Source organism: Caretta caretta, chromosome 9 (genome assembly GCF_965140235.1).
Source record: "Caretta caretta isolate rCarCar2 chromosome 9, rCarCar1.hap1, whole genome shotgun sequence".
Taxonomy (NCBI): Eukaryota; Metazoa; Chordata; order Testudines; family Cheloniidae; genus Caretta; species Caretta caretta.
In genome coordinates, this window is record NC_134214.1 from 62919706 (window position 1) to 62991010 (window position 71305).

General features: G+C 49.6%; 1 protein-coding gene across 1 annotated transcript; it reads right to left on the reverse strand.

Annotated features, from left to right (window-relative positions):
• Positions 1–1092: 1092 nt before the first annotated feature.
• LOC125642958 (tumor necrosis factor ligand superfamily member 10-like) lies at positions 1093–18111 on the reverse strand. The gene is made up of 5 exons (XM_048864974.2): positions 17718–18111; positions 8901–9047; positions 7981–8017; positions 5232–5339; positions 1093–4247 (listed from the first exon to the last, which is right to left on the reverse strand). Exons 1-5 carry the CDS (start codon positions 17946–17948, stop codon positions 3805–3807), a joined length of 966 nt encoding a protein of 321 aa, XP_048720931.1. The 5' UTR covers positions 17949–18111; the 3' UTR covers positions 1093–3804.
• Positions 18112–71305: the final 53194 nt, after the last annotated feature.

Here is a 71305-nt window from a genome sequence, read left to right on the forward strand (position 1 = left end):
GAGTTCCATGGCTACAAGTCCTGCTCTAGCGTGGCTTCAGCCTGTGGCATTCCCACCCTCCCTCATGGGTGTGTTGGCTGGCCTGAGAGCACGACGTAGCACCAAATCCAGATTTCCAAATAACTTCCCCTTGACTGAACTAATGAAAAGCAGCCCAGAGGCACAGCATGAAGCACTGGAGTACTGTGTCCAGTTTTGGGCCCCACACTACAAGAAGGATGTGGAAAAATTGGAAAGCGTCCAGCGGAGGGCAACAAAAATGATTAGGGGACTGGAACACATGACTTATGAGGAGAGGCTGAGGAAACTGGGATTGTTTAGTCTGCAGAAGAGAAGAATGAGGGGGGATTTGATAGCTGCTTTCAACTACCTGAGAGGGGGTTCCAAAGAGGATGGCTCTAGACTGTTCTTAGGGGTGGCGGATGACAGAACAAGGAGTAATGGTCTCAAGTTGCAGTGGGGGAGGTTTAGGTTGGATGTTAAGAAAAACTTTTTCACTGGGAGGGTGGTGAAGCACTGGAATGGGTTACCTAGGGAGGTGGTGGAATCTCCTTCCCTAGAAGTTTTTAAGGTCAGGCTTGACAAAGCCCTGGCTGGGATGGTTAGTTGAGGATTGGTCCTGCTTTGAGCAGGGGATTGGACTAAATGATCTCCTCAGGTCCCTTCCAACACTGATATCCTATGATTCTAAGCAGTCCGTTACTAAGCATGAGGTTCAGTGATCACTCGGGCCCAGGTCCTCACAGGTATTTAGGCACCCAACTCCCATTGATTTTGTGGCAATTGGACATCAAAGTAACTTTGAGTATCTGAGCCTCCATGGGGCCATGTAAGGTGTTTGCAAGAGCTCTGCTTTATCCTGAGTCCGGTGGGATGCCTGCTACCAACAGGCTGGGCATAACACGAGTGCCACAGTGCCCCACTCAGACTCTGCGCCCGACCAGTCTGGGAAGCTCAGCCCTTAAAGGCACAATGCCCACTCTAAATGCCTGATGAGCCTGAACTGGCTTTGGTGGGTTGGACGTCACGCAGCAGCGACTCATAGATGATCGGTGGAGCGACCTTGCTCCATATAAACAGCTGCAAACTCCGTGATTGAATACAAGTTTTATTGAACAAGCACAGAAGTCTCACATCAAAAATCCACCCAGCTGGGCAGCGCATACTCACACCCTTCACTGGAGATGATCCTGCATTTCAGCCTGTCTGTACCTACCAACAGTCTTGGTGCTATTATGATACACAGAATATACAAGTTTCAGAGTAGCAGCCGTGTTAGTCTGTATTCGCAAAAAGAAAAGAAGTACTTGTGGCACCTTAGAGACTAACCAATTTATTTGAGCATAAGCTTTCGTGAGCTACAGCTCAATTCATCGGACGCATTCAGTATACAAGTAATTACACAGATGGAAGTTGGGTCTCTAGCCTGCCTGCCCAGAATCTACAAGTATCTTACACCTAGCATGGGATGAGCCAGTGAGCCTTGATTCAGTGCTAGAGGTTCAAAATCTGCATTCAGTTACACCTGTGCAACCCCACAGCCTTCAAGGTGTAATTGGGGGCAGAAATGGGCTATGTAATTGAGATCTAAGCCTTGGCTATGGTGGGATTTTAGCCACCAGAGCATGTGTACCAGTGTAGACCCCTAGTGTAAGGCATGATGTGCAGCTGAAGCAGCGTTTGTACTGGGACAACAAACCCCAAGACAAACCCCACTGGTGTAAATTGTGTCTACACCAGAGGTTTTGCATAACTGCAGCTCTACTGCTGGCTGAAATCCCAGCGCAGACAAGGCCTTTGTTAACAACACTGGTCTTAGTGATGCATAAACCAGGAAGGAATCCAGCTCGCACACTCTCAGATTCGGTGACTCAGCATGGTTGATAGGAATGAAGCATATTTTGTTTCTGAAGCTCTGACTGAGCCAGATGGCAGGTGGATCTGCAAGTCAGAAGATGCTGTTTCCACTGAGTCACTTTCAGCCAGGGAAAGTCAGCTGTTAAGTGTTTCTGGGGAGAAACAGTCATTGAAAACTGTCTCCTGCAAACGCTTTTGTTCGGCACAGGCTCTGTATCCTCTCCATCCCCTTCCACGAAACCTACAGCTTGGCCCTAACAACTTTTTCTTTCCCTTTAAAAACCAACCCCACCTCGAATGGCATCTAAAACCAGCATTTCTTCTTTCCTGTCCATTAGCAACCAGCTATGCCAGCTCCGAGCTGGATCACCAGAGCAGCAAACACTGAGGAGGGGATGTTAACCCAGAATCCTGGTAGCATCAAGCCCTTTCTGACAGGTGTGGTGTAAACCGTACGTCAGTGAAGAGGAGAGGTGCAGAATTAGATGGGTGCGAGAGGCCCTCGCAGGGTTGCTTTGGGCTTGTCTATATGGCTCGTGCACCCATTTAACTAAGCTGATTTAGAAGCTAATTTAGTTCCATCGGTGCCCCACACACACACACACACACACACACACACACACCGCCATAGACACTCAAGTCTGTTTCAGAGGGTCTCAAACCAGTTTCATTTAAGTAGACTACAAACCGACTTCAGCTAACAGAGTTAAGACCCTCTTACACAGATTTACTGGTGGCGCCCGCAGAGTTGTATTGGATTAAAATCCCACCTTCTGTGAAAGCAGAATGTGTCTGTGCGTGGCTCAGGCCCAGCTCTAAATACCTGCAGGCTGTCTCAGACCTACCTGTGGAGTGGGGCAGGAAGAGCAAAGAAAGGCGAACCTGATCCACTGACCTACATTCCCCTCCTGCGGTGAGCACCCTCTGCTGCCAGCACACTCCCTGGTCTCTTTTCCTCCCTCTGGCTCTGTGTTGAGACAACATGCAGCTTGCTGTACTGCACAGAGGCGGATGCCCTGGACCCAGGTGACCTAGTGGGAGAAGGACCTGGATTCAGACCCACACTGGACTGTCACATCCTGGCTACGGGGACACCAAGGTGGTGTGGCACAGCCCTGTGTGCAGATTTGATGCACTGTGGCACATTCCCCTCACACCGCTATGATGTGGCTATGCGTGTGTCACATCATCTCAAGGCGTCGTCGTCGTCATGTGTTTTGTGATGGCCTGCTCCAAAGCTGGTGCTGCCTGGATCAGACACAATCTGCTCAGTCCTAACAGGGCAGACCCATGTTCCCTGGCCCAGCTCCTTCCCCCGGGTAGGAGGCTGAATGCAGCATGCTGACTGCTGAGTCCTTTCCACGTGTGGGGTGGCTGTGCGGGGGGAGAGAAATGACTCCTCTGACTGCTCCCCCCAGGCTTTACCCCCTCCAGGATCTGACGGGTGAGTTTCACAGCATGTAAGGGCCTCTCCCTACCCCCACCCCTGAGGAAGGCACCAGCACGCTGAGGATGGGGTGGGGAGCCCCGTTCTGCTCTCTCTGGAGACCTCCGCACAGTTTGCTGCCTCCTCCTATGGCTCTGACTCCATGATGGGGTGGGGGGGTGCATTGGAGGTGCCCCCCGGGCTCTTCCACCCCACAGGGGATGATGACTGTTGTGCAGCTACGGGGGCAGCCCTCCAAAGGCAAAACCCAATGGGAACGGAATCAGGGCATCGCCCCGTAAGTCAAGGGGAGCAGTTGTCCTGGCCACCATCCACAGGCCTGGCAGCCGTCACAGCACCCGTAACCTGCTGAGACTGGTGGGTTTGCAAGGCAGGAACAGCGATGGGATCAAAGCCTCGACCGGGTTTGTTGTAGCTGGGTCGTGCAGGGCAGTGACATCAAGACAGTCTGCAATGGGATCATCCAATGGGAGGAGGGTTTAAACACAGGCCTCTTCCCCTCACAGTTCAAGCCGGAAGGCCCCAAAGTAACTGGCCGCTGTATCATCGTAATCAATGGCCAGGGACGAGACGGAGACGAAAAGCTCGTCACCGGCCTTGAGCTCGAAGAGGCCGCCCTGGTAGAGGGCGTGCAGGCCATAGTCTGCCTCGGGTGCCCAGCACTTAGTGCCGACGCCCTTCAGCAGCAGGATGGGCTGCCCATAGGAGGTCTCGCGGTTGATGCACTGCACCAGCTGGTGCCCCGAGACGTGGGCTGTGACGCCCTCGCTGGGGTAGCGGAAGTAGATCTGTGAGTAGATGTAGTACTTGCCCGCATGGCTCACCCGCAGCTTGCCGTCCCGGTAGGTGATGTTCTGGAGGTGCGAGTGCATGGTCTTGTCCTCCCACCTGGTGATGGGGTGTCGGCAGGACTGGGAGAGCTCCCCAAAGTGTGCTGAGCTTCCTAGGGGAGAACGCAGGCAGAGGTCACTGCGGGGCCAATGGGAGCAAATAGCATCCTATGCTTGGGCATCAACCTAGCTGATGGGCATCAGGTATAGATAATAAACAGAGATTGAACGTAACATAAGAACATAAAAATGGCTCTACTGGGTCGGACCAAAGGTCCATCTAGCCCAGTATCCTGTCTTCCGCCAGTGGCCAATGCCAGGTGCCCCAGAGGGAATGAACAGAACAGGTAATCATCAAGTGATCCATCCCTGTCGCCCATTTCCAGCTTCTGGCAAACAGAGGCTAGGGACACCATCCCTGCCCATCCTGGCTAATAGCCATTGATGGACCTGTCCTCCATGAATGTATCTTGTTCTTTTTTGAACCTTGTTATGGTCTTGGCCTTCACAGTATCCTCTGGCAAAGAGTTCCACAGGTTGACTGTGCGTTGTGTGAAGAAATACTTCCTTTTATTTGTTTTAAACCTGCTGCCTGTTAATTTCATTTGGTGACCCCTAGTTCTTGTGTTATGAGAAGCAGTAAACAACACTTCCTTCTCTACTTTCTCTACACCAGTCATGATTTTATAGACCTCAATCATATCTCCCCTTAGCCATCTCTTTTCCAAGCTGAAAAGTCCCAGTCTTATTAATCTCTCCTCATACGGAAGCCATTCCAGACCCCTAATCATTTTTGTTGCCCTTTTGTGAACCTTTTCCAATTCCAATGGCCTGAGACAGAAACAAAGTCAGGATCCAACCCAGATCAGGGGGTGGGGGGATGAGGGAGGGAACTGCCCAAAACCTGAAGCTCCACAGCGGATGTGGCGTTGCCAAGAAAATTTTCTACATCCCTTCCCTCACTGCCAAAATCCACAAGCCTGTCTTCTAATATCAGCCACCAGGCTAAGGCTTCCCCATTCCTGTGCCCTCCCTCTTGCCCCCAGGCTCCCATGGCTCTGGGCACCACTGGCATCCCATTGGGAACCCAGACTCACCGTCCTGGGAAGGGGTCTGCTGCCGGAGGGTGAGGTGGGCAGAGGGCTTGCCAGGTGCTCTTGTAGCCAGCTGCCCACTGGAGCTGTTGAAATAGCTCCTCGTGGCTTCTGTGGTGAAAGGAAAGGAACAAGGATCTGCAAAGGCTGTAAAGTGTGTGTGTGTGTGTGTGTGTGTGTCTCTCTCACAGACACTCATACACACCATGGCAATGCTCAGCACCTCAGTGCTGTGAAGCCAGCATGGTGAGACTTGCTCTTACTAGTAGGCATTTACAGGGAGGTGAAAGGCATTTGTGAGCCCTGAGTTCAGGATTCCATGTTCCTCCTGCCACAGATCCCTTAGCCCTAAAGGAGAGGAAGGAATGCAGCCCTGGCCATGTGTGTGTTGGGGAGGCATGCTGTCGGGGCCATTTAAACCCAAGAATGAAGGCTGGTGTTTGGAATGGAGCCTCAGGGAGTTGGCCACCCACCCTCCTTTGCAATTTCCTGGCATTTAAACACCAAACTCTGTCTGCACCTTTGACAAGCCCACCCTGGTTTTTGCAAAAAGAATGTTTCTATAAGAACATAAGAACAGCCATACTGGGTCAGACCAATGGTCCATCTAGCCCAGTGTCCTGTCTTCCCACAGTGGCCAATGCCAGGTGCTTCAGAGGGAATGAACAGAACAGGCAATCACCAAGTGATCCACCCCCTGTCGCCCATTCCCAGCTTCTGGCAAACAGAGGCTAGGGACACAGAGCATGGGATCACATTCCCGGTCATCTTGGCTAATAGTCATTGATGGACCTATCCTCCATGAACTTATCTATTCTTTTTTTGTTCACTTTTTTGACTGCAGCTGCACATTGGGCGGATGTTTTCAGAGAACGACCCACAATGACTCCAAAATCTCTTTCTTGAGTGGTAACAGCTAATTTAGACCCCATCATTGTATCTGTATAGTTTTGGCCTTCCCAACGTCCCCTGGGAACAAGTTCCACACTGTGCATTGTGTGAAGTACTTCTTCTTTTTGTTTGTTTTTAAACCCACTGCCTATTCATTTCATTGGGTGACCCCTGGTTCTTGTGTTATGGGAAGGAGTAAATAACACTCCCTTATTCACTATCTCCACACTGCTCATGATTTTATAGACCTCGATCACGTCTCCTTTCCAAGCTGAAAAGTCCCAGGCTTTTTAATCTCTCCTCATACGGCAGCTGTTCCATCCCCCTCATCATTTTTGTTGCCCCTCTCTGTACCTTTTCTAATTCTAATATATCCTTTTTGAGATGGGGCAATCAGAACTGCACGCAGTATTCAAGGTGTGGGCGTACCATGGATTTATATTATACATTATGATATTTTCTGTCTTATCGATTCCTTTCGTAATGGTTCCTGGCATTCTGTTCACTTTTTTGACTGCTGCTGCACATTGAGTAGATGTTTTCAGAGAACGACCCGCAATGACTCCAGGATCTCTTTCTTGAGTGGTAACAGCTAATTTAGACCCCATCATTTTGTATGTATAATTGGAATTTATGTTTTCCATGTGCATTACTTTATCAACACTGAATTTCATCTGCCATTTTGTACCCAGTCACCCAGTTTTGTGAGATCTCTTGGTAATTCTTCACAGCCTGTATACAACTATCTTGAGTAATTTTGCATCATCTGCAAATTTTGTCACCTCACTGTTTACCTCTTTTTCCAGATCATGTATGAATATGTTGAACAGCACTGGTCCAGTACAGACCCCTGGGGGACATCCCTATTTACCTCTCTCCATTCTGAAAAGTGACCATTTATTCCTACCCTTGCTACTCTGAAACCTGTCTTTTAACTGGTTACTGATCCAGGAGAGGACCTTCCCTCTTATCCCATTACCTCCTACTTTCCTTAAGAGCTTTTGGAGAGGGACCTTCAAACACTTTCTGAAAGTCCAAGTATACCATGCGCACTGGATCACCCTTGTTCACATGTTTGTTGACCCGACCCCCACAAAGAATTCTAGTAGATTGCTGAGGCATGATTTCCTTTTACAAAAGCCATGTTGACTCTTCCCCAACAAATTGTGTTCATCTACGTGTCTGATAATTCTATTCTTTACTACAGTTTCAACCAGTTTGCCTGGTTCTGAAGTTGGGCTTGCCGGCCTGTAATTGCCAGGATTGCCTCTGGTGCCTTTTTTTAAAAATTGGTGTCATGTTAGCTATTCTCCAGTCACCTGGTACAGAAGCTGATTTAAGTGGTAGGTTACATACCACAGTTAGTAGTTCTGCAATTTCATATTTGAGTTCCTTCAGAACTCTTGGGTGAATAGGGTCTCGTCCTGGTGACTTAACACAACAGCCCCAATTCTCCTCTCCCTAACACTGCTTTCATCCTGCTGTGATAGCAGTGGAGATGCTGCTGCTGGTTTGCTTTGTGGTGAGCCAGCACAGCTCTGTGCCAATGCACCCCCACCAGGAAGTGAAACTGACCAACCCCCCGACCAGTCTAGTTTCACTATCCTCTGGCTGTGTGTATAAATCCAAACGTTACACGCACAGGCAGGTGGATGTGTAAAAGGCCGTCTGCTCTGTCACAGGCTGCTTTGGAAAATCGAGCCCTTTCCATCAAATTTAACAGGGACCCAAGCTGGCCCGATGAGTGAGATCTTCCCACATTTAAAAGTAAATGTAGCCATTTAAGTGAATGTAGCCATTTCTACCCCCTGTACAGAAGGGCATTTGCTCTGCTCCCTCCTGCCAGGGGCCGGAAACTCACCCTTCAGTGCGCTCCTGCGGATAACGTTCTCTGTCACCTGGAAGGCAAGAGGTCAGGTCAGTGAGTAAACAGGAGACTTTCCCCTGCTCCCTTAAGTCCTGTTGCCTCTTCCAGGCCACCCACATCTGTCATTTCTTCTAGTTATGTCATCAAGCTCAATCAGACTGTACGTCCCTCCTGGCAGGGTAAAGCACCAGGCACACCCTGCTGCCGCCCCTCTGCTTTGCTCTTCCACTGTCCACCTGGAGAGCTCAAAGACTGATAAGCGGAGCCTAAGAATCCCCCTCCCCTTGAGGTGCGTATTACAGATGGGGAAACTGAGGCACATTTGCAGCATCTGCACTATGAAATTGACCCATTGCTGGCACTGGAATTGGCATTGGACATGGTTTGATGGCAAGTGCAGACAAGGACAGACCATGTCCAGCACCATCTCAGAAACCATGGCAGAGCCCTGTTCAGAGCAAGGTTTCTATCTGTGCCCATCCCCTTTAACCTCATTCAGTTCTGGTTTGGCCACACCCTTAGCTGACTCTCATTGGCAGTACCAGATAACCCTGCCAGGGCAGGCAAGGGTGGGAATGAAAGAGGGAGCTGAATTAATTCCCTGGCCTCTCTACCGAGAGGGCCAACAAAGGCGTTCCCATTGATAGAGTGGCTTCTGTGATGTCGTCCATGAGATCCTAGATGGAGACCCACCAACTCATTTCACATGGGCCACCAACAGCCACCAGATGGTACCAACTCTGAGTCCCTCCTGACCAGGGAACTGATTGGAGTTAGCAACCAACAGGGACTGGCCCAAGACCTTCTGCTGGAATGTCACCCTTTGTGGTGTTCTAGGGTCTTCCTTGGCAAGTGCCTACCTCCCATTTCCCTTCCCTCCCCCCCACCCAGTGTGTGGTTTGTTGTGGACTCACCATAGTCACATAGGATTTGATGCTGCTGGCCAGCTTGAGACAGGACTGGTTGCCAATCAGCTCCTCCAAGTCTGAGACTTCCTGCAATCTGTTGATCAGCTGCAAACACTTCAGCTCCTCTGAGCTCCCCTGCATCTGGGCTTTTAACTGGAAAATAATAAGATGAGTTGAATTGATTAAATGAAGTGGCCTCTTGAGCGTACAAAGGACTGCATGCATGGCTGAGCTGTAGGGTGCAGAGGGAGGCCTCGGCTGATGTGATCCAGGCCTATGTAAACATGGACTGTTGCTCTTCTTTTTGATACTCATCCAGAGTTAAGCCCTGTGCTGGGGTTGGATGCAGGAACTGAGAGTAAGCCTGCGCTTCTCTGATCACAGTGCCGGAGGGGCTGAGACCTTGTGATGTGAATATGATTCCCAGGTATTAACCAGCCAGTGGACGAGTCATGAGACCTGGATTCAATCCCTGAGCTCTGCCACTGACTTGCTGTGCAACCTCAGACAAGTCATATCCCCTGTGTGGGCCTCAGGACCCCTTGCTAGCTTCAGCAAAGCACTGGGAGACCTACGCATGATGAATGCTATTGAAGTACAGTTCCTGGAATAGACTCCTGCACTGCTTGGTGCATTAGCGATTGATAGCTGAGCAGTGTTGCTATCTCATGCAGTTTTATTGTTAGTCTTGTGATATTTGATGTCTTGATTGAACCTCCAGCTCCTGAAGTCATGTGAAAACGTGAATCTGTCAATCTGGGGAATCTGTGTACAATTTATGAATTCTAGCTTGATTTTATGAATTGTCTCTAGCCTTTTGACTGTCATCTTCTGTGCGCTGCCTCATGCTCCTTGTGCTAAGGGGAGGTGAGTGGCACCACAAATCTGTCTTTGAAAGATGTTGTTGTAGCCATGTTGGTCTCTGGATCTTAGAGACATAAGGTGGGTGAGGTAATGTCTTTTATGGGACCAACTTTTGTTGGTGAGAGAGACAGGCTTTCGCGCTTACACAGAACTCTTCAGGTCTTCTTCAGCTCTGTGCAAGCTTGAAAGCTTGATTCTCTCACCAACAGAAGTTGGTCCGATAAATCATATTACCTCCCGCACCTTGTCTTTGAAAGACACAGTCATTCAAAGCTACCAACTAGTAAATAGATATAGCCCAGATAGAACAATGAGGCACCTGGGGGAAGCCGATTTTCTCCAACTTCTCTGCAGTGGGCTGGGGTTTGGAGTAGTGGAATTTATCCAGCAGCAGCACCAGGTGTTGGAAGTAGGACATCTAAACTCAGGGGACACAGAAACACCCAAGAAGCTGAGGCAGGAGAAAGGACGTGCTTTTGTAGCAGGAGGATCTGTTTAACTCACTGCAGGACCAGCCAAAGTTAAGAGAAACTGATTTGGAGGAGAGAGAGACTCCATGATCCAGAGGAGAGGCTGTGAGCTGCAGAAGGATCCTGGACATCCCAAAGAGCTCTGCCCTGAGCCCAGAAAATGCTCAAGCATGGTGTAGAAATGGAGGCAGGGAAATGTGCATGGGTGTTTTTTATTTTGCCTGGATCTGTGTATTTTTTTGTGCTAGTTAAAGTAAAGAGTGACTGTGTTTAGAAACCCTTTCGAAACCTGTCTGTCTGCTGTCACTGCTTGTGTCCCTGAAGAGGTAGCTGTAAAGCCAGGGTCCCATAAAGGTGATGCTCAGGGAGAGAGCGTGCTTACACCCCTGGGTGTCAGTGTTGGTCCGGAGGGCCTACAGCAGATGGGTTGCATGGTTTCATTTCTGTAGAGGTAACACACCTAGACCCTGTGCCTAGGAAATGTGCCAAAGAAGCCCAGGAGAGACAGTGCTGGAGGACGGCCCAAGGGAAGGGACATGTGTCTAGTGTGGTGGGACCCAAACACAGCAACCTGGTATGTGTCCAGCTGGGGCAGCCCTACTAGGGCTGTGTGTGACCGTGAGAATCTGAGCTTTCATTTGGGGAGGGGAGACACCTGCTAAGTTTCTAGCTCTCCTCATTGTGGGGAAAACATTGAAAACGTGACTCCCATGTAACCTAAAGGCTCTGGAGATAAAGATCCCCATAGCTATTGTTTTTTAAATCTGATTTTTATCCCCTCTTGTTATTGCGAGGGGATTTGATTCAGGGTTTTTGACCCCCTAGGGCTGCTGGCTTAGATACATGAGAGGGTGGGGAGAAAGAGTGGGTGTTTCTGTTAAGCTAATGGCAGAGCTGAGATTGTCAGAGGCAGTTTCATGGCGTGTTGTAGCAGTGTTGGTCCCAGGATGTCAGAGAGACAAGGTGGATGAAGTCATATCTTTCATTGGACCAACTTCTATTGGTGAGAGGGACAAGCTTTTGAGCTTACACGGAGCTCTTCTTCAGGGGGTTTCAGTCAGGTCTCTTGCTCAGATTGCAAGCCAAGTCCCAGCGATCAAACCTAGGACACCTGGCTTCTGGCTTGTCCATCAGCAAAACCCAGCCTTCAGCCCGTGATGCCTCATCCTGGGTTGGTAACCATGTACCTCTGTTACAAATGTGCGTATCAACAGTCACACAATGCTGCTAGACAAAGCTGCCTGCAGGCCATGTTACCGTGGCTGTGTGAAGACGCTGGTTTAACAGCCCGGGAGACCAGAGCCTTCCATCCACAGAACAGGTAGAGGACAGGTAATGACAAGGCGAGCTTCCTGCCTCATCTCTGCCCTGGAGGGATCCCTTGTGAACAGGCCTGATCAGCTGCTGGAATTAACTGTTCTCCCACAGCATTTCCCACTGTCTTGGAATCATTTTATTTCCATGCTCAGTAGGAACAGTGGCAAATGCTTTCATGCTCGGAAGACAAGCTGGGACTTGGCTCCCTGCTGGAGAAACTCCTGGGGCTAAGCTTCCCATCACTTATGGCCTGAACCTGCTAGGCGCTGAGCACCTTCAACATCCACTGTCATCACTGGGAGTCAAGCATGCTCAGCACCTGGCAGGATCTGGCTCTTTGAGCTCTCTTTCTCATCTGCACAGGGCTCTTTCTTCTACTCCAGATCCTCCTGCTTGGCAGCCCGAGCCCAGTGTAGTAGGAGCTGGGTGCTCCTTCTGGGCCCACTCTCTTCACAAACCCCAGCCCCTGCCTCAATCCGCCCCTGGTAAATATCTGCATCAACCCACGGGAGATGAACTGAACCATTTCCAGCTGAACACTGCTGCTAGCTCTGCCCTCCTAAGACCAGACGTGGTGGGTGGCGATTTGCTGACATGGACGATGGCTGTGACGAATGAGACCTCACTCCATTGTCGCAGTGAGGTGCTTGTGCTTGGAGTGTCCGTGGAACTAGTGCTGAGGACTGATCACCCTGCAGGTGAAGGTCCCCACAGTGAACGCGGCCCATGTTCCATCAGCAAGAGGTAACGCAGCAAGCAAGCAGTGCTGTGGGCAAGACAGCTTTAGTTAGCAAGCTGAGAGGCCTGTGCTACATGCTGAGATTCTAGAGCTCGATGTAGCAGCCTGGCCCTGCGCTGCATGCCTGAGTCCCATCGTCCCTCCAGAAAGTCTCCAGGGTCAGCTCAGTCCTTGCTCAAGGCTGAGGCTGCCAGTTTAGTGCCACTTTGTGGTGCAGGACCTGGCCTGAGGCCCTGAGTTATTTCTCATGGGCCTCAGAGGGTCGATGTTTGTGGTTACTCCACGGCTGTGCTGAATTTGAATCAGTGACCTAGAGGCAAGAGGCCCTACAGCCTAATTCTAAACCCCAGCAGCATCCCAGCCTGCACCTTCTTGTTAGCCAAAGTGTGCAATGGATGTTCCCGCCGGTGCAGAATCGCAGGCCCTGCAGCACTGTGTCCTTGGGGAACAGGTGCCCCCAGCGCTGCAGAGAGGGCTGCCCGTGCTTGGGGAGGGCACAGATTTAGTGTGTCTTGCGAAGGAAATAAAGGAGAAAAGCTGGATTGTAACACGGTTTGGAGCCTAGAGCTGTGCCGAGGCTGAAATGCCTGTACATCCTGGCTCGTTGCATGGGATGGGCCGCTCTCCCATTGCCTTATTCCCACCAGAGAATTAGGTCAGGCATTGTGAAATTGGCTCAATCTGTAATAAACACCCAGGCCTAGCCTCCCCTCCATCTGGTTAGATCTGCGGTGTCATGTTATTGTCTCCGCACTCAGCATGACTCACCAGCCCAGACAAACAATCATGCTGGGGAGAGGTACTTGGCTCACAGCCCTGGAGAATGGAGTCCTCTAGCTGCAGGGCAGGGGTGGCCACCCAGCAGGCCAAGTGTCCCTTTCACTGCCAGTCTGCCTCAACCCCGACCTGCAGGGATCCCCCACTACTGGAGAGAGGGGAGCTGGGTCACAGGAACAATCAGCCCTTGGCCTCCCTGCTCAGACTGCCAACCAGGGAGCCTGCTGAGGGGTGGTTTGAAACTGGGCTGGGGCCTGCCCTGCTCCCCAGTTCATTACACATGGGAAACCAAACAGCTGGAGAATTAAAATACTGTACCCAGGAAGCACAGTCCTTCGGGCAGCCCCTAGGGATAGTTACCCACCTAGGCAGCAGTTCAGTGCCCAGTCCTTGCTGGCTTTCCCCCAGGCTGAATCGTTTGTCTCACTCTAATCCTGTAGGAAGTGGGAGGGTTTCACTGTTTCTGTGCCCTTTGTCTAGCTGCTGGGTCTCGCTTCTCACTGTGAACTCACAGGGGCAGGGGACTGCAGTGACATCTCCTTCAGAGCGGAGAGACTCTAGTAGCTGGCTCAGACTAAGGTCTGGCCTCCAGTGAAAAGTTAATATGGGCACACCCCTGACCAATTTAGTTATGCCACCACGACCCCCAGAGTAGATGCAGCTGTGATGAAAGAAGAATGTTTCCATCAACACTGGTAACTTCATCTGGGGAGGCGGTGTTTCTACGCTGCCAGGAAAACTCCCATTGGTGTAGGCTGCATCTATGCTATGGGGCTATGCCAGCATCGCTCTGTGGAAGTCTCTGAAGTGTAGATGCACCCTAAGGACTCCTGAATAAGTAGTAACTTAGGATGTAATTATCTAGCTCTTGTACACTGCTAAAATATTGAGTAATTCCCCAAAACCTACTGAAGAAGGTTGAATAGACTCAGCACTTTTCTGTAAACACATCTTTATCCCATGGCATGTGTCCCACTACCTGTCTAGTACATTTCATACAACCCTAGGAAATGGAAACTTCATGTATCCCGGGGCAGGAAAAGGACACCAGCTTCTGGGAAAATGAAACAAAGCAAGTTCAAAACCCTTCCCACGCCATTTCAAAACCGCTCTGTGCAGCTGCCACAGGGCATATTGGCCAGAACTGTCTCATTCTTTCCTTGGGCAACCCCCAGCTGTCGGTTCTTGTATCCACCTGTTGTCTCTCATCTTAGATTATAAACTCTTTGGGGCAGGGACATTCTTTGGGTGCTGTGTTTGTGTATAGCACCTAGCAGGATGGGGCCTGTAATAATAGTAAATAATAATTCTCCCCTTCTCTGCCAACATACTCACTGATCATCACCACTCTTCTCTAAAAAAAAACAACAAACCCAACCCTGGTTTAAGATGGATGGATTCTGATTTCACTAATGCTGCTTTTACATCACTGAACTCCAGCCCTTAGTTTGTAATGAGAGCGGCACCGGGGCTCCAGCCATTTACTTTCATAACTCATGTAGCAAGTCCAGAGATGCTGGGGCCATGAACTGCCAGGCCCAGAAGTGTTGGGGCTCTGAACTGCCAAGGCTTAATGTGCCAGGGCCTTGAACAGCCAGGCCCAGAGGTGCCGGGGCTCTGAACTGCCAGGCCCAGAGGTGCCGGGGCTCTGAACTGCCAAGGCCAGACGTGCCGGGGCTCTGAACTGCCAAGGCCCAGAGGTGCTGGGGCTCTGAACTGCCAAGCTTAGAGGTGCTGGGGCTCAGCCCTGTCAAGCCCCGGCACAAATAAAGCTCTCTTGAACTCCATTGCCTTCCAATGCCTAGAAGAAATCTGCCAGCTAATGATAGCATGAGAGAAAGCTGGAGATAGCTAACACTGATTTTCTATGTTTATGATAATAATCCACCCGTGCGAATGTATATCTCCCTATAACATTGTACATATGTGTCTGTGTCCCTCTCTCCTCACCCTTTCTATGTAACTTGGACACCGTGTCCCTGAGGCTGTAAGCTGTCCCGCACAGACAGGTTTCTGGGCCAGCACGAAGTGCCAGTAAAGTAGACAGTGCTCAGCATGGGCAGAGGGGTCTTCCTGTATTGGGCAGCTTGCGGGATTAGGGTCTTGGATTGTAAACTGCTTGGACCAGCTCCTAGCACTGTGGAGTTCAACTTTTGATTGGGTGTACTGGATGCTACTCAAATAAACCTGTGGAACAGTACTGACGCTCCTGATGGCAGAGGAGCTCAACGTTTGCGCAGCCCAAAGTGTACATGCCAGATTTGGGGGTAATGTTTTACCCAAGGTAATTGGGACAATTCCCAGTGGAGCTGAAGGCCCCATTGACTTTCAGTGAGACTTAGGGCTCCTGAGTGCCGAGAGTTCAGGTGCCTAGTGGAAGCCACAAAAATGCCTAAGCCGCGTAACCAAGGGGAGTTAGGCCCCTCCCCCGCTGAGGCACCTACATTTGTCAATCTGGTCCTAAATCACTTTTGAAAATGGGACTTAGACTCCTTAGTCACTTGGATGCTTTTGAAAATTGTACCCAACCGCCCTAAATGTTTGCTCACGACTCCAACCCGATTTTCCACCACCTGTTAATGGTTACTGGCAACTGGGTTTAGACATGGGGCGGGAACAAGTGCAATGGGTTCTCCAGCTCTCCTGCTACCAGGAGCTTTTTAATGGGGTGTGAAGAGCAGCAGCAGCTCAGCATTTTAAATCATGCAGCGGGATCTCTACAGGCGAGCATCTGATGGGCAGCTGAATCTGAGAAAAGCCGGGTTTTGACGGGTTTTTAAAGTGTTGCCTGCACTGAGACAGACGTACTGCTTGAAGCCGCGTTGTTTATGCCCTCCAACTCCCAGTGAAGGCACTGAGAGTCTTGGGTGCGCAGGCAGTTCAGGGTCTGGCTCTTAAGGCCTCACCCAGTTCTCGTTAAAAAGCACATGTTTTGCAATGCCAGATCAGATCACTGGCTCATATGGTGCCGTAGCCTGACTCCTGACATTGCAGATCACAACACGGACCCACATAGGGTCTGATCTGAAGCCTAACTGGGTCAACAGGAATCTTTCCATTGACTTTAATGGATTAGGCCCTGAGTCCAGCAGCCTGAGTCTTGACATACCAGCTCAGGGTACTGACTCCAGCAGTGGCCAATACCTGATGCACTGAAGAAGGCAACCCCCCTCCCTCCCCAATACCACCATATATAGGCAATTGCGCAATGATGTTTGTGGGAAGGGGGAAATTCTTCCCTGGCCCCTGCTGGGATAAACTGGAACCTGGCACCCAGAAGCATGAGATTGAATTACTCCTTATCTTGGTCACTTAGCCATAAACCTTTGTTTTCTTCCTGGTAAAACTCTGCTCTCTCGCTAGGCTTTTCTGGGGTCTTCATCACCAAGCACCAAACGCCCAACGAAAGAGCTCCATTCCCCATCTTTTCCTGATTTAGCCTATTGTTGTTTAACAGGAGGTAATTTTCCTCCCTCTCCCGCTCTGCCCAGGGGGAATAAGACTGGGTCATTCCTCAGTCATTGTTATCAGCAAAGCCATGCATTCTACAAAATAGGTAGATTCCTCCAGATCTGTGTTGGTCCAGACACACACACACACCCCCTTCACTCGGTGGGGTTTGCCTATTCCTCAATTTGGTAAGGCAGTAATGGATGCAAAAAACCCAAAATCTCATATTTAAAAGGGAAAAATATTTTGTGCCTGCGTGTACAAAATGTCCTGGTTCCAGCGGGGCTGGCGTGTGCCACAAGGCAAAGCAGCAAAGGGGGCACCTCGCTCCCCGTTTAGTACCCATCTGAACGGGGTTGGATCAGGCACACTGCAGCTCAGAGCCAGGCAGAGACCTGCGCCGCAGGGACCGGGCGCGAGAACAATAGTTTCGGGTTTGATCGTTATTCAAACACCTGGCGTTTTCCTCTAAAGGTGGAAACGCTTTCAGTTTCTTGTAAAGCTGCAGTCGCTTTATTGGCATCGCTCAAATCACGGCTGGGGTAATTAGGGAGCCCGCCCAGCCACCGGGGGAAAGGGTTGCCACATGCACAAACAAAACCAGGAGCTTTGACTACAAGATCCCGTTGCTAAAACTGCGCAGAACTTCGGCCGGAGAGGGAGACCATTCCAATCAAGGCAGCCCTGAGCTTTCAGGGGGCTTGTTTCTCTCAGAATGACACCCAAGCCTTTAAGTGAAGCTGCACTGCTCACCTGAAATGATAGTTTTGCACTGATCAAGGAAGCGATTAGTCACAGTTTCAAAGCTTCCTACAGAAGCTCAATGATCCAGTCCAACGGGGGAGGGGAAGGGGGAGAGAGAGAAAGGCAATGTGTAGCAAGGGGTTGGAGGCTAGTTCACATGATCTGCACCACTGCAACGAATTCATGAGCAGAAGGAGACCTCTGGAAATAAAATCCTCCTGGACTGTGCCCGTAGTTTTCTTAAGCAAAATCGTATTTTTGAATTTAAAATCACCCTGAAAAGAAACCAAAGGTGGCACCCGAAGGAGTTTGCAGTTCGCAGCTCTTGTTGCTAGTTCATCGGAATCTCCCCGAAAGTGGGTTTAAAAGCTGAAATGCACAAAGATCTCGCCTCCCCCCGCTCACCCCTCTGCAAACCAGAGTGAGAGAGTTTCGGTGCTACTACTTCTGCCCTGGCCTCACCTTGGAAATAGACATGGTGAAATATACGAAGAGCCCCGTGGTAGAGGCGATCTGCAGAGCCAGGATGGACATCACAGCCATGGCGATCCACACGGGGCTGCAATGCTTCTTCCTCCTCTTCCCAGAGCCCGGCTCGTCCTTGTGCCCTGCTCCGGACCCCATCATGCATGCTGAGGAGTCGCTGCTATCCGATCGGAAATACTGCTGGTTATTCTGCTGCTGGTGGTCCATTGCATTATATAAATATCCCAGAGGCCAGAGCCCTGGTTTTACTTCCCCTCTGAGCCCCTTCTGTGTTTCTCGGATCCTCCTCCCACCTTCCCTTCCTCACACACGCACACAAGGAAGCAAGTTTAGAGAAAAGTTCTTGCCTCGAGAGAAGACTTTGTGTGTGTGTGTGTGTGTGGGAGGGAGGGACAGACAGAGCTAAACAGCTCCAGTCTCTTTCCAGGCGGTATTTGATTCCCTGCCATATCCTGATGCTAATCGAGTGTAAAGTTCAGTTCACCCTATAAACAAAGGCATCGCCGAGACACAACACGTGGAGACCGCCCCCTCTCTCTGCCTGCCAGTCATTGTTTAAAATTCCGTTGTTCCTGTGAGACATAAAACCAAGGACTTTGCAACCTGTGATCTTCAGGGATGCACTTTCCCTAACAGGATGGCTTCTTAGCTGCAGTGTTGGCCTTCCCAGTTTCCTCTCTGTTTCACTGGGATGTGGGACTCTTCTGTCCTTTGCCCTTATGTGAACAGTTAAACAGCTGCTGTGTGTTGCACCCCAGAGGTGGCTGCATTTCAGTAGTAGAAAAAATTATCTCCATCCTGACGTGCATAGCGGGAATGGGCAATTTACTCAACTTGAGAAAGAGCTCTGTGAAGCTCAAAAGCGTGTCTCTTCCACCAACAGAAATTGTTCCAATACAAGATATTACCTCCTCCACCTTGTCTCTCTGATTTCCTCAAATTAAGTAGTCCTAATGGATCTACTTTTGGGAATAAAAATTGCTGGGGAGGTATCTGCAGCATCAAGCCCTTAATTTGTTTTGGGGCCCGATGCGCAGTATTGCTGTAAACAGAATTCCTACAGAAAGAAGTGCACGTTTTGTTTGGATTAGGGACTACAACATCAGGCCTTAGATTTCTAAAGTGTTTTAGGATTCCTGGTGATGAGGAGAGCCATATACATATAAATAAAAAGTAATTATAATGAGAGTAAATGCTTCCTTAAGTACAAAAATAAGCTTTAAAGAGAACCAAGGTATCAAAGTAATACAAAATGCATAAAGTTTGAAAAAGTAAATACAGATTACTAAATAAAAGGTGAAGTAACTGTTTAATCTGAGTGCCTGGGCCATCGGAAGGAAAGGAGTCCTGGTGCATACCTGTACCTGGGCATGTGAAGGATGGAAGTGAAAGAGGAATGAGAGGCAGTGGCAGTAGATAGGGCACTGGGCCAGGAGTCAGGAGACCTTGTTCTGCCATTGACCTGTTGGGCAAGTCACTTCAGCCCAGGTGGTCAAGGATCTTTAGGTGCATAATTGCCATGGGGGTGAGGCACCTACATACTTCTGCAGATGTGGGGCCTTCTCCTCTGCGTGTCTCTGTTCTCCTCCTGCGAAGACTCTCTTGACGTAGGCACAGTGCCCTCCAGAGCTTGAGCTTGGGTGAAGCTTGTAAGTGGTATTGTAAAAATAATCTGTAAGAGTGGTCAGCATCCTTTACAGGATTAGCCCTTCAAACCGAAACTACAGAGGTGAATTGTCTTTTAAATAGTGAGAAATGTACAAACTGGAAACCTTCTGAAACAGGTTTGCCCTTTTCATTGTTCACTAGGGGAGATAACTCACCAGGCAAACACATACACAGAACAATCAAATGAGGAGCAGAAGGCGTTTTTTTCCCCATACCCTTCACAGTTTCACTCTGTCTGTTACAGTGGCTGGTGATGTCTCCTGCACCAAGACCTGCCAAGTTCCTGGTACTTTGTCAGAACAAGCTTCCTGTGTTGGGAAGAAGCTCAAGAGTTAGGACATAGGAGATGCCATGGCCCATTGGAATGCCTAGGCAAAGAAGTCATTCAAAGGTGTGGTAAGAGATGTTCTACTCTTTGAAAAAAGAATCTAACCTCCCTTTTCTCATTCATTTGCATCATGAACTGCATTGGACTCATTAACCTAGGCTTTCAAGCCAGCAGCTTCCTATTTGAGTGCTAATTATTTATTATAAGCTCTTTAGGCCAGGGACAGTCATTTACTGTATGTTTCTATAACACCTAGCCCAAAGGGCTCTGGGTCTGGTTGGTCAGTAGCATTGCAACAATTTAAGTGTTTCTTCTTCATCATCATCATCATCATGTATTTCACGATTATTTTGCCATTATTTTCTCTCCTTTGTAAATCTATGTAGTGATCAGACTCTCTTGTATATTATGCTGGCATTTTCCTTTACCCTAGTTTATATTTGGAAATAATTATAATTCTGCTATGTCTCTACTGCAAGGGCTGTGATTTGCAGCTCCTGAATACATATCTGTTCTGGCTTTAGTTTGGCTAGCTTGATAAAATCACAGAACAAGGTGGCATTGGCGGCAGTGGGAGCTAGCAGTGACTAGAGGGGTCAGGCAGCCTCTTACAGCCTACACCGCTGCATCCTTCTTGTTGTTTTTAATGAGCTAGCTAGATAGCTGTAGCTCACGAAAGCTCATGCTCAAATAAATTGGTTAGTCTCTAAGGTGCCACAAGTACTCCTTTTCTTTTAGCTAGATTAAAGCCAGCGCAGATACATCCAAATGGGCTGCAAATTACACGTCCGGTTAAAGTGTAGACATAACCTTATTCAGCTCCCAGAAGTATCCGGGGACTTCACTGATGTCTCTGATGACAGCTGCTAGTGAAAGCAAAGCGTGACTGTACCTGATCAATGTCTAGCATGCAGCAGAACAAGAGATGAGGGAGGAAGGATGGTCTTGTGGATAAGGAACAGGACTAGGAATTGGGAGGTTGACTGTTATTTATCATTTGTTTGTGGTAGCTCTCGTAATGTGCTAAGCATCTTGCGGACACCCAAGAAGGGAAGATCCCTGCCCTGAGAAGCTTATCGTATAACCATGGGTTGAATTGAGGATGTACTCCTTCAATTTTAGCTTATAAAGAATTATATTAGAAATTACTGTATCGATTGCATTTGACTCCAGTTACAATCCATCATATTTTTGCTACTAGCGAGATGCTCTGTTGGAGGGATTGTTGGGAAAGGGGAACATACTTGCTCATGTGATGGTTGTGTCCATAAATTAGTCAGTTTCAGTAGGAAATTATTAAAGAGATTCACCTTATAACAAAATGCCAGCTTCCCAGAGATCCCCTAGGGTGACCAGACAGCAAGTGTGAAAATCGGGACAGGGGGCGGGGGGGAATAGGCGCCTATATAAGACAATGCCCCAAATATCGGGACTGTCCATATAAAATCGGGACATCTGGTCACCTACCCGACCCTAATCCTCCAGTAAAGGAGCTACATTTTAAACAGAACTACAAATTAATTTCTTTTTTTATTGTTAGCCACGAGAGTTTGTATTGCCAAAATGTGACTTCTCCTCCTATTGAACTGTGGTATAGTAAAATATGGACTGTGCTTGTAATGGCAAAGCTTTCACACCAAGTACGCACACAAGTGCCAAAAAGGTACATCTCTCCCACCAGCAGAAGTTGGTCCAAAAAGAGATATTACCTCACCCGCCTTGTCTCTCTCAAAAAGAGGACTGGTATTTAGAAATTTGGTCACCCTTTTTAGCATACTCAGAGGAGGAGGGCTTCCCAGCCAGCAAGCCAGAATCTTTAGCCAGGTTATTTGAATATTAACCTGAACCTGAATAAGTAATGTACAATGTAGTATGGAAACATTATATTGTAACTCTACATTGATAAAAAGTTTCCAACCCCCCCTCCCCAACTATGGGCTGTGTTACGTCCAAGTCCCTGTCCCGGTTTGGGCCTCAGTTTCCGCATCTGTACAATGGGAATGATCCACTCATCCACCTCCCCAGGGGAGGTATGTGGCTGAATTCATTGATGTTTGGGCAGTGCTCTGTGAACTTCAGACAGGAAGTGCTAGAGAAGGGCAGACAGTGATAAAGGTGACTCCAAAGAGTGACTCTGCACTGTGTCTGAACTTGATTTTCATGGTTCAGTCTTGCAGTCCTGCCGTGCAAGACAATTAGACCTGAATTCATGCCAAGCATCATCTAGTTGCATCAGTAATTGGAATTATTTACTCATTTACTCTCAAATCCATTCCTGCCTTGAGCTGTCTAGGCATAAGTTACAGAGGTTTTAGAGGATAACTGTTAGTGAACTATCCCCATTTGTGAGCTGGGCTCCGCAAATTCTAAGAGCTGCCACCCTTGGAAGCGCTTATGACTTATGTCTCTAATTCCTCACTGAAGTGGCTGTAGCCTTCTGCCTGCAGACTGTAGGTAACACGTCATTAGGCAATAGGCACGATTTTGCTGATCCGTCTGACCAGTACGTTGCAGGAGCTGCTGGCAGAAAGCCAAGCATACGGGGTGGCTCTTTCCCAAGGTAAGGAGGGCTTCTGCATGGAGCATATAGAAGATTTGTGTGTTGGTGGGGAGAGGGGGGAAGTTCCTTGTCTGCTGAACAAAATGGCCAGGAGGATCTGGAGGAGGAGCATTGAAAGGACTGGAAGCTCCATCGCAAGGACTTGCCAGGTTGGGAAAGACAGGTGCTCCCTTTGCTCTGCTCTTCTGTTTCCTACAGCTGCTTTAGAGGAATATGCAACCCCTTACTCCCAAGGCACCTCACTGTACGCCCCTAGTGAGCACACTGAACAGGTGCCTAGCACCACGCTTGTCACTCTCAAGCTGTGTCTGCACTAGCCGTCAGTCCCCACCATTGCAATAAGGTGCTGGTAGCCACCTTGAGCCAGAGTCATCCTGTACTCCTGGCTCAGGCACTGGCATAGGGACAGAGGGGAGGCAGTGTATGCCTCTGGGCTGCAGGGGCCAGTGTGGCCTTTGGGGCAGGTGTGGGCAGCCCTCCCCCCACTCTGGCCTGCTCCAGAATGCTCCCTGCACCCAGCAGTCCTGCAGAGGTCCCCCGGCACTGGGCATATTCCTTAGGAGGCCTGTGTGCCGGCCCTATTGCCCCTCTGCACCAGCCTACATGCAAAGGGCCATAGGCTAATGATAAATTGTCACCAAGAGCTGCTCTGAGCCAGGCCAGACAACCCAATGGAGCCCTTGTCCACACTAGCTCTTCCACCAGCAAAGCTGCCACGTTTTAGGAGAAAAGACTCGTGAAGGCAAGACCCTAGAAAACTCCAATTAGTGTGAAGTCTGTTGTACCAGTTGGGGAGGTGAGAGCCAATGACATGCTCAAGGTCTGCGTGAGTCAGCGGCAGAGCCAGGAACAGAACCCAGGAGTCCTAACTCCCAGCTACCTGCTCTCCCCACTCTACATGCTGTGTTCTCACAGGGAGGAGAGTGAGGGAGAGTTGTTATTACTTCAATAACGTCTGAGCTACCTGTGAAAACACTGCTTTTATAACCCCAGCACACTCCTTTATGAGGCTTGGTCAATATTTGTTTTCTCCTGGCAGTTTGGTCTTCTTGGGCTGTTTGCACACACAGATCTGAGCCCTGTTCACCTGCTCTCTGGGCCCATCTCTTGCACAGCCTTGTTGTCAGCCTGCCATGTTTGCAGGGCAATGAAATATAGTTTGGTCAGTCCCAGAGAATCTTTCTAACCCAAATCTCACCCATTTGGTTTCTTTTGGGGCTGGGGGAGAGGGCTGTTCCCTTTGAAGGCGATCCCTGTTTCTCCCTGTAGTCTTGTGCCTCCTATATCCAAAGCAAAGGCCAATTTAACCCCTTGAGCAGCAGGTACGGTGGGCACTCAGGAGCCATGAAGTTTGGAATGGCACCCTCTACACTGCATGCAATGTCCATGGGATGTGCCAGCCTCCTCAGGCTAATACTTGGTGCCCACCCACTTTGGGTGATCATCCAAGATGTCTACATGCTTCAGGTATTCAGTTTTCCTGGGTAGATAGAAGTATCTGGCCTTTGACATTATGCCTGGCAATGCTCCTCTGGCATGTGAGAGCCTGGGTGACTACCATCTTATCTGATTTTATTGCCTTTATAAACTAGATTATACAAGGTTTCACCCTGTTTCATGCAAACTCCCAATAAACCGTGGCTCAGCCAATCAGTTATTTACAGGGAAACATTCCCAGGTGACCTGCTTGGGGTGTGTGTGTGCTGGGAAATGGGTGTGTGTGCCCCTTTTTTGCTTCTTTATGATCGATGTTAAAAAAAAGTTGTTTTTTTTTGCATTAAAAATCCAACTCTTGTTTCTCGTGTTTTACTTGGCTGTCTCTATGGATGACTGGAGAATCAGTAGATTTATGACACTCCAGGTACTGAGCAAGGGAAAACCCTTGAGAGGGAAAGTGATTGTTTAATTCAGACCCTTTAAAACTCTTTGGGTTGTTTTTTGTTTGTTTGATTTTTGCCACTCAAACACCCAACAAGCCATTGGTAGGGGGAAAAAATGACTGCTGAAGATTCAACACTGCAGCTCCCCTAGTTAAAGGCTAAAGAAACTCCTGATCCACATTTCAGGGTTCTCCATGGAAACCTCCAGCAAAATGAAGAAGACCAGATTTTAAGGCAACATCAAACACAAAAAAACATAATAAAAGCAAATCGAACCTTTTTCAGGCATCCTTTACATAGATCTAGTTCATTTTTCTCACTGTCAGTCAGCTTTAACAGGGTGTTGCTCTCTGCCTCTTCATCAGTGGCCCTGTGTGCACTATTTGTTGTGTTTGGTGGGAACTGGTTACAAGAGAATAGTTCCCATGGTGTGGTTAAAACAGTCGGCTCTTGTGGTGAAGATGGGACCGAATGAACCATTTGTTAACCACCTTCCCAGGTGATGTCTGAGCCATGTAAAGATCCAGTGTTTGATTTGGGAGATGCTTGAAACAGGACTCTGCCTTGCACTGTAACCAGGACCAAAGCGTGTTTTATCTGTGTCGGGGGGCTGCCACACTGTAGCCTGGTCCTGTAACAAATACATTACGGTGTAGCTGACACCGTGTCTTTCTATAGCCCAGTCTACACTATAGTTCAAATTGAATTAGGCAGATCCATGATAAAACATGCTGGAAATGTGTCACATCCCAGTGTAGACATGGCTTTTGCAAACCATTTTATAACCTTCGGGCCAAGATTTTTTTCTGAAGTGACTAGTGATTTGAGCACCCCAAAATGGAGACACCTCAAAAAGGCCTGACTTTCAGTGATGGGTGCTCAGCACTGTCTGAAAATCAGACCCTTCTATGCCCCCTCGAAACTGAGACATGCACAATCACTGGTCACTTTTGGAAAGTCTATATAATGGCTAAGATGTATCTATACTGGGATTCAGTCTCTTCCCAGGCTAAGCTGTGTCTGAGCATGGCTCTGGTGAGGATGCTACTCTAGGTATGGGTTGTGGCTCTCTCCCCTCTGTAGCGAATTGCTGTATCTTAATGGCTTTGACTGAACACGGGTCGCTGGCTGTATCCACTCTGATTCTGAACCCCCATACAATACCCTCGCTGTCCCCTAGAGAGGTCAGCAGAAAGGCAGCATTGATCCTGACCGGGGGGAGGGGGGGAGGGGAGCAGTTGGGGCGATGAGTCCCATTGCTCCGTCTCTCCCATTGATGCATACACTGATTCATTCACAGCAAAGGCCATGCAGTCTGAGAGCTCAGCTGAGGGGGGTGGGAGGGGGAGAGTGCTCCTCAGCAGCCTGATTTGTGATTAGCAGTGCCAGTTGAAGCCCTGTCGCCCTGTACCCCTAACCCACACATTCTCTCTGGCGTCAGCCCTATCTGCCTCTGTTGGGAGGAAGGGGCGGGGGGCGGTGACATGGCTCCTGAAATCGTAGTGAGTTCCGTAGAGTCAGGAGGGAGTTGACATCTGGGTCCCTGATTCTTCTCTCACACTGCTGTAAATCACAAGTCACTTCATTTGTGTAGGTTCAAGCCTAGGGAGGTTCCCCAGAGCAGTGCCAGTGGTCACTGGCCCCTGTCACACCCTGCTTGTGCATTGCACTCTCTGCCGGCTAAGTTTTATTCTTTCTTCTGTTACAGTAGGGCCCTGAGCCCCAGCTGAGATCAGGGCCCCATACTGCCAGGACTGTGTTCAGACACAGTGTGAAGCATTCCCCGCCTTGGAGAGCTTACAGTCTAAATAGGCAAAACCAAGCAAGTGGGAGGAAGAAAGAGAGTTGCTCCGCCGCTGACCTGCTGGGTGACTTTGGGCCAGGAATAATTGTACCCAGGTCTCCTGATTCCTAGTCGAGGACCCTATCTCCTGAGTCAGCTCCATTCGCTTCTCCTCCCACTCTGGCCTCTGCCTTCTCTTTCCATGCTGCTCCCTAGCATGGCAGGGCCCCTCTCTCCTCCAGCATCTCAGCCATTCTCTACTGCACTCTTTCTCTTCCCTTGGCAAGCTGCGATCTAGCCCCTGTGTTTCTAATGCAGTCAAAAGCTGTGAAAGTGCAACCTCTGCAGAGATGGTGGGAGGGGCGGAGTGAACCCTTCAGGCCATGGGGGTCAGAGACCAAACCCAGGGGATGTTCTGATTGGATCTGAGCTTTGGGCATTCAAATGCAGGGTTCATGCCTGTATCTCTCTAACTGTTATCACGATATCATGACACTGCAGCATCCTCTGCTAACTCAAATGCCGTGATTTTGTAATTCTTTATTATTTCCATAGCACCCAGAGGGACCAATCAGGATCAGGGCACCATTGTGCTAGGCACTGCCAAAGGCATGGTCCCGCTCGGATGAGCGTATTGCTGAATTGGCACATTGTGATATGGGGAAGAGGGGTGGGTTGTACGGTCGTTTTAGTTCATTCATAATTAAGGCTACGATTTTGTCAGAGAACTTGCCCTAGATGCCAATTCAGTCCCACTCAAAGCCTATTTGGAGGGCTTAAGTGATGCACAGATCTTGTGTGAGCCCTGCGCACAGGGGGTAAATTTGCCCTACAGGAATATATACTTGCTATTCACAGAGCAACACATCTTGGGGTGTGAGAAGGGATGTTTGTAGTGACCTGCAAGTCCCCAGAGCCAGGTGCTGACACAGCCTGTTGAGATCAGGATTATCCAGTGAAAATCATGGGGAGGGGAGCTGACAACAACATCCTGAAGGCAGTTCAGATGAGCATGGCTTTTCTTTTGATCGCTTCCTGCTTTGCAGGCTGGCAGCTTGGAGAGGTCAGCTTGGCTCTGGGAGTCCTGCTTGTGCATTAACCATTAAAGGAAATGAAACATGGATTTTTCAGGGGTCTCACAAAAAGCATGAGGAGAGCACGTGGCAGTGGGGATACTAGAAATAGATCAGTTAGACTGAGAGATAAGGGCCAGTTTTTCAGGTATCCAGTTAAGAGCCAGTTGTCCAGGTTTCAGTTGCTGTTGTGGTAAATGTACATGCAAATAGAGGTGCAATTCACACACATGAAGCATGCACAATCATGCCCCAATCTTTCTGAATATTTTTATTTATGACCCCTACATGCAAAAAATAAATCAAGACTCTCTATCTATATATTTAGGCTTGGGAGGACCTTCCTCGTTGTATTACACCAGTTTTAATATGAATCAAATTTTAGGTGATGCTATCCCTTTAAGACAGACTGCTGCCTGTCTCAAACACTGAGCTGTGGGGTGATTTCTACCATATGTTGGCTATGTGACCCCTACACAGGAAACACACACCTCCCAGGGACCTGAAATCATTCCATGTAATTCAGTTCAGCTCAGGCAATCCAAGCCTCACCCCGCTGGTATGTTTCATTAAATAACTTTTGCTATGCATTTTTTCAATATTCCTTTTCATGTTCAGTTTTATTTTGAAAGTAAACTCTTCACCGTCCTCTCCTATGGGATATTTCTTAATGTACAGGCCTCACCAGGTGACCATTCTGGGCATTGTGGCTAAATATGTGCAAAACACCATGGGAAAATGACCAGAGTTAAAAAGCTCAGCTAGAACCCTAGTATCTCATGGCACAGCCACTGATCCCAGAGAGACTGGTCAGCTGACCTGGATGAATTCATTCCATTTGTTGGCCCAGGTGTCAGCTGCTGGAGCAGCCAAAGGATAATCCGCATGAAACAGTTGCTCCAGTCGGGTTTAGATGTTTCCTTGGTGCAGCATTTGTGATTTAATTGTGGAAGGCAAGATGATCTAGCCCAGGGATATTCAGACTGAGGCTCGTGAGCCACAAGTGGCTTTTTAATGTTTCTCCTTCAGCTCTTTGCAGCACATGATAGTAAAACACTGTGTGCTTTAATTATTAACCAGTCTAAGTTATTAACCAATCAGGATGCTTGTAGTTGATAAAATAATAATACTTGGTCAGTCATTTTGCTGTGGGAATTACATATATGTATAGTAAACGAAACAATGAATTCACATACTGTTGCTCATTTGGGTAATGTTAATTGCTAATTTGGCTCCTGAACCACTGAGGTCTGAGTATCACTGATCTAGCAGTTAGAGTACAGGGCTAGGAGGCAGGAGATCTGTGTTCAATTCCAGACCTTCCTGTGAGAGCCTGGGCTGCTCAAGTCTAGCTAGGTTCTCCTTTCTATATGTTAGTTTGCTCACCTGTTTAACAACAGGGGGTCTGTGAGACTTAATTAATTGGTGCTTTTGAGGCACTCTGATATTGCAGTGATACGCAGCATACAACTGGCTAGAAATACAAAATATGTCCTGCGGAGGGTTAATTAATTCATTCCTGTCAAGCTAATTGAGGTCTGCAACTGGAAAGAGCTAGCAAAGGGCACAGCTTTATTACTAAAAGCAGCAGGAGCTGTAGCAGGGGAGTGGGAATCAAGAGACTGCCATTGATGTGCTTTGGGCCCGTCATGTGCCCTCTCTGAACCTCAATTTCCCCATGTGTGGAATGGAGATTATGATATTCACCTGCCTCCCAACAGGGCTGTGAAAGTCACAGAATCATAGAAATATAGGGTTGGGAGGAACCTTCAGAGGCCATCTAGTCCAGCCCCTTGCACTGAGACAGGGCCAAGTTTATGTAGACCATCCCTGACAGGTGTTTGTAGAACCTGTGCTTAGAAACTTCCAATGACAGGGATTCACAACCAGCCCTGGAAGCCTATTCCACTGCTTTACTATCCTTATAGTTAGGGTTTATTCATATCTAACTGAAATCTCCCTTGCTGCAGATTAAGCCCATTTGTGTCCTGTCTTCAGTGGACATGGAGAATAACTGAGCACCATCCTCTTTAGAACAGCGTACTTGAAGGTTGTTATCAGGTCCCCCCATAGTCTTCTTTTTCAAGACTAAACATGCCCCGTTTTTTTAACGTTTCCCCACAGATCGAGTTTTTAAATACCTTTACCATTTTTGTTCACCTCTAGAGCCTCTTCAGTTTGTCCACATCTTTTCGAAAGTGTGGCACCCAGACCAGGACACAGTACTCCAGCTGGGGTCTTACCAGCGTCGAGTAGAGCAGGACACTCCTGTTAATACACCCCAGAATGATATTAGCCTTTTTTAAATTGCATCACATTGCTGACTCATATTCAATTTGTGATCCACTATAATGCCCAGAGCCTTATCTTTAGTTTTACTGCCTAGCCAATTATTCTCCATTTTGTAGCTATTTGATTTTTTTCTTCCTACATGTAGTACTTTGCACTTATCTTTATTGAATTTCATCTAGTTGATTTCAGACCAATTCTGTGCTTTGTCAAGGTCGTTTTGAATTTTAATCTGGTTCACTAAAATGCTAGCAATTCCTCCCAGCTTGGCGTCATGCACAAATGTTCTAAGCATACTTGCCAACATTTTCATTAATGATTTGGATAATGGAGTGAATAGTACTGGACCCCACTAGATATGTCCTTGAGTTTGACAGCAAACCATTGATAACTACTCTTTGGGTATGTCTACACTACAAAATTGGGTCGATATTATAGAAGTCAATTTTTAGAAATCGATTTTATACAGTCGATTACGTATGCCCACACTAAGCGCATTAAGTTGGAGTGTGTCCTCACTACTGTGGCTAGCACCGACTTACAGAGCGGTGCACTGTGAGTCGCTATCCCACAGTTCCCGCAGTCTCCACCGCCCATTGGAATTCTGGGTTAAGCTCCCAATGCCTGATGGGGCAAAAACATTGTCGTGGGTGGTTTTGGGTACATGTCGTCAGTCACCCCTCCCTCCGTGAAAGCAACTGCAGACAATTGTTTTGCGCCTTTTTTCCGTGCAGATGCCATACTGCTTTCAGCAGATGGTGCAGTAGGACTGCTAACTGTTGTCATCCACTGCTTCTGCTGCAACTCTGCTCTGCTGCTATTGTCTCAATAGTGAATTTCTCCATGTTGGCTGTCATGGGCTCCAGGGTACGAGTGTTCTTCCTCGGGAAATGTGCACGGTGCTAACCGTCATCCTCCACTGCTTCCGCTGCAACTCTGCTCTCCTGCTCTTATGAATCCACCTCGCAGGTCCTCTCATTGTTCTCTATAAGTATCTATTCTCTTAGCATCCGTTGTCAGCCACTGCTTCCACTACAACTCTGCTCTCCTGCAGATGCCATACCACGGCAAGCATGTAGCCCGCTCAGATCACCGCGGCAGTTATGAGCATTGTAAACATCTCACACATTATCCTGCACTATGTGCAGAACCAGAACCTGCAAAAGCAGGCGAGGAGGTGATGGCAGTGCAGTGACGAGAGTGATGAGGACATGGACACAGACTTCTCTCAAAGTATGGGCCCCAGCAAGTTGGACATCCTGGTGGCAATGGGGCAGGCTTATGCCATGGAACACCGATTCTGGGCCCGGGAAACAAGCACAGACTGGTGGGACTGCATAGTGTTGCAGGTCTGGGATGACTCCCAGTGGCTTCAAAACTTTCGCATGCGTAAGGACACTTTCATGGAACTTTGAGACTTGCTTTCCCCTGCCCTGAAGCGCAAGAATACCAAGATGAGAACAGCCCTCACAGTTCACAAGCAAGTGGCGATAGCCCTCTGGAACCTTGCAATGGCAGACAGCAACCGGTCAGTCGATAATCAATTTGGAGTGGGCAAATCTACAGTGGGGGCTGCTGTGATCCAAGTAGACAACACAATCACTGAGCTGCTGCTATCAAGGGTAGTGACTCTGGGAAATGTGCAGGTCATAGTGGATGGCTTTGCTGCAATGGGATTCCCTAACTATTGTGGGGTGACAGACGGAATGCATATCCCTATCTTGGGACTGGACCACCTTGGCAGCCAGTACGTAAACCACAAGGGGTATTTTTCAATGGTGCTGCAAGCACTAGTGGATCACTAGGGACGTTTCTCCGACATCAACATGGGATGGCCGGGAAAGGTACAGGACGCTCACATCTTCAGGAAATCTGGTCTGTTTGAACAGCTGCAGGAAGGGATTTACTTCCCAGACCAGAAAAAACTGTTGGGGATGTTGAAATGCCTACAGTTATCCTTGGGGACCCAACCTACCCCTTAATGCCCTGGCTCATGAAGCCATACACAGGCACCCTGAACAGTAGTAAGGAGCTGTTCCACTATAGGCTGAGCAAGTGCAGAATGGTGGTAGAATGTGCATTTGGACGTTTAAAAGCACGCTGGCGCAGTTTACTTACTTGGTTAGACCTCAGGGAAACCAATATTCCCATTAAAAAAAAGAAAAGGAGTACTTGTGGCACCTTAGAGACTAACCAATTCCCATTGTTATTGCTGCTTGCTGTGTGCTCCAAAATATCTGTGAGAGTAAGGGGTAGAAGTTTATGGCGGGGTGGGAGGTTGAGGCAAATCGCCTGGCCGCTGATTACATGCAGCCAGACACCAGGGCGATTAGAAGAGTACAGCAGGGCGTGCTGAGCATCAGAGAAGCTTTGAAAACCAGTTTCATGACTGGCCAGGCTATGGTGTGACAGTTCTGTTTGTTTCTCCTTGATGAAAACCTGCCCCCTTGGTTCACTCTACTTCCCTGTAAGCCAACCTCCTTCCCCGAGGGTGAGGAGGCTATGGAACTTGGGGAGGAGGGTGGGCAGTTACACAGGGGCTGCAGCGGCGGTCTGTGTTCCTCCTGCCTTTCCTGCAGCTCCACCAGATGCCAGAGCGTATCAGTTTGATCCCCCAGTAGCTTCAGCATTGCATCCTGCCTCCTGTCATCATGCTGTCCTCACATTCATTTTTTGCTTTTTTGGACTCTGCCATTGTTTGCCTCCATGCATTCTGCTGAGCTCTTTCAGTGCGGGAGGACTGCATGAGTTCAGAGAACATTTCATCGCGAGTGCGGTTTTTTTGCCTTCTTATCTGTGCTAGCCTCTGGCATGGAGATGATAGGGGGAGTGTTGAAACATTTGCAGCTGCGGGAGGAAAAAAGGGAGAGTAGCATTTAAAGAGACACATTTTAGAGAACAATGGGTAGACTCTTTCACAGTGAACCAAGCTGTTAACATTACATAGCACATGTGCTTTCGGTACAAGGTCGCATTTTGCCTCTTATATTGAGGGCCTACCAGTTTGGTTTGAGAGATCACACAAGCAGGGCCGGGCAACAGAATTCAGCTTGCAGGCAGCCATGGTAAGCCACAGTCTTTTGGCTTCTTCTACCTTCATAACATGTGGGAATGGTTTCAAACAGCAGCGCCCTCCTTTCCCAAACCAAGCACCTGTTGGGTTGACCATTTAAAAGGAGGGGCTGCGGTTTTCAGGTTAATGTGCAGCACAAACCCAACTAACCCCCCCCCCCGACCCCGCAATTCTCTGGGATGATCCCTTCACCCCTTCTCCCACCACGTGACTAGCATCAGGGAAGATCCCGGCCAGCCAAACGTGAACAGCTCAGAGTGAACGCCCCCCCCCACCGCGTGGCTAAAAGCAGGGATGATTTCTTTTCAGCCACAGGCAAACAGCCCAGAAGGAACGGCCACCTCTGAATGTCCCCTTAATAATGTCCCTGGAGGATTTCTGCTCCATCCCCAGACACATTAACAGACTTTTCCAGTAGCTGTACTGGCCACGAATGCATCCCGAGTCTTCAGGGCAAATTAATCATTAAACACGCTTGCTTTTAAACCATGTATTATATTTACAAAGGTACACTCACCAGACGTGCCTTCTCTGGCTTCATGGTCCGGGAGCCCACCTTGGGAGAGTTGGGAGGGTATTGGCTCCAGGGCGATAAACAGTTCCTGGCTGTCACGGAGAACGGTTTCTCCACTTTCCTGTTGTGCACTATCCTCCTCCTCGTCCCCAAAATCCTCATCCCTGTTGTGTTAGACTCCCCCCCCTTGCAGGTGTCCATGAACAGGGATGGGGTAGTGATAGGGGCACCCCCTAGAATTGCATGCAGCTCATTATAGAAGGGCATGTCTGGGGCTCTGACCCGGAGTGGCCGTTTGCATCTTTGGTTTTTTGGTAGGATTGCCTGAGCTCCTTAATTTTCACGCGGCACTGCTGCGGGTCCCTGTTGTAGCCTCTGTCTATCATACCCTTGGAGATTTTTTCACATATATTGGCATTTTGTCTTTTGGAATGGAGTTCTGATAGCACGGATTCCTCTCCCCATACAACGATCAGATCCAGTACCTCCCATTTGGTCCATGCTGGAGCTCTTTTGCGATTCTGGGACTGCATGGTCTCCTGTGATGATGAGCTCTGCATGGTCACCTCTGCTGATGAGCTAGCCATGCTGGCCAAACAGGAAATGAAATTCAAAAGTTCCTAGCGATTTTCCTGTGTACCTCGCTAGTGCATCTGAGTTGAAAGTGCTGTCCAGAGCGGTCACAGGGTTAAATCAATCTAATGCTGCTAAATTCGACCTAAACTTGTAGTGTAGACCAGGGCTTTGAGTATGGTTTTTTCAACCAGTTGTCACCCACCTTATGGTAAATTTCAACTAGACCACATTTCCCTAGCTTGCTTATAAGAATGTCATGTGGGACTGTGTCAGGAGCCTTACTAAAAACAAGCTATATCATGTCTGCCACTTCGTCTCTATTCACTAGGCCAGTAACCCTATCAAAGACGGAAATTAGGTTGCTCTGGTATGATTTGTACTTGACAAATGGTACTGGCTATTTCTTATAACTCCAGGTGCTTACAAATTGATTGTTTAATACTTTGTTCAGTGTCTTCCCAGGTATCAAAGTTAGGCTGACTGATCAGTCTATAATTCCCCAGTCCTCTTTGTTCCCTTTTTAAAAGATAGGTATGTTTGCACATCTCCTCTCCTTTGGGGCCTGACCCATCCTCCATGAGTTCTTGAAGATAATCGCTAACAGTTCTGAGATTGCTTCAGCTAGTTCCTTAAGTATCCTATGATGCATTTCATTAGGCCTTGTTGTCTTGAAAACATCTAACTTATCTAAATATGCTTTAACCGGTTCTTTCCCTATTTTGTCTTGCATTCCTTCTAGGGCTGTCAAGTGATTATAAAAATTAATTGAAATTAATCGTGCAATTAATCGCACTGTTAAACAATAATAGAATACCATTTAAAAATTTTCAAATATATTGATTTCAATTACAACACAGAATACGAAGTGTACAGTGCTCATTTTATATTTATTTTTATTACAAGTATTTGCATTGTAAAAACACAAAAGAAATTGTATTTTTCAATTCACTTAATACAAGTACTGTACTGCAATCTCTTTATCATGAAAGATGAACTTACAAATGTAGAATTATATACAAAAAACCTGCATTCAAAAATAAAACAATTTAAAATTTTAGAGCCTGCAAGTCCACTCAGTCCTAGTTCTTGTTCAGCCAATAACTCAGACAATAAATTTGTTTACATTTGCAGAAGATAATGCTGCCTGCTTCTTGTTTACAATGTCACCTGAAAGTGAGAACAGGCATTCGCATGGCCCTGCTGTAGCTGGTGTTGCAAGATATTTATGTGCCAGATGTGCTAAAGATTCATATGTCCCTTCATGCTTCAACCACCATTCCAGAGGACATGCATCCATGCTGATGACTCAAAGTTCTGCTTGATAACAATCAAAAGCAGTGCAGACTGATGCATGTTCATTTTCATTATCTGAGTCAGATGCCACCGGCAGAAGGTTGATTTTTTCTTTTGGGTGGTTTGGGTTCTGTAGTTTCCACATTGGAGTGTTGTTCTTTTAAGATTTCTGAAAGCATGCTACACACCTTGTCCCTCTCAGATTTTGGAAGGCACTTCAGATTTTTAAACCTTGGGTCAAATGCTGTAGCTATCTTTAGAAATGTCACATTGGTACTGTGATACAGCATGGCCAGAGGGCAGCAGGAGAGTGTTTTTTTGAAGCAGAAAAGAATTTTATTTGGGTAACACTTACAAGGAATCACCAAAAAGGATAAAGCAAAATTATGCAACAAAACAAAGCAAACACAAGGTATAACACAGCAGCCTTCAGGAGTGAGAAGTGTTCAGGCTAGCCTGGGCCCAGAGCGGGGGGGCTTCCTGGACACTCGTGGTCTTCCACCCCCTCGAGTTACCTAGTGCCACACCCAGTGTCACCGATTATTCCTCTCCTGAGAGTGCCCGACAACATGGGCATGGCTGCGGGGTGGGTGGTTTGGGGGTGGGGGGAGACGTACACCATGTGTTATAGGACCCCTCCTAGGTGACAGTGATGATGGTATCCATAGCAGCAACGGCTGGGGCTGGGGTCTCTCGCTCTTCTCCTCAATCAAAGGGTCAGACGGAGGGAACCAGACGGGGTCACCGAGCAGAGAACCTCAGACAGCGCCCACCGCTCCTCGAAGGTGTCAAGGGAGTCGGTGGACGCCGCCCAGAGGAACTCCGCCCGGATACGTGAATGTACTGAGGATCGGAAAATGGCCCTACAATTGCAGGACGCTTCATTAGCCAACCTCCCCTCTCTGGTGTTATAAGTGGCTGTTTTAGCTAGGGCTAGGAGGAGGTTAACCAGGAGATCTCGCGATTTTGTGGGGCCACGGATGGGGAGTGTGTAAATAAAAAGGTGAGGGGAAAAGTGTAGCCAAAAGCGTAATAAAATATTCGTGAGGAGCCGGAAAAGGGGCTGCAGCCTGGCACACTCTAAATATACGTACACCAGGGTTTCCCTCACGTTGCAAAAAGGGCAAGTATCCGGGATGGGGGTGAACTGTGTCAAAAACACGCCTGTGCTTACAGCTCCGTGAAGGAGCTGCCGACTAATGTCCCCGACAGGCCTCGGGACCAAGGTGGAATACAGGCTGGCCCACCGGGGTTGCTCACCCTCCAAAGGTGGCAGAAGGTCCCGCCACTTTGTATCAGGGTGGGACACCAGGGTGCGAGTGTGAAGCGTGAGTGTGTATAGATATTTCCGTGGCGCAATTTGGAAGCTGACTGGCTGCAGTTCATGCAGCCGCTCGCAGTGAAAGGGTGAAGGGTTTGTTGAGATCTACGAGGTAAGGGGCCCAATTGAAAGGTCCGGCGGGCCTGGGGTAGAGGGTGGGTGGGGCGCGCCCTTGCGCAGGGCTCGGTTGAGATAAGCCCGAGCAGTGGGCATCAAGGCGGCCTTCACCTCCTGAAGTACGCACCAGGGGGTACGAGGTCTGGAGAGCCCCATGCGCCGAACGAGCGTCAGGGGATCCAGCCAGTCTCCCCGGTCGTAGTCCAGGAGGTCTCCAACTCTCGTGACTTCCGCCAGGACCAAACTCTGGCGCACCGAGCAGGACTCCGCCGCCTGCACACGGAGCTGGGGGTTGTGTAGCAGGGGCTCTGCGAGGAGATCTGCTCCCACGGTGGCCGCCATGGACCTGGTCTTTGAAAACAGTTTCCAGGTCCGGAGGAGTCCTGGTAGAAGACCGGCAGCCCAGAGAGGTCTCGCGAAAAACCTCTTGGACAAAGATAAGAGCTGCCAGTTGTATTGGAGCCCTTGGAAGCGGCGCAGGAAGGCGTGCGCCAGTATGCTCCACGTCAAACTACCTGCACTATAAAGGAGCCTCTGCAGGGCCTGGAGGCGGAAGACACGGACCTGAGTCTGCAGACACTTCAGGCCCTGCCCTCCTTCCTTCAGGGGTAGATGAAGAACCCCAACAGGGGCCCAGTGCATTGCTGACCGAAAGAACTCTAGAATCGATGTCCGGAGGTCGGTCAGGAAACCTGGGGCCGGGACCAGGGTATTGGGCCGATACCAGAGCGTGGACAGGACCAGTTGGTTAAGCACCAGTGCTCTCCCTTGGAGGGAGAGACAGCGGAGTAGCCTCGTCCATTTCCGGAGCCGCTCTATCACCCCGCCTTCTAAATTTTGCCAGTTCTCCGGCAGAGAACGGTGCGTGGCAGAAAGGTAAACGCCTAGGTAGAGCAGTGAACCCACGCTCCACCGGATGGTCTGAAGCGCGGGTGGGAGGGAGCTCACCCGCCGCCAGTCCCCGACCACCAAGCCAGAGCTCTTGACCCAGTTGACTTGGGTGGAGGAGGCTGCTGAATAGGTGGCCTGGCAAGCCTCCACCCGCACCAAGTCCCCCGGGTCCTGGACCACGAGGCGCACGTCATCGGCATACGCCAACAGGACCAGCCACAGCTCCGGCTCCCGCAGCACCAACCCCGTCAACCTCCTGTACCCATGGTCCACTCTATCAAACACCTTCTCCTGATCGAGAGACAGGAGGGCGAACGACAGACCGTCTCTACGCCCGAGCTCCAAAAGGTCTCAGACTAGAAATAGGTTGTCAAAAATGCTGCGACCCGGGACAGTATAGGTCTGGTCTGGGTGGATCACGTCCGCCATCACGGACCCTAGCCGCAGCGAGATTGCTTTCGCTACGATTTTGTAGTCCGTGCTAAGGAGTGAGACGGGACGCCAGTTTCGTAAATCGTGGAGGTCCCCCTTCTTCAGTAACAAGGCGAGCACTGCTCGCCTGCGCAAAAGAGGGAGGACCCCGCCCTGCAAAGACTCAGCCCAGACAGTGGCTAGGTCTGGGCCAAGGGTGTCCCAGAACGCGCGGTAGAACTCCACGGTCAGCCCGTCCATGCCCGGAGATTTATTGGTGGGCATGCGATGGAGGGCTTCCGAGAACTCGGCCAGGGTGAGAGGCAGCTCTAGCTGGTCTCGGCCGCCCACGCTGACCATGGGGAGTTCCTCCCAGAGCACCCTGCAAGTGCCAGGATCGGTCGGATCCGGGGAGAAAAGGCTTGTGTAGAAGTCACGGGCCCTCCCACACATCTCCACAGGATCCGTGAGGGGGGCGCCGTCTTCTGCTAGAAGGCAGGTGACGTGTTTCTTGGCCCCCCTCGTCTTCTCCACGGCGTAGAAGAAACGGGAGCCGCGATCCATCTCCCGAAGGAGGCGGATGCGAGATCGAACAAAGGCACCTCGGGCCCGATGGTCCTTGAGGGCCCGGAGCTCCTCCCGCTTCTCCCGGCATGCTCCGCAGAGGAACGGGTCTTCGGGACTGGCGGCCAGATGCCTCTCCATCTCTAAGACCTCCCGTTCCAACTGCTCTATCGCTGCATTTCTCCGTCGGCTGGTGCCCTGATCACGGCAGAAGAGCTTGGCACGCACCTTCCCTAGATCCCACCATCGCCGCGCCGAGGGAAAGGCATGCCGCTGCTCTCTCCAGGCCAGCCAAAACTCCCGGAAGGACGTCAGAAAGCCCTCATCCTCCAACAGGCTGTTGTTAAAGTGCCAATAGGCTGGTCCCGGTCTCTCTGCTCGGAGGGAGGCTGTTATGGTGGCTAGATGATGGTCGGAAAATGGGGCCGGCCGAATGTTGGAGGAGTGGGCCTGTGAAAGATGGAAACGGGATAAATAAATACGGTCCAAACGAGAGTGGTGTGACTGATGGGCTTCCACCCAGACAAAGGTGAACGTGGAAGTGTCATCTGGGTGGTGGTCACACCAGACGTCTACTAGGGAGTGATGTTCGACTATTCCTCGGAGAATGTTCGCAGCGGCCGGGCTCAGCTCGGCCCCTGAGCGGTCCCATTCCTCGAGGGTGGTGTTAAAGTCCCCTCCCAGGACTAGGCACTCGTGAGAATCTAGGGTGCCGAGGAAGTTGGACATCTGCTGATAGAATTGTGGCCGTTCCGGGCTCATTGTCAGGGCATAGATATTAACAAAGTTGACCACGAGCCCCTCCATACGGACTCGGAGATGCAGCAGGTGGCCCGGCACGGCCTCAGTGACCCCTAGCACCTCTGGCCGTAGGTTGGGGGAGAACAGGGTCGCCACTCCAGCTTGCCGAATCGTGAAGTGGTTAAAGTAGACTCCGTCCCCCCACTCCAGCCGCCAGTTCTCCTCGGCGGTCGGATCCGTATGGGTCTCCTGCAGGAAAACCACAGAGTACCCCCCTTCCCGAAGGTAAGAGAGCACCTGGGACCTGCGGAGAGCCATCCTACAGCCCCTGGTGTTCAAAGTTGTGATAATGAGAGGCGTCATGCGGGGGGATGGGGGTTCCTTATTGGCGGGGGTGTTCGCGGCCCCCAGCGGGTCGCGCAGCAATCCGTGACCCATCCCGTAAGTGAATAAATCATTACAGAAGCTGCGGGCCCGCCCGTAGGCCACAGCACCACGCCTTCCTTGCCCTCTACCCTCCTTTATAAGGGCCCTTGTGGCCTGGAGGATTTGATCAAAGTCCCCCCATAGCTGGAGAGCCAGCTGTACCCTGTTGCGGGAGCTACGGATATTTTCTAAAAACTCCCGCAATGCATTTCGCAGCTCATGGGGGGTTGGAGTTGCGATTTTCTGGGTTATTCCCTGGTGGGACTCTTGATGCAGCCTCATGGTCCACTGAGGTGGGCAGGCAGGGTGCGGACCACCGACGGGGCGTCTGACAGGCTAAAGTTATTAGGTCCATCTCATGCCTAGGGGTAGAAGGGGATGGCGGAGGGAAAATTGCAGCTCCTAATTGGTCGTGGCAGGAAAATGCAAAGGCTGCTCCCTGGGGGGAATCCGCAAAAAACAGAAAAGAAATAACCCCAGGGGTGGCAATAGCATTGCAGGAGGAGGTGGAGTGGGCAGGGACAGGGGTGGGGGTGGGGGCGGGGGCAGAGGCAAGGCTCTGGGCTTTGGGAGGCAAGCAGCTGAAAGGTGCAGATTCGAGGGTTGAGGGGTGGGGGAGGGGGCTCCCAGTGATGCTAGGCACAGGCTCTGTGGTGGATTTGGCGGCCATGGCATCAGGTGGTGGACCACCTTCTGTAGGGTGCCCACCCGGGAAGGCGGTTAGGGGGAGGGAGCATGGGGAAAGGGGGATGGGGGTAAGGTTGCCCAGATCGAGGCCAGCCGGCAGTAGGTCATTCTCTCCCTGGGTGACCGGGGACAAACCTAGGGCCTCGATCTCCTCATACATGGAGAAGAGGTCGTCTTCTGCCACCCCGGGGGTCTCCCCTCTGGCGCCCGCTACGACAGTCACTTCGGGGATCGCAGGGGGTTCAGGTGATATTCGGGCAGAAGGGGCTTCCTCAGGGGTCTCGGAGGGGAGAGTCTCCGTGGAGGGGAGAGTCTACCTTCCAGTGCTATTTTGTCCTCCCCTCCCGACACTGGCAAATGGATCTCACTCGTGGGCATAGCAGAAGGCTCAGTGTCAGTGCCTCCCTTCCTGGTCTTCCGGGGGGCCTCTGCATCGGATGGGTGCAACGGAGCTCGAGCCTTCCGCTTGCCTCGCTTTCCCTGGACTAGGGTCCAGCCCACCATAGCATCATCTGGGGGCTGGTTAGCAGGGGTCATGTCGGAGGGCAGAGGTGATGGTTCAGGGGCTTGGGGGGGTAACGGTGAGGCAGCATAGGGGGGGCGGTTCTCCTTGGGGCAGGCCCTCTCCTATGCCTGGTAATATCTTTGCTGCACCCTCCTCCATAGGCTCTGCTGGATTGTTAACAGCAAGGGCGGGGCTCCCTCGCTCATCTGGGCATTGTAGGGGAGGTGTCTCTTGGGCCCGGGCAGAAGCAGCGGTGGATCAAGCAGGAGGAGAGGTGGTTTCAGATGTCGGGCGGCCAGGGGCATCGGCAACGACGGAGCCGATGTTCTGCCGGGTCTCGGGGGTCTTGGATGCCCCTTCCCGCCGGGCCAAGGGGCAGTCTCTTCGGACATGCCCCGCTGATTGGCAGAGGTAGCACCGGGCCTCTCCTGTGGAACAGTAGACCCGATAGCGGGCTCCCTGGTAGGGGACTAGGAAGGACCCCTCGAGCGCCTCTCCGTCACGCGCCGCTGGCGGCGGTAAAAGCTGCACTTGCCGGCGGAACGAAAGGACGTGACGGAGGGTGGGGTCCTTGCAGCCCAACGGGAGAGGGCTGATGACAGAAACGGGTTTCCCCAGGGTGGAGAGAGCGGGTAACAGGGCGGCATTGGGTAGAAAAGGAGGGACGGAGGTCAGGACTAGGCGGACGCCCAGGTCTTCTTGCGGCTCCAGGGGGACAAACACCCCCCCCACCGCCAGGCCCTTCTCCACCGCCTCCTAGGTGGCAGCCTCCGATGCTAAGAAAAAGATGACCTTCCTGTACATTTTGGAGGCCACCACAATAGCCATGGGTCCTACCACTCTTGCCAATGCCTGCACGTATGTCTCTATATGGGGCGAGGTGGGCACCAGGAGGCAACGGACGCCATGCTTCCTGGTCATGGTGGGAAAGGGGCCTCGGCCGCTATTAATGGTAGCGGAGGCGGTGGCTGGGCAAGATGACGAGGCGGCAGGCGGGGGAGGGGGCTGCCACCACCCGGGCATACGCTCTGGGGACCGGGGGGGACACTCGCAAAGCTGGTGGAGGGAACAGCGGGGAGGGACGCCATGGTCGATGATGAGGCCACAGTGGTGGGGGCAGCCTCTGCCATGGAGGGCTTTGTGGTTGTGGTGGGGCCCTTCCCCTTCTTCGCACCCTGGCCTTTCCGGCTAACTGGGGGTCTTTCCTAGAATCTGGGGGGGTGGTGGGCGTAGCAGCGGCAATAATAGCCCCAGTGCCTCTGGCTGCCAATGCCCCAGCGGGGGCGATGGCAGGTGTTTTGGCAGCAGTGGTGGGGGGGAGGCTCGGGAGTTGGGCAGGGGGGTAGGTAGGGGAGGGGCAACTGAGATTGTTAGAGGGGCCTCACCCCTCTCATTCCCCGCCATTCCGGGGCAAATGGGTCGGACTGGACAGGGGAAGGAAACAGGAGTTGGGGTCAGGTAGTGGGGGCAAACTGTGGGGTGGGCAGTCCGGGGGTGGGGGGGGACACGGACCCACGCGCATTTATCCAAAGAGTCTCGTTTGGTCGGCTGTTGTGTCTGGTCCGGATGATGGAATTCAAAGCAAGCAGTTGAGGCTAGAGGCAGATGGCAGGTTGGCAGCAGGGACGGACGGCGGGGGGGCCGTGACGGTTGTAGTAGTGTGGGGGGGGCACCGATGGATTGGGGGGCAGCTCTGTGCTACACCCCCTGTGCCCCTACAAACGCAGTTAAGACACAGTCAAACTCCCCCCCACGAGAGTACAGTTCAAAAGTTACTCAGTCTTACGGCCCCCTCCACGATGATTTGTAGCTTCCCCGGGCGATGTCTCCGTCAGCTGTCTTCTCTCCCGGTCTTTGTGGAGCATTCCAAAAATGCCAAGCAAAGATAAGAAGACGATTAATTGCGGGTCCACAAATGAACAGCAAAACGGTTGGGTCTGGGGGCTTCCACTCTCCTCCTCTGGGGAGCGGGTCGGCAGTCCTCCCCCCCTCCTCCAGAGATTGCAGCTGAAGCAGTAGCAGCATCCGAGGGCAGGCATGGAGGGGCTGGCAGGCAAGCTGGCAGCCGACCAGCACTCGAATGGCAGCAAAGAAAAAAAAAACAGCAAAAAAAAAAACAAAATGAAGAAAAAGCGTTTGGCCCAGTCGCCGGTGGGGTGGGGGTGGGGGGGACAACTAAAGCAGGGGCAAAAAGCAAGGAAAGCCCAGGCCAGAGGGCAGCAGGAGAGGGCTAGAAGGGAGCCTTCTTCCCTGGAGAGGGAAGAGAGTTTGCTATAAATTAATTAAAGCACCTGAAGCCAATTAGAGCACCTGAAGCCAGTCACATGATAAAAACCCCTTGCTTCAATCAGACAAGAGGAGGAGTTGAAGCAGAGAGGATTGATGTGGTAGTAGAGAGCAGTTTGGAGGAGTTGAAAGAGAGTGGATTGGTGTTGGAACAGAGAGCAGTTTGGAGGGAAGCAGAGGAGAGTCTGGAGAAGTGCTGCGGTGGGCTAAGAAGATGAAGACCCTAGGTAAAGGGACACCTGGTTTGTGCAGAGGGAGGGCAGGAAGCCCCACAAGCTGAAGGGCAGGAGAGGGAAGTAGCCTAGGGGAAGGAACCACTAGTTCTAGTGGTTTACCGCTATCCCTAGGGTTTCTGGGATGGGACCCGAAGTAGAGGGCGGGCCCGGGTCATTCCCTCTCCACTCCCCTCCTCTAGGATACTAGTCGGGCAGTTAATACCTCAGTTCAGGGGCAAGAAATGGTGCCCTGAACACACACCCCCAAGAAGAGAAAGCACGAGACCCATCATAGTAGTGCCGGCAATTTGCCACAGTACCTTCTTTGTGTTTTGTCAAATCTGCAGTGAAAGTGTTCTTAAAATGAACAACATGTGCTGGGTCATAGTAGTAGAGTGTAGTGGTGGGAGTCTGCTATAGACCACCGGACCAGGGGGATGAGGTAGATGAGGCTTTCTTCCGGCAGCTCACGGAAGCTACTGGATCGCATGCCCTGATTCTCATGGGTGACTTTAATTTTCCTGATATCTGCTGGGAGAGCAATACAGCGGTGCATAGACAATCCAGGAAGTTTTTGGAAAGCGTAGGGGACAATTTCCTGGCGCAAGTGCTAGAGGAGCCAACTAGGGGGGGCGCTTTTCTTGACCTGCTGCTCACAAACCAGGTAGAATTAGTGGGGGAAGCAAAAGTGGATGGGAATCTGGGAGGCAGTGACCATGAGTCGGTTGAGTTCAGGATCCTGACACAGGGAAGAAAGGTAAGCAGCACGATACGGACCCTGGACTTCAGGAAAGCAGACTTCGACTCCCTCAGGGAACGGATGGCCAGGATCCCCTGGGGGACTAACTTGAAGGGGAAAGGAGTCCAGGAGAGCTGGCTGTATTTCAAGGAATCCCTGTTGAGGTTACAGGGACAAACCATCCCAATGAGTCGAAAGAATAGTAAATATGGCAGGCGACCAGCTTGGCTTAATGGTGAAATCTTAGCAGATCTTAAACATAAAAAAGAAGCTTACAAGAAGTGGAAGGTTGGACATATGACCAGGGAAGAGTATAAAAATATTGCTCGGGCATGTAGGAATGTTATCAGGAGGGCCAAATCGCACCTGGAGCTGCAGCTAGCCAGAGATGTCAAGAGTAACAAGAAGGGTTTCTTCAGGTATGTTGGCAACAAGAAGAAAGCCAAGGAATGTGTGGGCCCCTTACTGAATGAGGGAGGCAAACTAGTGACAGAGGATGTGGAAAAAGCTAATGTACTCAATGCTTTTTTTGCCTCTGTTTTCACTAACAAGGTCAGCTCCCAGACTGCTACGCTGGGCATCACAAAATGGGGAAGAGATGGACAGCCCTCTGTGGAGATAGAGGTGGTTAGGGACTATTTAGAAAAGCTGGACGTGCACAAGTCCATGGGGCCGGACGAGTTGCATCCGAGAGTGCTGAAGGAACTGGCGGCTGTGATTGCAGAGCCATTGGCCATTATCTTTGAAAACTCGTGGCGAACCGGGGAAGTCCCGGATGACTGGAAAAAGGCTAATGTAGTGCCAATCTTTAAAAAAGGGAAGAAGGAGGATCCTGGGAACTACAGGCCAGTCAGCCTCACTTCAGTCCCTGGAAAAATCATGGAGCAGGTCCTCAAAGAATCAATCCTGAAGCACTTGCATGAGAGGAAAGTGATCAGGAACAGCCAGCATGGATTCACCAAGGGAAGGTCATGCCTGACTAATCTAATCGCCTTCTATGATGAGATTACTGGTTCTGTGGATGAAGGGAAAGCAGTGGATGTATTGTTTCTTGACTTTAGCAAAGCTTTTGACACGGTCTCCCACAGTATTCTTGTCAGCAAGTTAAGGAAGTATGGGCTGGATGAATGGACTATAAGGTGGATAGAAAGTTGGCTAGATTGTCGGGCTCAACGGGTAGTTATCAATGGCTCCATGTCTAGTTGGCAGCCGGTATCAAGTGGAGTGCCCCAAGGGTCGGTCCTGGGGCCGGTTTTGTTCAATATCTTCATAAATGATCTGGAGGATGGTGTGGATTGCACTCTCAGCAAATTTGCGGATGATACTAAACTGGGAGGAGTGGTAGATACGCTGGAGGGGAGGGATAGGATACAGAAGGACCTAGACAAATTGGAGGATTGGGCCAAAAGAAATCTGATGAGGTTCAATAAGGATAAGTGCAGGGTCCTGCACTTAGGACGGAAGAACCCAATGCACAGCTACAGACTAGGGACCGAATGGCTAGGCAGCAGTTCTGCGGAAAAGGACCTAGGGGTGACAGTGGACAAGAAGCTGGATATGAGTCAGCAGTGTGCCCTTGTTGCCAAGAAGGCCAATGGCATTTTGGGATGTATAAGTAGGGGCATAGCGAGCAGATCGAGGGACGTGATCGTTCCCCTCTATTCGACATTGGTGAGGCCTCATCTGGAGTACTGTGTCCAGTTTTGGGCCCCGCACTTCAAGAAGGATGTGGATTAATTGGAGAGAGTCCAGCGAAGGGCAACAAAAATGATTAGGGGGCTGGAACACATGAGTTATGAGGAGAGGCTGAGGGAGCTGGGATTGTTTAGCCTGCAGAAGAGAAGAATGAGGGGGGATTTGATAGCTGCTTTCAACTACCTGAAAGGGGGTTCCAAAGAGGATGGCTCTAGACTGTTCTCAATGGTATCAGATGACAGAACGAGGAGTAATGGTCTCAAGCTGCAGTGGGGGAGGTTTAGATTGGATATTAGGAAAAACTTTTTCACTAAGAGGGTGGTGAAACACTGGAATGCGTTACCTAGGGAGGTGGTAGAATCTCCTTCCTTAGAGGTTTTTAAGATCAGGCTTGACAAAGCCCTGGCTGGGATGATTTAACTGGGAATTGGTCTTGCTTTGAGCAGGGGGTTGGACTAGATGACCTTCTGGGGTCCCTTCCAACCCTTATATTCTATGATTCTATGATTCATCATCTGAGATTACTATAACATGAAATATATGGCAGAATGCAGGTAAAACAGAGCAGGGGACATACAATTCTCCCCCTAAGAGTTCAGTCACAAATTGAATTAATGCATTATTTTTTAACGAGCATCATCAGCATGGAAGCATGTCCTCTGGAATGGTGGCTGAAGCATGAAGGGGCATAAGAATGTTTAGCATATCTGGCACGTAAATATCTTGCAATGCCAGCTACAAAAGCGCCATGCAAATGCCTGTTCTCACTTTCTGGTGACATTGTAAATAAGAAGGCAGCATTATTTCCTGTAAATGCAAACAAATTTGTTTGTCTTAGCAATTGGCTGAACAAGAAGTAGGACTGAGTGGACTTATAGGCACTGAAGTTTTACATTGTTTTGTTTTTGAGTGCAGTTATGTAACAAAAAAAATCTACATTTGTAAATTGCATTTTCATGACAAAGAGATTGCATGACAGTACTTGTATGAGGTGAACTAAAATATTATTTCTTTTGTTGATCATTTTTACAGTGCAAATATTTGTAATAAAAAATAATACACACTTTGATTTCAATTACAACACAGAATACAATATCTATGAAAATGTAGAAAACATCCAAAATATTTAATAAATTTCAATTGGTATTCTATTGTTTAACAGTGCGATTAAAACTGCAATTAATCGCCATTAATTTTTTTAGTTAATCGCGTGAATTAACTGCAATTAATCAACAGTCCTAATTTCTTCCCCCAGATGTTAATATTTATTGTGTTATGTATCCAGTTACCATAAATCTTTTTAGTGAAGACTGAAGTAAAATCGGCATTAAACACCTCAGCCTTCTTGATGTAGTCTGTTATTAACTCTCCTTCTATGCTAAGTAGGGACCTACGCTTTCCTTTGTCTTTTTCTTGCTCCTAATGTATCTGTAAAACATCCTTTAATGTCCCCTGCTAGATGTAACTCATTTTGTGCCTTAGCCTCCCTGATTTTATCCCTACATGCTTGTGCTAGTCTTTTGTATCCATGCTTAGCAATTTATCCATGCTTCCACCATTTATAGGTTTGTTTTTGATTTTTAGGTCATTAAACCTTGTGAATGTTTGCAAAGCATTTTGAGATGCTTGGCTGGAAGGAACTAGATGAGGACAAAGTCCTGTAATTAATTCATTCCCATTGTGGGTGAGAGTATTGTTGCAAGCATTGGGTTATGATGTTGCTGCGTGAATCAGATGGGTGGAAGCTGGATGGAGGAAAAGGACAGTAGTCTGCCAACATAGAACTCAGAAGTGATGGGAAAGGAAATAGCTGGAGGGGGCACAGGATGCATACTAGGTGGGAGGGAATGTGTGTCATGCAGGCCTATTCTACATTGATTTTCTCACAGAATGATGTTGGTAGGCATATCTGCTCTGGGGTTTGTCACACATTCCTTACTGGAAGCTGCTAGCCCAGAACCTTAGCGGTCAATCAATGATTTCAGTGAAGCCAGTTCCCATCATCTGAGGATCTGGACTGTTATATCTCTTGGATGATATGTAAATGCTGGTGCTAAAGCGCTCCTAGGATCTTTGATGACTACAGCCTGCTCCACACAAATAGGATGTTAGCCCCAGTGTCCTGGCTAAATTCCATTTCAGGTGAATACATGCTTGTTACATGAAACCCCCATGTTTTTTCAACTGGATACAACATTCTTTGGTTCCTCTCCTAAAAGGGTTGGGTTTTGTCATGCTGCAAGTGTGGGCGGGGACCTACCACAACATACAATTTAGAGCTCCTGTAAAAGAACAAGTTGTTAACTTGCTGTGACGCTGATGATCAAAACTGTAGGCTGCACTGCAAACTGCCACATTCACAGCTGGAAGTGAGGCAAATTCGCGTGTGCATTCGTATAGGTCAAAGTGATTGTTAAAGGTATAAGAATGTATTTGGTATTTAAGCTTCATAAAAACTAATGGGATGTTACATTCATTGCTGTCACTTATCTGTATCCTGTTATAATGTAGCAGCAAACATTTACATTGTATAAATCCCTGTCACTAAATAACCCATCAAATGAGAAAGAAACCTTGTGTAATTCAAATGAAGAACTTTGACAGGAAAGTGCTAATTCCTCCGCATTTGAAGGCAAGTGGTCCTTGCAACTGATGATCAGAGCTCAAAGACTCAAAGTGCACGTTTACACTTGCAACGTTACAGCGCCGCTCAGAGAGCACCAAAGGGAAACCGCTGTTGTGTGTTCACACTGACAGCTGTCTGCGCAATAGTGTGTTCACACCTGCGGCACTTGCGGTGCTATTCGGAGCGTTGCACTCTGGGCAGCTGTCCCACAGAGCATCTCTTTCTCTTTTGCCGCTAAGACTTGTGAGAAGGCAGAAGGGGTCGCGGGGCATCCTGGGTCCTGTCCCAATGCCCCGTGATGCATTGTTTTGCATCCCAGCAATCCCTGTGCTTCCGTCCGCATTTGGTGCCATCTTTCAACAGTCTGTGTATTGTGCACCCTGCCCTGCCTTGCCTCTTTCTGGCTACAGGAACGGATCCCGAGCTATTGACCAGAATGCTGCTCACACTGACCAACACGTCATGAGTGGCAGTGGAGTTATTCCTTAAACTACAAAGGCAAGAGGAGTGCGACATTGATCTCGCCATGTGTACTAGCTATGACACGATAGGTGCTGACCACAATGGAACGCCGCTTTTGGGCTCGGGAAACAAGGACTGAGTGGTGCGATCCCATTGTGATGCACATCTGGGATGAGCAGTGGCTGCAGAACTTCGCTTGAGGAAAGCCACATTCATGGGCCTGTGTGATGAGCTCGCCCCAGCCCTGCGGCACAAGGACATGAGAGTGAGAGCTGCCCTGTTGTTGGAGACGCTTGTGGCGATTGCACTGTGGAAGCTGGCTACTCCAGACTGCTACCAAACGGTCGCTAACCAGTTCGGAGTGGGAAAGTCAACCATTGGACTTGTGTTAATGGAAGTCTGCAGGGCCATTAATAGCATCCTGCTCCAAAAGACCGTGACTCTGGGCAACGTGTGTGACATTGTGGCTGCCCTAACTGCGGAGGGGTGATAGACAGCATGCACGTTCCAATTCTGGCACCAGACCACCTGGCCCCAAGTACATTAATGACAAGGGGTATTTCTCAATGATTTTCCAGGCGCTTGTGGATCACTGTGGGTGTTTCACAGACATTAATGCAGACTGGTCTTGAAACGTGCATGACTCACACATCTTTTGGAACAGTGGCCTATTCAAGAAGCTGCAAGCAGGGACTTTCTTCCTGGACCAGAAGATCACCGAAGGGGAAGTCGAAATTCACATTGTGATCCTGGGAGACCCCGCCTACCCCCTTAATGCCGTGGCTCATGAAGCCATACACGGGGCAACTTGACAGCAGCAAGGAGAGGTTAAACAACAGGCTGAGCAAGTACAGAATGACTGGAGTGTGCATTTGGCCATTTAGGAGCCACTGGCAATGCCTGTATGGGAAGCTGGACATGGCTGATGACAATATTCCAATGCTTATAGCCATGTGCTGTACACTCCATAATATCTGTGAAGGGAAGGGTGAAAGCTTCACTCAGGGCTGGACTGCAGAGGCTCAGCACCTGGAGCCTGAGTTTGAACAGCCAGAGACCAGGGCTATTAGAGGGGCACAGCCATAAGGATCAGGGATGCCTTGAGGCAGCAATTTGAAGCTGAAAGCCACTAATATTTGTTGCAATGCTCGGGATTGCAGTGCTTGTAATGCTAGGAGGTGACTGGTGCACATGATGCAAGAAGGGGCCTTAACATAATTGTATGTTGCTTTGCTGTGCTCTTTTTGCTTTCACTTAATAGAATAAAGATTGATTTCAAACCAACACAATTCTTTTATTAAAAGACAACAACCAGAGGAGAGAGTCAAATGAAAAAAATTATCAGCAGGAAGGGGGATGGGGGAAGGGACGGTCTCCAGACGAGGAGGGATCCTGGGACAGCTACAGATTTGTGTATGTCCAGGGATCATACCCAGCCTTCTCCTTTGGAGTACGATGCATCAGGTGTTGCATCAGGTGCTGTACTTCAGCAGGGCCACACTGCAGATGGAGGGGTGTTGAGTGCAGTGGGTAGTGGGAGGCCACACTGCTGGACTGCAGGTAGAGAGTGGAGCCAAGAGGTTGATAAGAGTGTGGTGGTGGTGTGCTAAGGGGTGCATGGGAAAGAGTTTTGTGACAGCATCTGCAGCAGAGGGCAGGCATGGAGCTGCTTGGTTTGAAGAGCTAGTATTGCCCAGTGCATGTCTGCTTGGCGCTCCATAACTATTAAGAGCCACTCCGTAGCTTCTTTCTGGTGTGCTGCGTTCTCCTTTCAGTCCCTCTTCTCTCTGTCCCGCCGCTTCTTCAATCCCTTTTTCTCAGCGGCGGAGTGCATGATAACCTCACGCATAAAGTCCTCCTTGGTTCTTCTTGCACGCTTCCTAATTCTTCGCTACCATTCTGCCGCCGATAACAAAGAGGAGACTGTGCTCCCAAGGTCATCTCTGTGAAGTTTAAATGCAACATTTTACAGAAGCAGTATTGTTTGCAACACAGACAACACTGTTTCAGTGCTTTAAAATACAACTGGCTGACCCCAGGCAAGCACACATAAGCCACAAGACCCCCAAAATGGTGAGTAGCCACAGGAGCAGGGTAAATCACTGTTCCTAGACCCTGCTGTACACTGCACACGTGGCTCTTGGGCACTAGGGGAAAGCCAGCACCATAGGGTGGGCCTGATAATCATTCCTGTCCCCACACTTTCCACAGGAGGTGATCATTATGGAAGATATCTCGCTGCTGAGGGTGAGCAGGGAATCAAGGGAGGGTCTTCTCCAAGCCTGCAGCTTCTGCCCTGGCCTCTATGCAGCTAGTCTGTGTGCAGCTATGGTCCCCTTCCCCCTCCTCCTCCCCACCCCCCCAACGGCACAGTGGTGCAGGAAAGTTACTGTTATCGGGGCAAGAAACACAGGAGCTCTGCCGAGGAACCTGTGGCAGCAGATTGCCCAGTATCTCCACAAAAGTTTTCTGGAGATCTCTGAGGCAGATTCCCGTGAAGTGAGGGAGTGTATCAACAACCTGTTCCACTGCTCAAACTAGGCATGAGATGGGAGACATGCCAGCTTTCTGCAACCCTCCTGCCCCCAACAACTCGCTTCAGCAATTCCCAAAATCAGATCGCAAGATCCACCTGCTTTGACTGGCTAGGCTCCTCCAGGGTAGAAAAGAGCTCCTGACTGCATGCATCTCTGGCCTCTGAGTCTCCTCTGCCCCTGGGTCCCCCTCCCCCGCTTCATCCAAGATTTCCTCCTCCTGGCTCAGTCCACTCTCAACTGGCGTGCAAGCCAATGAAGTATCTCCAGGGGCCTTCGCAGTGGAGGTGGGGTAGCCGCCGAGTATCGCGTCCAGCTCTTTGTAGAACCGGCAGCTCATGGGTACAGCACTGGACCGGCTGTTTGCCTCCCGCGCCTTGTGGTAGGTGTTCAGCAGCTCCTTCACTTTGACCCTGCACTGCAATGTGTCCCAGTCATGGCCCTTTTCTATCATGCATCTAAAATCTGTTCATAGGTATCATAATTCCTACGGCTGGAGTGCAGCTGGGACTGCACAGCCTCCTCTCCCCATATGCCAATGAGGTCCAGCAGCTCGGCATTGCTCCAAGCAGGGGATCGCCTGGTGCATGGAGCAGGCATGGCCACCTGGAAAGATGCACTGAGACCACTGCACACATCACCGAGCAAACAGGAAAGGGACTTTCAAATTTGCAAAGGAATGTACCGGGCGGGGATGATGGTTGGTCTCCTGAGGGCAGGGCAGTAGAGTTCAAACTGATGACCAGAGAGGTGAGAACAGGCATTGTGGGACACCTCCTGGAGGCCAATCGCAGCACTGTAATCGCCACGGTGTCTACACGGGCACCGCAGCACTGTAGCCCTGGTGCAAAAAGCTCTACGCCTCTTGTCCGGGTGGTTTTTTTAGAGCGCTGCATCTGTGCTGTTTCTGAGCACTAAGTGGCTTGGCAGTGTGTACACCCCGGGAGTTACAGCTCTCAAAGCTGCTTTACTGCGCACAAACTTGCCAGTGTAGACGGAGCCTAATGCACTCCTCTCTTTCTGCCAATCAAAGAAAATCCCACCTGTGTGGTGACCCCGTCAGCCTGTTTTCTGTGAGAAGAAGCTGTAAGTATGGACTCAGGGAAGGATCCTTCATCTCTGGATTGTTTGGATTCTAACTGGGCAGAATAACTGAACAAGAAGACATAGATCACAGAGCTGGTCTGGGTAGCCCTGGGAAACTTCCGAGAAACTGGCAGATTACTACATCTCTGTTACCATTTGAAATCATAGACTGTGATTCAGCTGTGCATACACTTTACCTGCATTAATCTCTCATTTCTTAGCTCATAAACCTTTAGTTAGTTTACTATAGAATTGGCTACTAGCATTGTCTTCAGTGAGAGATCTAGGCTGCAACTGGACCTGGGTGAGTGACTGGCCTCTTGGGACTGGGAGTAACCTGGAATATTTGTGATTTTTGGTGTAAGTGACCATTTATCACCTAGTCCGTTTTGCCTGCATGGCAAGATATAATGGAGTCACAGACAGTACCCTGACATGCTCCAGTGTAAGACTGTTGTAGTATTTTGGGAGTTCACATACTACCAGTTTTGGGTGTCTACCCTGCTTTTGACAGCCTGTCATGAGGTCATGCCACTCACCATCATGATGCTTGTACCATGTCTTTTTGTTCTGTGCTAATAAGGACCTAGCACAATGGGGAGCTGGTCGCTATGATAATACACATTAGATACACAGCTACAATATTATTATTATAAAACAAAACCAAGGTTAAGAAGTGACTCAATCACATTCTACAAATCCCTAAATGGGGAGAAGATTTCTGGTAGATGGCTCTATGCAGGAAAAAAGCATAATGAATTCCAGTGGCTGGAAGCTGAATTTAGACTAATTCTGGCTAGAAACAAGGCACATTTTTTAACGATGATGGTTAAGGCTACGAGTTTGTATGGAGGTCGCGGAAGTCATGGATTCTGTGGCTTTCCGCCACCTCCATAAAATTCTGCAGCTGCCACAGCTAGGGTGTCTGATCCCAGGGCCGCCTGAGCAACTCCAGACTCATGCGACCCTGGAGCCAGCCACACCAGCCACTCCTGGAGCTGCCTCTCAGCCAGCCGCTTGGGCAGCCCTGGGGGCAGCAGCACCAGCCCCTGCTTGGAGGTCCTGGGCAGCTGGCTCCAGGAACCATCCAAGCAGCAGCTCATGTGGCTGGCTCTGGGGCCTCCCAGAGCAGCAACTGGTGGGGCTGGACCTGGGGCCACCCAAAGCAGCAGCAACCTGGGGTGCCCTGCAGAGCAGCGGTGGCCTGGGCCAGCTAAGATTTAGTCAGGGGTGTTTATAGTAAAAGTCATGGACAGGTCACAGGCTGTGAATTGTTATTGCCCATGACCTGTCCATGACTTTTACTAAAAATGCCCATGACTAAATCTTAGCCTTAGTGATGGTAATTAACCATTGCAACAACTTGCCTAGGTGGATCCTCCATCCCTTGGAATCGTTAAGTCAAGACTTGATCTTTTGCAAAGAGATGCTGTAGCCCATCCAGAAGTTGTGGGCTTGATGCAGAAACTGAAGGATGAGGTTCTCTGGCCTGTGTTATACAGGAAGTCAGACTACATAATCCTATTGGTCCCTTCTGGCCTTAAACTCTATGGAAAACTAATTGTGGTGGAGGGTTACCCTTAAGAAAAAAGAAAGACATTGGCGGGCTGAATAGACAAGACAATAAACAATAGACCCACGTTCGAAGAATTAAAAACCACTTCTATTTCAAGGTCCTAAAACCTGGCAAGAGCTTATCCAATAGCTTCAAACTTGCCGAGACATACTGTCCTCTGGCTGCAAATGTTCGAGGTTAAAGGAGCTCAGGGTGTGAGGGTCAAAAGCAGGCTTAGAACAGAAACTGTCTTAAAACCTTAAATTATAACATCATGCCTAGTAATACACCGTGAACTGTGCACTTAGGGTGTAATTAGAACCAGATGTTTTCCTCTCTCTCCCTCAGTTGTGGAACCAGCAATTTCACAGTGCATGTAATTCTGGTCCAAGTTCAGCCTGCACTTTGCGACTCAGATGCATATGAGACAGGAAACAGCAGTGCTCCTCAGTTTGCAACCCAAGAGGATCCAAGGTCAGAGGTGAAATCCACATTCTTCCTCGCAGCCAGCATGGCCCAGATATAATTCACACCACACACATGAAGGGTGAGGGCGGTTAGAATGGCAGCTCCCCTGCTGTTAATGGGCTTAGAGAACTCGTCCCACCCACATGTACAGCTGAAAGAATCATTGCCACAGTGCTGATATTAGCACTGTCTCCGGCCAGGCCAGGGGTTCCCAGCCTCGTCCTGGCTCCATGTTACAACAGAAGAAAGTTTTGGGAGCCCCCCCCCCAGCATTTAGGAATACAGAAAGAGGGGGGTCATGACCCCCTGAAACCTGTTTTTGACCCTGCTGGGGATCACGACCCCCAGGCTGAGAACCGCTGAGCTAGGCTATTTAGCTATTATATATATTGGAGCAGATGAGTCCTTTATACCAAGGGTACAATGCAAGTCTGGGTGGAGGGGAGGGCAGCTTATATGTCAGTGAGTACAGTGGGCCTGGGTCTTTTCCACTGCTCGACTGTTTCTCTTCTGACACTCCTGTGATCTCTCCTGCCTGGGAATGGCCTTGCTGATGAGTCCTGTCTGTAGAGCTGAGGTCTTTCCCCAAATCCCCACTGTACCATATATAGTCAGGTGCATGGACAGTGTCTATGTAAGTCACTGAATTCTGCAGCTCTTTAATGACTAAAATGAGGGGGCCATATTCATACGTGAGCTGGCTTCTAAGTGAACGTCACATGGCAGCTGGGTCTTTAAGGAATGTTTGACCAAGCCCCACCTGTGACTAAATCCGCAGGGCCGGCTCTAGGCACCAGCAAAGCAAGCACATGCTTGGGGCGGCACAGTTCCAGGGGCAGCCTTCCGGCCACCCTTTTTTTTTCCACTTGGGCACTTGCGCTCTCGGAGCTTAGGGCGGCAAATTTTTTGCTTCGGGTGGCAAAAAGCCTAGAGCCGGCCCTGCTAATCAGCCACCGCCTCCTCCAGCGAGTCAGCAAGTCGACAGCTGAGCTGAGAGTTATGGGGAATAGGAAGGTTTCTGTAGATGACAGACCCTAGTTGACAGGTGACTCCCAGGAAAAGGGCTGTGATGTGTAATCCTGCAGGGAGCAGGCTAAGGAGAAGACGGGAGCAGAGAGGCTTTCCTTGACTCCCAGGCAGGCAGGGCTGCCGGGATTAGCTAGGCTCCTGCAGGAGGCCTTGCGTCGGGGTGAAAGCATGTGGTTGAGGTGCTGAACTTTTGTTAGTCTTATTCTGAAGAAATAAACCCAAGTCACTGAAGAGAAGAGACTGCAATCCTGTGGCCAGAGTCGTGTTTGGTGCAGGGGCTGTTGAGCACCCACTGTCTGAGAGTGAGCTAATGTGATGATGACTAATTTATTTGCTCTTTCTTCCCTGGAGAATTCTAGCAGAGCTACGGTGGAGAAGAGTGGAGGGGATGGGTGGTGGGGGAGAGGAAGATCACACATGGGCAGTACCCCGGATGTGACCTCTCCAAATTCCAAAGAAAAGTGGTGGTGGGAAAGAATGATCCGGTGGAGGAAGAACCTTTCTGGGAAGAAGGAATGGAGGCGGTGCCAGCCGTGACTCAGCCTCTGGGAAGCCAGGCAGCCAACAAGTGCTGATTCAAGAGCAGTGTAGGCCTGGGCCTACGTTTCGCAGTGTATTGCAGGGTGCAGGTCTGATGTCCCCATCTGAGCGTGGTCACAGCTAGGGCAGTAGGCTCTAGCATTATAGGGTGTCTTTCTGGGAGGTTAGACTGCAGCAAAGGGGTCCCTCATGTATCCTGGGGGCCAGTGGCACTTGGTGCCAGATGCTGTCACACCGCTCTGCTCTTCCTCTGTTCTGGGAGCCGCTCCTTGTTGTGGTGTATGTTTGGTGCTGCCATGCAGCTGCCACTGTTATGTCCTAGGTTACTGGGAGCTCCTTAGATCAAAACACCGTGATGCCACAGTGTGGTAAATTCAGTACCTGTAAGCTTTATTGGTCACTTATGCACTGCATGGCATAAGCAAGCACTGACTAGACTCCCAAAGTCCTGCCCCACAATGCACTGGGCTCTGATGATCCTGGGGACAGATTCTTTGGGACCAGGTTTGTCTAGCTGTTCCAAAGTCCAGATCAGGGCTCGGGAGGGCTTAGCCGTCGCACGTTACAGCCACAGGAGGTGGATGTTCCTTTCATTCAGTCGCTGTCACGGGCCAGAAATGACATGGTCCTTCCCCTACGACCAGGTCTCCCTCCACTGCACCACAGGCTCCCTCTAAGGACGTGATTCAAGGGCTGTGAAAGGCAATGGAAAGTTTCCCACTGATGGCCAGGCGAGACAGAGATCTTTGAGTTAGCTAATGTCTGCACAGTTCTTTGACCATGTAAATTTGTAGATAGGACTGAGTATCTCTGTGAAGGAGAAGGCTAGGGACCCAGCTCTTGTCTCTCTTTGTTGCCAAGGACACCCCTCTTTTCACTAGGTTCCCCAGATCCACTTATATATTGGCACCCACCTGTCCTGAAAAAGTGTCTAGCCTGATATAAATAAAGAGAAGGTAAGAAAGGACATTAAAATATAGTAGTAACTGGATGGGACTACTTTAGTGGAGCAGTGGAAGGACTGCATTGGGAAATGCCTTGCTGTGTATCCCAGCATATAAGTCGCTCTGGCTGAGATCATAGCGAGGGCTGCACCTCTCAATGTACAGTTGTGGTGTGATGGAGTGCACCCCTGTTTTCACACCCTACACACTATTGTAATAATCTTTGTACAAAATACGCCTTGCACGGTATCATTGGAAAACTCATAACTCACTGGTCAATAATGCTGGGATGAAATGTGGGTAGCAACATTCTATGTAAAGTTATGAATTTCCCCTGAACGATGTTGGTGGCACATGTTCAAAACTACATAGTTCCGATTAGGCAGAACTAGTCAAGCAGGCCTTAAATAAAGGAATGTGTTTAACTCAATGTGTATATATGTAGTAAACAAGGACCTTGAAACAGCAAGAGAGAAGCAAGGCAAATCTGCAATTTAGCAAACAACAGCATGTAGCCTTTTTCACGAGGAGACTCCCATGTCTCCAGTCTCACAGCTGGAAGGAACTTTATCTAGGGGTAACCCTCTGGAAAATGCATTTCAAAGAGTGATTGAACTATAAAAGTAAGGTGTGATAAATGAAGGGAGGGGGTAGCTCCCTTTTATGGACATCCAGTTAGCTATAAAGTCCCTCTTGGTGGTTGTTCTCTGCTTACTTTACCTGTAAAGTGTTTAAAAAAAAGTCCCCCAGGTAAAGGAAAGGGAGTGGGCACCTGACCAAAACAGCCAATGGGAAGGCTAGAACTTTTTAAAATGGGGAAAAAATTTCCCCTTTGTGTCTGTTGTTGTTGTCTGGGAAAGAGGGGAACAGGGAGCAGTTATGCTATGAGAAGCTTTAAGCTAGGTATGATCATAGATCATCAGATCATACCTAGAATGACTTACTTGGAACCCCCAGATGTGTAAGTAGATCAGGAATGTTTAGAAAGATGCAATTAGGTTTATTTCTGTTTATTTCTTATGGCTAGAGGACTCCTTTGTGCTAACCCCAGATGCTTTTGTTTGCTTGTAACCTTTAAGCTGAAACCCCAAGAAAGCTATTTTGGGTGCTTACTTTTTGGAATTACTCTTTTAAAATCTAGCAAAAGCCTAAATTCCAGATGTATTTTTTTTGTTTGTTTTTAATAAAATTTATCTTTTTTAAGAACAGGGTTGGATTTTTGGTGTCCTAAGAGGTTTCTGCATGTTGTTTAATTAGCTGGTGGCAACAGCTAATTTCCTTTGTTTTCTTTCTCAGCTCTTCCCCGGACAGGGGGTGAAAGGGCTTGAGGGTACCCCACAGGAGGGAATTCCCAAGTGCGCCTTCCTGGGTTCCAAAAAAGGGGTTTTGCATTTGGGTGGTGGCAGTGTTTACCAAGCCAAGGTCAGAGAGAAGCTGTAACCTTGGGAGTTTAATACAAGCTGGGAGTGGCTAGTATTAATTTTTAAAATTCTTGTGCACTCAAAGTGCCAGAGTGGGGAATCGGCCTTGACAGGGGTAAGAGCACACCAAGTTGTTGCTCCCTATCCATCTCTCTCCTTTTCATTTAAGAAGACAAAAGAAACAGACATTGGGTTTTGGAAGCAGATCCTGACCTGACACTTGGTCAGCATTGTCACTGGGAACCTGTAGTAAGAACTTCCCCTTGAACCAAGTCTGGTTTGTTAAGTTTAGGAAGTTCAATTCTGACTCCAGTGCCTTATACTTGTACTCACTTAAAGCCTATCTCTGTGTAGTTAAACTAACTTGTTTTATTCTTTAATCAAAACTAAACCAATTCTGTGAACTATGCAGGTAACTCCGTTTATGGCAGCAAACTGTTGTATGTTGCTCGCCTTAGAGGGGCAATGGACCTAGTACAACTGGACTGTCCCAGAGAGGGTTGGACAGTGCAGAACACATGTTTTTTGGGGAAATCCCAGGACTAGGTGTGTTTTTGGGTTACCCTGCAAGTGGTAACCAAGCATAGTGGAAGTCAGAATGTGGCTGGTGTGTGCCAATAGGCTACTGGGGTCAGAGTTGCTGGACTTGGGCTGTGGCTGTACACCAGTGGTTCTCAACCCACAACCCGGGGGTCACTTGTGGCTCAATCAGCACACAGTTGGGGCCCATGTGACATCCTCAGTACCAAACAGGTAGTATATATGTTGTGTGGATGTGGCATACATAACCCATAGAGGGCTGCTTATGCGGCCCACAATAGTAAATAGGTGGAGAACCACTGCTATACACAGACAGTCAGGGGGTGCCCTGCATGCTGTCAGGCTGTTTGTGAGAAGCCCAGGTTGGGTGCTACAGCAGCTAAGCACTGTGAGGCACCCCAAGTTGCAGGCAAGGGTGACCCAGGCCCTCACTGGTCTGGATTGCACCCTGGAATGTCACATCTGGGACATCCCCTCCAGGTTCCTCACCGGGACTTTGTTTTTCTACAGTGAAGACAATCCCCAGAGACTGTATCCCAGGTGCTACCCTGAGCCCAGAGCATGCTGGGGCAGGACTCTGGGGAGTTATTCTATGCAGCACAGATGTGCCCAGTGAAGTCTGTGATAGTGTCACACCTCTATATGGAGTCTAAGCCCTCTAAGGAATTCCCAAGGCAGAGCTGAACAGTAAAACCCTGTTGGAAATGGTGCCAGCCGTACTGCCTCTTACCACCCCTTTTCCCACCTACCTGCCATGCCTCACAAGAGAAGTCTGGGAGAACAAAAGCCTGCCCAAGTTTGCTTTTGGCATAAGACTGAGGCCCTGGTCACCTATGCATCAGCTGTCTCGTGGCATTTTCCTCAAGAGGCAGGGTGTTAACCCCAGTGTCCTGGCCTCATTCAAACACTGATAATTATATTTTTCCTCTTGAAATCCCCCCTGATGCTTTCAGTTGGCTATGGTATTCTTCACTTCCTGTCCTAAACTGTCAAACAGCTGCCGTGTTCCATACTGGGGTGGCTACATTTTGGAGACGGATGCAGTCGCCCCTCTCTATCTATCCCACACTGTGACAGGTAGTGCTTGAGGATCATTTGGGCTGGAATGTGCTGTAGATCATGTGAAGGCTTGTTTGAAATGAGGGCACCACTTTCAGTTATGATTTGTCCTCTTTCCTCCTCTTCCTTTTCCTTCCTCCTTGTCCAATGTCCTGCTTTGACAAAAGCCACAGCCCAGAAACTGAAAGCTGCCCTGAAAGGCTGAGATGCTCTTATTTGCTAGGGATGTTGTTTTAATACTCCAAGCCAAGGTCTTGGCCCTGGTCAATGGGAACTTTGCCACTGACTTCACTGGAACTAGGATTTGGCCCTTAAAAAATGTTACAGTAAAGGCAGCTGCATCCAGTTGCTAAACCTGAACCATTTCTAGCAAGTCGATCTTTAAAAAGAAAAGGAGGACTTGTGGCACCTTAGAGACTAACCAATTTATTTGAGCATGAGCTTTCGTGAGCTACAGCTCACTTCATCGGATGCAACCGATCTTTGTATCTTTCCATAGACTCATTGAGCTTCCTCAGAGCGGGCCAAAGGTTGTAGCAGTTACCCTATAACAACGAGCTACTTGACCCCAGGCACCATGATTGTGTGATCCACGAGCCAGGCTGGGATCTGCGTCAAAACATCCTGCACTGTAAAACAGACGTGCATGACGCCCTGTCTCTGGAATTCCTAATCCACTCAGACCCGGGCAAAGGGCATCCTGTGGATTTCCTAACAAAGCGGCACTAAAAGCATTCCCCCTGCCCAGGGCTAAAAGAGAATCTCTGCTTTGTTCCTAAATGGCCCAGCAAGCTGGGAGAAATGTGCAAACCACAGGCGTGGAGGAAGCAGACTACAGCAGAGCAGCAGCTGTGGCCAGGGAGCTGACTCCTCGGAAACCTTCACCGCAGGCTTTCTGCTGGCTCAGGCGTTTTGTCCTGCATCGCTCCCCCCTCCCTGCTTTTTTCACTGGAGTTGACACCATTCCCTGTTAAGCAGGAAGAGAAAAGCCAGCTGTTCCAATAGCCCTCCCAGAGCTGTGAGCTGAGCCACGCACCCAGTGTTGCTGACACCTGAGAACGGAGCCTGTTCAGCATGTGCTCTATTGTCATTTTGTTCTTGTTTATCTTTAAATTCTTTTTTTTTTTTTTTTTTGGTTCACTGGAAAGGAAAGAAAGATGCTAGTTTAAACATTAAAGTGAAGAAGTTGCTTTGCTGCAATAAAACTAAATGTGTACACACACACACACAAGTGCTCCCCAGTGGAAGCTCCCTCCGCAAAGTGCCAGGCAAAGTCACCCTCTGAGCCAGATTCTTCCCTGTGTCCAGCTTCTGCTGCATGCAGCAAAGGGGCAAAGCTGCCAGGCATCTACTTACAGCTCCCTTGCACTCTGTCCAGCTGCAAGTTCAAGTTAGAGCATCCTTTGGGCTGCTGTAAGGTGTGCCAGTGGGCAGTAGTCCCTGCCTTTCTCCAGCCTGGATGGACAGGCCCCTGTACCAGAGGCTGTGGAGAAGGGAGAGGCATGAGCTAACTCTGCTGGACCTATATCGGCTGGGGACCTCCCCATGCCGAGTTTGTTCCCAGCTAAGGGGCAGTCCCAATTCTCTTTCCACCACCTGAATGAAGCAAGTCAGAGAATCTGTTCCTCTATGTCTGCAAACATCTCGGAGCCCTGAGATTTATTGTTCTTGTAGCCTGGGTATCTAGCAACTGCTTCTGCAAGTGCCAGCCAGTGCTGTTCCTTTGATGGTGTCACAGAGGGAATTGGCTACCACATCCTTCTCCCTCACAGGCTTCCTCTCCACCCTGCTATCCCAAGACATTTGTGAGACAGAGGCAGCTGTCCCAGGCCCTGGGTTTTCCACAGACAGATGGATACAAAGACTGGAGGAATTGCTCACCAAGCAGGGGTCAGGTTGAGCCAGTCCAGGCTTGTATGTTATAGCAGCACTTTTCTCATAGCTGCTGTGGGCTGTGCAGAATTTAAGCTTTTACTAAAAGCAAACAAACACAAAACCACCCAAGTTTCCAGTCCTAACGGGGCTGAAGAAAACCTTGAGTGTGGACTGACATGGTGCCGTGTGACAGTTTGCAGCAGCTCAGCCCAAAGAGAGAGGGGTCCACCATATTCTTTAGGGAGGGATGAGACTTTGGTCAGTTGAATCCATTACTGGCTGGGCAAGCTCGTCCTTAGACAGCGGACACAGCAGTTAATTAACTGATCATCTCAGCTTCCCCTATCTGGGGCATCACTCACTCCTTTAACTCCATCCCCAATGCTGGCTTTTATCTTATTGCTATCTTATGCTGGTTATTAACTTTCAAGATTTGGATCTTTCTTAGGGGGTTCCAGTAAACATTATACATGTCGCCAAAATGCTCCCAGCATCGCATCATGCTTCTTCCTCCATCATTGCACTTTTGCTCTTGTCACAGGGAAGCTGCAGGGATTAATTTTTTTTTTAAACACCAAAGGTAACTGAATAATAGGCCCCGCTCCTGCAATCTGATCCTTGTCCCCCTGTAGGCCATTGACTTCTGTACTCCGTGTAGGGGTGAGGCGCCGTCCAAATGGATCAGAGCCTAAGGTTACAAGGCCTGAACCTCAGCTGGTGGAAGTCCAGTAACCTGTACATTGGTACCAGTGTGCTGAGCTCTTCTGGAAATCTGGCCCCCTGTAGTGTCCGCAGCTCCATTCCAAATGTGAGGGTGGCCGGAGGCTGCATGCAGAGCTCTAAGGGTCGTCTGGCTGGCAGGCTTCACCTCGGCCCCTCCTGCAGTAGGAACGAAGAAAAGGGAACTCTATTTTCATACTGAATCATTTTTGGTTTTGAAACCTTGTGTCGAAACAGATGCTGAAAAAAGCAGAGAGGCCCAGCGCCCTGCCAGTCCTGAGACAGCCCTGGCTCAGGTACCATGCGTGCATTGCAGGCACCCAGACAGGCCAGCTGTGCTTCCCTGCCTCGCCTTCTGCCCTGGGCTTCTCCTTTGAGATCCTGATCCGCAGCTGGCTCTGTCACAAGCCCAAACTCTACAAGGTGAAAGTAGGGGAAGGAGGGTCATGGGGCTAGAGCATGAGACTCGGAGTCAGGCAGTTGGGGTTCTGCTCTTCTGCTGACTCATTCTGTGACCTTGTGCAAGTCATGGCACCGCTCAGTGCCTCAGTTTCCCTGTCTGCAAAGTAGGGATGATGACCACACTGAGCTAATGGAAAATGCCCTCAGAGCTTGTGATGTAAGATTGCAGCTAAGTACTATGTAGCTAGAGGGAAGGAGTCAGGAGAATCCGCCTCACTTCATCTCTCTCTTTGGAACTGATGCCCAGTAGAATCTGATTCATGTGGTTGGATTGATTTTCCTGTTTATGTTACAAAAACTTTGAATAACAAAGGAAAAGACAAGGAAGAAAACAGACTGGTGGGTAATTCTAGTGGCTCCTGCTCTGCCAGTGGCTGCAGCATCCCCCTCTTCCTCTTCCTTCTCCTGTGTGAAATATTTTCCCCAACAGGAGAGCTTTAGAGAGAGACCCTCTACTCAACCCCCCCACTGTAGGGAGGGGGCATCTGGCGCTGCTGTCACTGAACCCAGCACGGCTTGCTCTGATGGGTTGTGGAGGGCTCGCAGCCTTTCATGGCTGGGGAGACAGGCACAGATATGCTATCTTTGAGATCAGTAAAGGAAGAAAGAGGGAAGGCCAAAGGGGTGGTGTTCAGATATCACCGAATAGAACAGAAGCAATCTTGAGAAAACATAGCAATTGAGCGTAGTGCATTATAACAACTAGAGGGAGCTGGTACGTAGGAAAATGGCAACTATGCTGTCTGACTAATTCCATCATTGGAGTTTAGTGGCAGGGACTGGGTTCTTTAAGGAGCCTGGATACCAGAGCAATAAACTTGGGCTGGTCAAAGATTTTCCACTGAAACTCTTTTTGGACAGAAAATTGGATTTCTGACTTCTAGTTTGCAGCTGATCTTTTTTTTGTCGTTGACAAAGTTTTCCATAGAGTTTTCATCAACATTTTCTGAGCGGGGATTTTCTGACCAGCTCTAACCCTGACTAATGTCACCTTAGCAAGGGTGACTCAAGTCACAGGGCTCCTAGTGTTGATGCCAGACCCTGGCACCATACCTCCTGTGGTGGATTGCTTGTTTCTGAACCCCAGGCAGTACCATCACTCCCAAACATTCAAAACCATGAGTCAGGCCTCAAAAGTCATGAGATCAGCTTAAAAATCATAAGTTGTTTTTTTAAAAAAAGTCAACTATGGGTTCTTTTAGCTTGTGTTCTTGTTTCTGAGCTTTTTGGGTACACTTGGGTCATATTTTTCAAATGACCATAAGGGCCAGAAACTTCCTGAAAAATATAAAAGAGCAGAGGGCTTATCTACACTTGAAATGCTACAGCAGCACAGCTGTGCTTCAGTGTAGATACTCACTACAATGACAGGAGGGGTTCTCCCATTGGCATAGTTAATCTACCTCCCTGAGAGGTGGTAACTAGCTTGAGTTCTTCCGTCAATGTAACTTTTGAGTCTAGACCTGATCTGAGAAGCTCATACAGTCACATGACTCCAGCCGCTGGAACTTTAAGAAAAACACCAAATATTGTGAGGCTCACAATAAAATCATGACTTGGCAATTCTCGCTGTGTGTACCCACTCAGTCATGCCCTGCTCGCTGCTGACAGTCAGCTTGTAGCAAATGTGCTCTCACTGCCTCACCCAGCACTGGTAAAAAAATAAAAAAAAATAAAAAATGGAGGTGGCTCACGTTCAAAGTACTGTTTGTACCATAGGGTTTGAAACGGGGTGATTTTTCATTTCTTCCATATTATTATTTTTTAAATCGTTTTTTGACCATTTTGAATTTTTTCATTTTTTATTCTCCCTCTCTCGGGTTTTTCCTTTTCCCCCAGAGTAGAGGACAGAGGGAGGGAAAAGGGCAGAAAATGTGATGAAATTAATTTTAAAAATGACTTTTTTGCATTTGCCAGTTTAATTAGAAAAAAAATAGGAAATTTTGGAGGGGAAAAGCAAAATTTTTTAGTAAAAATTTCCAATTTTGCAAAAGGCCATTTTTCTACAACTGCAACAAAACAACATTTCATCTGAAGCCAGAGAGCAGTCCTGACAGGGAGGCAGATCTCTGACGAGGCTGTGAAATAATCTCCCAAGAAAAGGTGTGAAACTTCGTTGCTTGGGGCATTTGGAGGTAGAATGGACAATGCCTTGGAACAAGGCCCCATTAGGTCCTTCCCTTTATGCCCTCAATGGAGGTGGTCTGAGGTAACACAGACCAATACACCATGTCCGTGTTTTCTACAGTTTGCAAACATTATGGTGCCTTTCCTACATAACACTCTGGCCTTTTGCTCCTACCCCTTGTATCATGGGGGAAGCCCTGCCACATGAGAAAGCGGGTTGGAAAGGAAGGGATAGGTGCAGCTTCCCAGGGAAGGAATTCCTGTGACATCTAAAGGCAGGAGTTAGAGTTCAGAGTCACATCCACCCTCAGCAGCATGGGCCGTACCCTGGGAATCCTTCTCCTGAAGACTCCACTGCGGCCCCACAGCTGCAGAAGGGTTGCTCCCTGCTCACCTGCCTGATATCCTCTTGGTGAATCTGACACTGATCCTGCACGCCATTCAACTCCCGGTTCCTTCTCAGGGCCTCCATGTCATGGGGGTTCCACTCAGAGGCATGGACAAAGGCAGAACAGACATGGACCAGGTACGACAATGTGAAATAGCCAATCCTTTAGGACAAAGGATGACGGCACAGTCCCACAGCAGCCCTGGCTGGCTGTTTCCTGCAGCCCTCAGTATGGGATCAAAGCTCTCCTGGATGAAATGAACTGACTGGAGACCTATAAGCCATGCCATGGTCAGCAAGAAGGCCCCACCCTGGAATAAGGGGGGGGGGGAGGAGTTCCACTGAAACATGCTGATAGCAGCTGCACAGGACCCCCTACTGGAAAGATGCTGCCAGCGGGTGACATTACTGGACGGAGAGTGAGAACGAAAGTATGAACACTGAGAATGAGCTGGACTCCTTGTGACTGATTCTAACAGCAGCAGAGGGCAGGGTGTGGCTGTTTGGGGCCAGGCTGATCCAGGTAAGGACCTGCAGTGAATTGGGGCTGCTGGAGGGGGATTCAAGGCAGGATATAGGTTGGCCAGGAGGAGTGGGGGCAAGGCAGTAGCAATGCATGGCCCAAGAGACTGGGAAGCAGCAATGCTTTGGGTCAGAGGAGGGGCCTATCTGGGGCAGTTGTTCCCAATCTATGTAAATTACATAGCTGATTAAGTTACCACAGAGGTTCCCTGTAGTTCTGAGCTTCCTGCCCCTCTTCTGGTGGCATGAGGATGAAGGGGCTCTCCTGAGGGATAAAAAGTCACAGTTTCCCAAGGAGAAATGATTGTGACTCACATGCTCTGCTCCCAGAGACCCAGCAAACTCATCACAAGAGACAGGCCTGAGTTTTATTCCCAAAGCTCTGAAGAGGGAGACAGGGATGGGCTTGGGGACCCTGCAAGGAGGGCATCATTTCCCCCTTTTGGAGCAGGAGGTTTCATTTGCTCGTTTAATGCTGTCGGAATTTAGCCCTTTTAGGTCTGGGTGTTTTTCCAGCCAGCTGCTGAGGAAGCAACTAGCAAGCCCTGTGCAGATCAAAAGGAATCTTACTGTTTCTAGCAATCCTCTCCTCCACTGAACCAGAGTGAAATGCTTTGCTCCATCAGTGCCCCTGGAGCCCCTGCCCTGGAACCCCTCAATAGTCAGGGCTGCAAGGTGGAGCAGAACTCACTGATCTCAGGCAGCCCTGTTATTGCTGAGCTGAGTCAGAAAGCTGCTGACAGTCCCAGCACGTGCTCCCCAGTGTAACAGGATCATAGGTGTGCTGTGGGGACAGCAAATCACTTTCCCCCTTGCTTTCCTCAGCCTGGGTCCTTCCCAATCCCCCAGGGAGTGGAAATGGAGTTAAGGAAACACCTACCCTGGCTCACAGACAGAATACGAAATGTGCACCAATGTTTTCACTAAAACAAATAGGGAACCAGCAGCACTAAAAATCATTAAGAACATAAGAACGGCCATACTGGGTCAGACCAAAGGTCCATCTAGCCCAGTATCCTGTCTTCCGACAGTGGCCAATGCCAGGTGCCCCAGAGGGAATGAACAGAACAGGTAATCATCAAGTGATCCATCCCCTGTTGCCCATTCCCAGCTTCTGGCAAAAAGAGGCCAGGGACACCATCCCTGCCCATCCTGGCTCATAGCCATTGATGGACCCATCCTCCATGAACTTAGCTAGTTTAAACAAGCCCTGCCATCCTTCTAACAGAGGGATGGGAAGCTGTCCAGCCTCCCTGTAATTCCTGTACTGTACATGCCTTTGTGCCCTTCATTTATGCCAACATTGCCCTCTGGCGGTCAAAGTCCAGAGAAATAAGGGTCTTTAACCAGTATCCCTCCACCAGTTTTGGTTCACTGATATAGTATGTGACTCACTCCACTGATATCGACCCACTCATCTGAAGAATGAGATCAGATCTTCTCAAATGGTGGTTCCCAATCTTTTCAGGCAACTCAGCTTGTTTATTGGACCTCAGCTATTCCAGCCGATGCCTACTATCTCCCATCGGATTATGTACATCCTAAACTCTCATTGGCCTTGGGACTACTCCAAACCCTCTCCCAATACCTGCTGCCACTAGCATGGCAGCCTCATACTGGAACACGGGACTGTCCTCCTCAATGCTAGCAAGATAAGGCAGGACCTGGAGAAGAGGAGGAAGATGCCTCCTTGGATCTCCGACCCTGCTCCAGCAGCTGGTCTCTGCTACTTTCTGTGCATGCGGATTCATATTTCCTTGTACTGAAAAACTCAACACTCTGGGTAGAGAACGTCATCATTGGCTTCCTTACCTGCCTGGATGTCTTTGGTTCCTGCTGCTGAAAAGCATCAATTAGCTTCTCTTCCCAGCCCCCTGCTGCTCAGCTGTGGATGGAGAAGAAGTCTTCTTCTGGTGCAGAGGTCAGGGTGAAAGGACGCCACTGCAAGTGGGAGGCAGAGGGACAATTGATGAAAATATACTGGCCCACTTCCATGTTGAAGCCCTTCTTGTGTACCTGTAGTTCTAATGCGTTTGATAGGTGCATGACAGCCTGTGGGAAAGGCACATCCGCCAATCACGAGTATGTCCCACCCATTGCCACTAGAGCTACACCACTGCTTACATTGGCTGGAGTAGCTGAGTTCCCCCTGCCCCCAGCAGTGCTCCTTCCCCACGGCCAAAAGTGACTTCTGCTGGGAAAGGCTGGCATTGGAGTGGTGAGGAGCTCCCTACCCCATTCCTTTCAGTGACTCCTGCTGGGAAAGATCCCTCCAGTGATCCTTTGTAACTAGGTGGTCTGCCCCTTTAAGGGCAAGGAGGTCTGAGGCCAGCCAGCCTTGTTCAGTTAGCACCACCCTGCTGTACCTGTACGGTGTGTTGGAGTTCAGAGGAAGAAAGCCCAGCAGCAGATGGGGGCCGGTTGGTGAAGAGGACTGGCAAGCTGCTCAGAGATGCAGTAAGAAGCCTGGCTTGGCCTAGAGAATGTGGGAAGGCTCTAACCTGCCAGAGGCCCTTGGTAGGAAGGCGGGCTTGGTGGGTTGATTGGTGCATAGGAGCTGGTGGCTAGGCAGTAAAACAGGCTGCTGCTGGGGCCTGCCTGCAAGGAAAGGGGCTGAAGGTTGAACCCAGTGGAGCTACAGATTCTCTAGTTTTGGTACTGGTTTGTACTTGGACTAAGGAGCCTGGTTACCCTGCAAGGAATGAGAACATAAATGTGACCTGGATGGAGAGCCAACTCCCCTCCCCAGCCCTTGGGAACCCTGTGGAAGAGGGTGAGGTGGAGAGATTACAATGCCAGCTTTTGCCCTTAGGGGTGCTCTGTGGTATGGTGAGTTGTGTACACCCCAGCCAGAGAGAAGCTGAGGGGGTAGCTGTGGGAAAATAGGGTTTTATTTCTTGATCTCCATAATGGAGTGGGGCAGACGAAAGCTACCCCCTCCAGGGGAAGCGGTTGTCCTGATGCCCCTCCTTACCTTTGTAACAATGATGCTCTGTTGAATGTGAGAACCGTTACACCTTCTCACAGACCTAGAGAAGGACTGGGGCCAGCCCCACTGCCAGGACTGTGCAGACAGAAGGGAATTATACAGTGTGAGGGCCTTCCTGCCGCAGGTGGGAGCTGAGTGGAGGTTTGGTGGTGGAGGGCACCGATGTTCCTCCAGAGAGATGCCCAGATCACATGCTCCTGTGTAACATTTTGGGAAATGTATGATGGGACATGGCTCTATCCTGGCACAGGGTGACATGGCAGCACCAGCACTGATAGTAGTAGCTTGCGCTATAGAGAACTGTCCCACTCAGTTTGATTCAGGTTTTCCTAGCACTCCCATCGCCAGGGTATCTGTGCACCTTTTCAGCTGGAGCTCCCAATACACTTGGCAGATGTTATGTAAGCCTTGCACCCCCTCCCCCTGTGCAGTAGGCAATTATTATTATCCCCATTTTACAGAAGGGGAAAACTGAGGCATACTGCTGCCATTTCTCACCTACTCCATCAGGCAGGGAACCAGCAAGGAAGAGGTGGGTTGGCCTCTGGGGTGGTGTGTTGATGAGCAGTGCCTAGAAAGTTGAGCAGGGCTGAGACAGGCAGCTGTGGGGAGGCTGGGAATGGGTCCTGTGTGGCTTACTTGGCACAGTGAGGGTGAGAGAAATTAATCTCTCAGGACTCCGACAGGGCGTGTTCGCTGATCTTATAGGGTTTGTCTTTCTTGGTAGGACAGAGAGAGAGCCACAAAACAAGTACAGCATAGACAGCGATGGTGCAAGCTCCCCCATACTGCCCTGGTAGCCCCCCTGACCAGGAAGAACCACTTCTGTGGGGGGAGGAAGTGAACCCCCATGGCCAATTCAGTCCTTGATCTCAGCTGAATCTACTTATGAGGGTCCCAGTTAGTGGTTTTGGTGATGCCGCCTTTGGGAACTGGACTAAGACCACAAAACTCCTTATATGAAGGACAGCAACAGCCATCAGATGGTAATAACTGTCAGTCCCTAAGGGCTAGAATTTCAACCAGTGCCCTAGATGTGAACAGGTCTGTACCCCCTTAGAATTCCCTGAGCACCAAGCCATCTAATCACCCAGACGTGGAGTGGTAGATCTGTTATCACTGGACCTATTTTATTTCCTGGCTTCAGTCACTCTTGCAAGGTGCTGTCACTCAGGGCTAGTCTACACTGGCAATGCTAAAAAAAACCCACCTCCACGAGAGGCACAGCTACCAGCACTGGGAGTGCGGTTCCCAGCGCTGGTGCCCAGCTTACACGGGTGCTTTACAGCGCTGAAACTTGCTGTGCTCAGGGGTGTGTTTTTTCACACCCCTGAGCGAGAAAGTTACAGCGCTGTAAATTACCAGTGTAGACAAGCCCTGAGTTCTGATCCAAGCTGGTGCCTCGGCTTTCATTTAATCAGTGTGCCAATGTAGTTTAGTCTCCCCAGGTCAGTGTCTGGATTCTAGTGTATTTACCATAAGGCGATAGTTGGTTTTGTAAATTATCTTTGTCTGTTTCCTTATCTGGGTGGGACATGAGGCTGCAGGGGCCTCTTGGGCTACATCTATGCGGGTGGAGGGGGAGAACCCACCCTCAGCAGCATATCTCAGAGCCCAGATGAGCTGATTTGGGTTCAGACTGCAGGGCTAAAAAATAGCAGGGTAGATGTTCAGGTTCAGACTGGAGCCTGGGCTCTGAAATCCACCTCTCCTGCCAAGTTCTGGTGCCCAGGAGTCTCCGTCCAGACGGAGCTAGGGGTCTTTTTTAGCTGTGTAGATGTACCCTTAGAGTGAGCGCTCAGAATGCTGGGTTTGTATGTTTCATCCATTCCTGTGGGTGGCTCCTTAGTGTGTAGATATGGGATCTGATTGGTCACCTCGTGAAAGAAGAACTAAAGCGACAGCCAGACAGTAACAGGCTGAATAACCAAAGGACTATACCGCAGAGTCTGTTGTACAGAATTCCTATCCAAAATCCCTTTTGCTTATGGACAGCATGATGCCAACTTCCTCTATGAACTTCAAATGATTCATTCTAAGCAGAGTGCACAGGTTGATGCTCTGAGATGGTCCTGAAGACAGTGTTAATATGTGAAATGGTGGGTGAAGGGGGACCCGCCTTTAATTAGGGAGCAAGAAACAACGGAACTGCAGAATGGGAACTCAAAAATAGAGTCCTAGAAAAAGGTGAGACAAAGAAAGGAACATGGTTCAGGTGATTGAGCGAGATCTGCTTCCCTTACAGAAATGACTCTTAAGATCACAATTAACCCAGACAATTGAATTCAAATAAAGAAATAATAATCATATAGATGGTGTCACAGGTGTGTGCATGGTGCTTTATACGTAAGAACAGCCATACTGAGTCAGACCAATGGTCCATCTAGTCCAATATCCTCCACCAGTATAAGTTAGAGTAGGTCCCCCATGGCTCTAACTTATGCCAGTAGCCTGATGGCCCGAAAGGGTTTTATGTCAACGGAGGATCAACGTAGCAGGACTGTGCTTGGCAGGTCCTCTCCGCTCCTCCGGTACACCCTCACGCTCCCTCCTTCTCTGGAAATGGGGGGCTGGCTGGTCCA

Coding starts and splice junctions, on each gene's coding strand:
- LOC125642958 (XM_048864974.2), bottom strand. CDS start 17,948: ATGGACCACCAGCAGCAGAATAACCAGCAGTATTTCCGATCGGATAGC. Junction 8,018..8,900: donor TCAAATCCTATGTGACTATG/GTGAGTCCACAA, acceptor CTTGCCTTCCAG/GTGACAGAGAACGTTATCCG. Junction 5,340..7,980: donor CCGCAGGAGCGCACTGAAGG/GTGAGTTTCCGG, acceptor CTTTCACCACAG/AAGCCACGAGGAGCTATTTC.